A 72,089-nucleotide genomic window follows, 5' to 3' on the forward strand; every position below is an offset into this window, starting at 1 on the left:
TCATGAGGCTATCCACATATACAAACACAGAGACAATTTCAACCGAGAGGAAGGAATTCTGGCTTAGCAATCATTGGAAGGATTTGATAAACCATTTCGGGTCTTAATTGATTGTTCACGCTTACGGTGGCTTTCAGACAGCATAACTTTATTTTTCGTCTCCCCCCCTCCTCTTTTCAGAACATAGATGGACTAGTCCTTCTAAATAAACTGCCAAATCGCTCTCCGTGGTGCTAACGTTTAAAAATAAATAAATACAAACCGCCACTTCTTTCAAATGTTTCTTGCCGTTGGTTTTCACACCTGATGATGACTGCTTGTGTTACAGTCGAAACGTCGTGAGAATTTTATTGTTTTATATATTTTTTTATTGTTTCCCTTCAACGTGACTTTACCGAAATAACCAAGAATATAATTCATTATGTTCGTGTTACATTTTAAACAGAAAATGTTTACGTTTGCGGGACCTCTTTGGCCCAGAATTAAAATGGTGACAGAGAAAGGGATGTGGCGTGAACACCTACACACACTCAGTGTACACACACACAGAGTGTACACACACAGAGAAAGGGACGTGGCGTGAACACCTACACACACTCAGTGTACACACACACACACAGTGTACACACACAGAGAAAGGGACGTGGCGTGAACACCTACACACACTCAGTGTGCACACATACAGAGTGTACACACAGAGAAAGGGACGTGGCGTGAACACCTACACACACTCAGTGTACACACACACAGAGTGTACACACACAGAGAAAGGGACGTGGCGTGAACACCTTCTGCCTATAAACAAACAGCAGCAGCAGCAGTGGCTGTGAAGGTGTTGATCTGACTGGTGTCAGAACATCACAACAACCACCACCACCAGGGTGATGGGGGGTGGTGGAGGGTAATGGGGGGCGTGGTGGGGGGTATAGGGTGATGGGGGGTGGTGAAGGGTGGTGGGGGTGGTGGGGGTAGTGGTGGAGGGTGGTGGGGGGTGGTGGGGGGGGGTGGTGAAGGGTGGTGGGGGGGGTGGAGGACTCCCCGGGACTGCCAAGTGTATACACACACAGTGTACACACACACAGTGTACACACACACTGTACACACAGTGTACACACACAGTGTACACACACACACAGTGTACACACACACACAGCGTGTGTACACACACAGTGTACACACACACAGTGTATACACACAGTGTACACACACACAGTGTAAACACACAGTGTACACACATAAACAGTGTATACACAATAATGTCCACGTTGTTGTTGTAGCTGAGCCCACGCACCCAAAGGAGGGAGCAATGAAAATGAATCTAAATCAACTTAAACTCCAATCCCGCTCTGTGACGCCACCTCTCAGCATTACTTCATCGGCGTGAAACGCCTGGGGGAGGTGTACCTCGCTAGTGACGTCATGTCACCAAGGTATTCACCCCTCGCCCGTCTACCGGGCTCTTGAACATGACGTCACCTCCGCTTGGGTCACTGACGTTTTCATTCCAGTGCCAATCCTTATTTGGGCAAAGCTACGCCCAGTGACTGGCGCCGCCATTAACATAATGTATCCGTTAAAGCCGTCGTGAGTTTATTGCGACGGGTTCAGCACTCACGACGTGACGGACGACGACATTAACATAATTTATTCATTATCTAATTTATTTAGTTACGGAGCCGCTCATTGTGGGAGGAGCGTGTCTCGTACCCCGGAGGTGACGTCACGTCACCTGCTGCCGTGAGACGTCACGAGGTAACAGGAAGCTATCGCTTCCTGCACTGAAATCCGAGGTGAGAAATTCTCATTGCGATTGTGGTTGTTGTGGTGGTTGTTGTGGTGGTGGTTGTTGTTGTTTACCAAGGTAGAGCCTCGCTCTCTCTCGTAGGGATGTCAGTTGAGTAGCAGCGAGCATGGGAATCGATGTCCAGGTTGGAACTTTACAACGCGGGGCCTAGCCACGTGGGGCCTTGCCTCCTGCCCTCGCCTGATTGCATTCACTTTAATTATCTCGCTTAAGTTTAATTTGTCTTCACCCGGCTCGCCACTTTGTAACTTTGTTTTATTGTAAATATTCACGCAGTTTTTATTTTCTTTTGTTACCAGGCCAAGCCCGCTTCAGCTGCTATACCGCTCTTGTTATCAGAAGCGACCTGCCCACAACAACACAAGGTGAGGCTTTGTCAACGTGTGTGAATGTTTTGACTGAAAACTTTGGTGACTGCAGGAATTAATATTCTTGGTGCATTCGGTAAAGTCACGTAGATAGAAAATTAAATAAAAATAACATGATAATTTTTCTTTTTTACAATGAAGCAAAAAACCCCACAACGTTTCTATGGCAACATTAATGTTGAAGATGCGAGGGCTTACAGGAATATGTATGACATTTGCCCTCTCATTGCGTGCCATGACAGTGCTGTTTGCACAGTCACACACAGTCACTGTAAGATGATTTTCTTGGTCGTGTTTTTGTTTTGTTGCTTGTTGTGGTTGCACCCGATTCAAGAGCCGAATGGCTCACGGGACTATAACCAATATAAATATAACTGAAAATAAAAAAACTGAAACCGCGTGATGAATTTGGGAAGGTTTTTCACTGCATCTCCAAATATATATAAAAGGCAAAGTTGTGATTGTGTGTGTTGACTGTTCAAAATGTTTAGCGTACTTCCCGACATGCAACAAACTGGAAATTTGCCATGTGGGTACTTTCCAGACTGTACACCATACAAACATTATACAAATACACTTTTGTGTTTTATTGGGGGGGGGAGGGGAGCTCAATAATGTATAGATTTTTTGCACGGCAAGTGAGCTGTGACGTCAAATCTGTCACGTGACCCTCACATGTGGAAGAGTAACGCATTGTAGTGTAGCGGTTAGCGTTGTCTGTGTGTGTGTGTCTGTGTGTGTGTCTCTGTGTGTGTATCTGTGTGTGTCTGTGTGTGTGTGTTTGTGTGTGTCTGTGTGTGTGTGTCTGTGTGTGTGTCTGTGTATCTGTGTGTGTGTCTGTGTGTGTGTGTGTCTGTGTGTGTGTGTCTGTGTGTGGAAGAGTAACGCATTGTAGTGTAGCGGTTAGCGTTGTCTGTGTGTGTGTCTGTGTGTGTGTGTGTGTGTCTGTGTGTGTGTCCGTGTGTGTCTGTGTGTGTGTGTGGAAGCGTAACGCATTGTAGTGTAGCGGTTAGCATTGTCTGTGTGTGTGTGTGTGTCTGTGTGTGTGTCTGTGTGTGTGTCTGTGTGTGTCTGTATGTGTGTATCTGTGTCTGTGTGTGTCTATGTGTGTATCTGTGTGTGTCTGTGTGCATGTGGAAGTGTAACGCATTGTAGTGTAGCGGTTAGCGCTACGCCGCGCTACGAACCCGGCGACCCGAGTTCGATACCCGCTCACGGCCACCACCGGTGACGATTATTTGAACCGCTTCTGGGCCTTCCCTAGGTCGACTCATCCTCAAACGAGTAACTGTTGCGGTGTGAACATCGCCACTGGGGAGACAAAGGCGGCCGGAAGTGGTGGATCCAAGGCCCGGGCAAAGCCGGGTAGTACAGCTAGTCGTGAATACATGAATGAATATAGACGTGTAAGTCACGTATGACTGTATGCATTCCTCCATGGCTCGATACTGACGTGTAGATGGTGTGGATATTCTTATTTTCTGTCTGCAGCTGACGCTGGTCTGATGGAGCAAATGCACTCAGCACAGCTCGGTACGACAAGTCAACAATGCGACCAGCGTGCATACAGCACGGATCGGACTGGAAATTTGACACAGCACCAGAGAACTCGCACAGGAGAGAAACCCTTCAAGTGCACTGTGTGTGACAAGGCATTTGCATGGCCATCAGTTCTTGAGATGCACCAGAGAACACACACAGGAGAGAAACCCTTCAAGTGCAGTGTGTGTGGGAAGGCATTTTCACGGACATCTGCTCTAAAACACACCAGAGAACACACACGGGAGAGAAACCCTTCAGGTGCAGTGTGTGTGGGAAGACATTTTCAGATTCATCTACTCTTAAAAAACACCGGAGAACACACACGGGAGAGAAACCCTTCAAGTGCACTGTGTGTGTGAAGGCATTTTCACAGTCATCTGCTCTTAAAACACACCAGAGAACACACACGGGAGAGAAACCCTTCAGGTGCAGTGTGTGTGGGAATACATTTTCAGATTCATCTCATCTTCAAAAACACCAGAGAACACACACGGGAGAGAAACCCTTCAAGTGCAGTGTGTGTGGGAAGGCATTTCCAGATTCATTTAATCTTCAAAGACACCAGAGAACACACATGGGAGAGAAACCCTTCAAGTGCAGTGTGTGTGGGAAGACATTTTCAGATTCATTTAATCTTCAAAGACACCAGAGTACACACACGGGAGAGAAACCTTTCAAGTGCACTGTGTGTGGGAAGGCATTTTCACGGTCATCTGCTCTTAAAACACACCAGAGAACACACACGGGAGAGAAACCCTTCAGGTGCAGTGTGTGTGGGAAGACATTTTCAGGTTCATTTGCTCTTAAAACACACCAGAGAACACGGGAGAGAAACCCTTCAAGTGCAGTGTGTGTGGGAAGGCATTTTCACGGTCATCTGCTCTTAAAACACACCAGAGAACACACACGGGAGAGGAAACCCTTCAGGTGCAGTGTGTGTGGGAATACATTTTCAGATTCATCTACTCTTAAAAAACACCAGAGGACACACACGGGAGAGAAACTCTTCAAGTGCACTGTGTGTGGAAAGACATTTTCAGATTCATCTCATCTTCAAAGACACCAGAAAACACACACGGGAGAGAAACCCTTCAAGTGCACTGTGTGTGGGAAGGCATTTTCACCGTCATCAAATCTGCAAAGACACCAGAGAACACACACGGGAGAGAAACCCTTCAGGTGCAGTGTGTGTGGGAAGACATTTTCTGATTCATCCACTCTTAAAAAACACCAGAGAACACACACGGGAGAGAAACCCTTCAAGTGCACTGTGTGTGTGAAGGCATTTTCACAGTCATCTGCTCTTAAACACACCAGAGAACACACACGGGAGAGAAACCCTTCAGGTGCAGTGTGTGTGGGAAGACATTTTCAGATTCATCTCATCTTCAAAGACACCAGAGAACACACACAGGAGAGAAACCTTTCAAGTGCAGTGTGTGTGGGAAGGCGTTTGCACATTCATCAAATCTTCAAGTACACCAGAGAACACAGAAGCATCAGAAGATCCACAAGGAGTGGAGTCTGAAATCAGCTTGTGAAAGTCAAAGTGCCACAATAAGCCCATCCCTCATAAAACAAGAACCGGAAGAAAATCCCAGCTTGGACACTTTTAAAGGTATCGAGGTGAAATGTGAAGAGGTGATGGTGAAGAGGGAAGAAGTTATGGTGAAGAGTGAAGAAGTGAAGGTGAAATGTGAAGAAGTGATGGTGAAGAGCGAAGAAGTGAAGGTGAAATGTGAAGATGAAGATTCAACTCCAAAATGGGACCTTCACATTAATGGAGGCAACGTGAAGCAGGAAGAGAATTCTGACTGTGAGGCAGAGCGAGGAAACTCCCAGCAGTTTGTGGAAGTGGAGGTGTGGGTGGACTTCTTTGAAAATACAAAGTCAAGTGGAGACCCGGTAGATGTGTAAGCCAGAGACGATGTCGGTCCAATAGATGCACCTTTGTCACAGGCCTTTAATGACAAGAATGTGAAGTTGAACACTCAATTCCTAGGTTCAACCTGCAGAGTAAGAGCGGCCAGTCTTTGTGGACCTGTGGGTTGGGTAGATCTCTAACCAGGAGCGAGAGCCAATAAGCTCCCAAGCATTCACTATTTTATCAATTGCATGTATATGGTGCCCGCTTAATTGCCCCTACGTGACTTTACCGAAAGAACCAAGGAGTATGGATCCCTGCAGTCACAAACTTCAAATCTAGATTGTCTCAGCAACTCGGAGTTTTGTATCCCGTTTCAGACACTCGAAGAGCATCCCCAAGTAGCAGCTGCCCCTGTGTGGCACAAGGTGGTGGCCCTGCACCGGCCTGCATGTTAACAAGAGCCTGTCAGTAGGGGGCGATGATTGATGTGGCATCTTAGTTGTGGAGTTTGTAGGTAATTTTTCGATTTAAAGCTTTCGTGACTGCAGGGATTCATCTTCTTGGTTTTTTCGGTAAAGTCACGTAGAAGGGAAATAAGATAATAAAAATTAAACATAATACAATTCTCACGACGTTTCGGCTGCTTGCGAACGTCGTGAGAATTTTATTTGATTATTTTATTATCTTATTATTTCCCTTCTACGTGACTTTGTAGGTAATGTTTAGAATGTTATCAATTTTGACCGAGACGCCAGCGTGCAAATGGCAATAGTACGTTGTACATACACTGTTCAGCAGACGGTGCATATTTTTTTAAAAACAGCTTCTTGTTAATACGATGTAACCTGATGCAGTCTATTTCACTGCAGTAATTCAATTTTGTTCAAATCTGATTGTGCGTGTGCATGTAACATTTTGTCTGAGGGTCAAACATTGAATAAGTGATGTTAGGACAAAGTGTGTGTGTGTTTGGAAGTAACCTGTAAAGAGAACTCAGGTGAGACCCGTTGTTCTTGTGATACAGGTCACAGGGTACTTTTGTGTTTCACGAAGCGTCTGCCTCTGGAGCAACTCATTGTCTTCGTAATAGGGAGCACGCTCGGATCATTCATCAGTTACAAGGCATACCATTTGAAAGTTACACGTATAGGAGGAGGTACATTCTCTACAACACGAATTGTAGTTTTGTCTTACGTGTTGACGTAGATTTTGTCGAACTTGGACTAGAAATGCTCCTTGCTGATTCACGTCTGGATGTTCACAACCATGGCTTGAAGCAAGCCCCACTGCTGTTGAGACATTGTCCACCAAAACCGGTCCACAGTTGGCTTGCACACACAGTGTGCACACACACAGTGTACACACACACAGTGTACACACACAGTGTACACACAGTGTACACACACACAGTGTACACACACAGTGTACACACAGTGTGCACACACACACATAGTGTACACACAGTGTATACACACAGTGTACACACACACATAGTATACACACACACAGTGTACACAAACTGTGTATGTACATACAGTGTATATACGTACACACAGTGTACACACACACAGTGTACACACACAGTGTACACACATAGTGTACACACACAGTGTACACACAGTATACACCCAGTGTACACACACATAGTGTACACACACACACAGTGTACACACACACACAGTGTACACACACAGTATACACACAGTATACACACAGTGTACACACACACATAGTGTACACACACACACAGTGTACACACACACACAGTGTATACACAATAATGTCCACGTTGTTGTAGCTGAGCCCACGCACCCAAGGGAGGGAGCAATGGAAAATGAATAAATCAACTTAAACTCCAACCCCGCTCTGTGACGTCACCACTCAGCATTACTTCATCGGCGTGAAACGCCAGGGGGAGGTGTACCTCGCTAGTGATGTCATGTCACCAAGGTGTTCACCCGTCCACCGCGCTCTTGAACGTGACGTCACCTCCGCTTGTGTCACTGCCGATTTCGTTTCAAGTTTTCATTTCATTTATTAGGTATAGCCCTGTGAGCCATGCGGCTCTTAAGTCGGGTGCAACCGCAACAAACAAAATTTGAACACAGAACATCTTAAAGCGACAACGCGTAACAGAAACATTCTGGAATAAACCAGCAAATATTCCACACACAAAAAACGTATTAAAATGTTGAGTGCAAAAATCAATGTGGTGCAAGCCAACAACAACAACCATAAGACAATTTGGATTAACCATATGTTTTCGAAATCACCAAAATAAAGCTAAGAAAACAATGTAACAACAGTAATCATAAGAACTGTGATTTTAAATTTAACAATAAACGACATATAACACGGACGACAAAACACTGTAGCCATAGCTGGCAGCACGACACTCCCAGTGTATGATGTGTGAGTGAGTCAGCAGCAGCGTTAGTGAGTGTATGATGTGCGAGTCAGTGTATGATGTGCGAGTCGGTGTATGATGTGTGAGCGAGTCAGCGGCAGTGTGAGTGTTTGATGTGTGAGTGAGCCAGCACACGATGAGTGAACCTGTGTATGATGAGTGAATGGGTCAGTGCCAATCCTAATTTGGGCAAAGCTACGCCCAATGACTGGCGGCTCATTAACATAATGTGTTCTTTGAAGCCGTCGCGAGTTTCTTGCGACGGGTTCAGCACCTACGATATATCGGATGGGACATTAACATAATTTATTCATTCTCTAATTTATTTAGTAACGGAGCAGCTCATTGTGGGAGGAGCGTGTCTCGCACCCCGGTGTGACGTCATGTCACCTGCTACTGCGTGACGTCACGAGGTAACAGGAAGATATCGCTTCCTGCACTGAAATCCGAGGTGAGAAATTCTCATTGCGATTGTGGTTGTGGTGGTGGTTATTGTGGTGGTGGTTGTTGTTGTTTACCAGGGTAGAGCCTCTCTCTCGTAGGGATGTCAGTTGAGTAGCAGCGAGCATGGGAATCGATGTCCAGGTTGGAACTTTACAACGCGGGGCCTTGCCTCCTACCCTCGCCTGATTGCATTTACTTTAATGATCTCGCTTACGTTTAATTTGTCTTCACCCGGCTCGCCACTTTGTAACTTTGTTTTATTGTAAATATGCACGCAGTTTTTATTTTCTTTTGTTACCAGGCCAAGCCCGCTTGAGCTGCTATAGCGCTCTTGTTATCAGAAGCGACCTGCCCACAACAACACAAGGTGAGGCTTTGTCAACGTGTGTGACCTGCCCACAACAACACAAGGTGAGGCTTTGTCAACGTGTGTGAATGTTTTGACTTAAAACTTTGGTGACTGCAGGAATTAATAATTTTGGTTCTTTCGGTAAAGTCACGTAGATAGAAAATTTAATAAAAATAACAGATAAAAATAATTTTAAAAATTGTAAATAAAGCAAAAAACTCACGTTTTGATCGCAACACAAGTGGTCTTTATTTAATTTGATTGTATTATTTGTATTATTTCCTATCTACGTAACTTTACCGAAAGAACCAAGAATATGTGTGTCAATAGAAATAGGTTTTACCCTTTTAACTGGCACAAAAACTGACACCTTTATTCAAGGCATCATGTTTGCAATAACCACAACACAAGCAGTCAAAATGCAAACAAAAGAGACAACTCTGATAATAATATTGGCACTGTCCTTGAATTTGATTGGTCCACACCCAAGACGGCTTTTCTTAGAGCCTAGTTTCCACTGGTGTTGGACCAGAAGACGCCAAAAGGCGTACAACTCAAAAACAGCACACTATCAGAGTATTGAGGGCTCGGGGTGAGCATTTACATGATGAGACCTCATTTGCCAGTAACAAGATATAGAAATAGGTTTTACCCTTTTGTTTGCATTTTGACTGCTTGTGTTGTGGTTATTGCAAACATGATGCCTTGAATAAAGGTGTCAGTTTTTGTGCCAGTTAAAAGGGTAAAACCTATTACTATATCTTGTTACTGGCAAAGGAGGTCTCATCAAGTACGTGTATCAATGTCTATCGGTCAAAGACGATAAATGGAGAGGCTCGCAAACTCCAAATATACAGCAGGCGTCTGGGTCGGGATCGAACCCATGACTTCCTGTATACCAGGTGAGGTAGTTAACATCTCACCACGGAGAGAGACACACAAACTCCAGTTAGCCTCGGCTATGTTCGTTGATCCTCAATTAATTACTTGGTGGAGTGAGGAAGCATTAATACTGAGCAGATGAAGGTGGCCAGGCATGATTCTGGACATGCCACCGCCTCTTGACCCGTGCCAGTGTGTGACAGTGTCAAGTTTGTGTTTGCAGTAAAGTCTATGCTAAATTCTCCTGTTTGATATGTAAACCCCTTTGTCAAGGTGCCTCACTTCTCTCAACCAGCTTAAAAGACGCTGCAAATCTTAGCAGCGTTCATTGTAGCTCTGTCGTCCCGACAGGTTTGTTCGTTTCACCTGAAGAAGGCCACTTGTGTTGTGGCCGAAACGTCGTGAGAATGTTATTGTTTATTTTATTATTTTATTCTTATTCTACGTGACTTTACTGAAAGAACCAAAGACGATCTATTAACTCTGTTGAACACGGAAGTTATATCAAAACAATAGTTTATTTTTGTTTTCCTCTGCAACTCTTTGTAAGAATGGAAACAGGAGGTGAACACAGCACACACATGCAGCTGAAGTCGGATCTGTTCATCCCAGCATTCAAGGCCATCTGAGCCTGGATTCGCACCTCTAAGTTGCGATTGAACATTAATTTATGCATTTCTGCATAACACAAATAGTTTTGTTTTCAACACCCTTTGCCGAAATTGTGTACTTAAGAGTTTTTGGTGAACATTCATTTTGAAGATACGAGGACTTTCAGGCATGTTTATAACCATTTGCCCTCTCGTGTGCCATAACAGCCCGTGTGAGGAATTTGGGATACTTTTTCACTGCATCATGAATATATGAATAAGTATAGACGTGTAAGTCACATGTGACTGTATATATGCATTCCTCTGTGCCTTGATACTGACGTGTAGATGGTGTGTATATTCTTATTTTCTGTCTGCAGCTGACGCTGGTCTGATGGAGCAAAGGCAGTCAGCACCGCAGCTCGGTACGACAAGTCAACAATGCGACCAGCGTGCATACAGCACGGATCGGACTGGAAATTTTACACAGCACCAGAGAACTCACACAGGAGAGAAACCCCTCAAGTGCACAGTGTGTGGGAAGGCATTTGCATGGCGATCAGTTCTTGAGACCCACCAGAGAACACACACAGGAGAGAAACCCTTCAAGTGCAGTGTTTGTGGGAAGGCATTTTCACAGTCATCTGCTCTTAAAAGACACCAGCGAACACACACGGGAGAGAAACCCTTCAAGTGCAGTGTGTGTGGGAAGGCATTTCCAGATTCATCTACTCTTAAAAAACACCAGAAAACACACGGGAGAGAAACCCTTCAAGTGCAGTGTGTGTGGGAAGGCATTTCCAGATTCATCTAATCTTCAAAGACACCAGAGAACACACACGGGAGAGAAACCCTTCAAGTGCAGTGTGTGTGGGAAGGCATTTGCACAGTCATCTGTTCTTGTAGAACACCAGAGAACACACACGGGAGAGAAACCCTTCAAGTGCAGTGTGTGTGGGAAGGCATTTGCACAGTCATCTGTTCTTGTAGAACACCAGAGAACACACACGGGAGAGAAACCCTTCAAGTGCAGTGTGTGTGGGAAGGCGTTTGCACAGTCATCTGCTATTACAAAACACCAGAGAACACACACAGGAGAGAAACCCTTCAAGTGCACTCTGTGCGGGAAGCCGTTTGCACTTTCATCACATCTTCAAGTACACCAGGGAACACACACGGGAGAGAAACCCTTCAAGCGCAGTGTGTGTGGGAAGGCGTTTGCACAGTCATCTGCTCTTAAAAAACACCAGAGAACACACACGGGAGAGAAACCCTTCAAGTGCAGTGTGTGTGGGAAGGCGTTTGCACAGTCATCTCCTCTTGTAACACACCAGAGAACACACACGGGAGAGAAACCCTTCAGGTGCACTCCGTGCAGGATAGCATTTGCACAGCAACAACATCTTCAAGTACACCAGAGAACACAAAAGCATCAGAGGATCCACAAGGAGTGGAGTCTGAAATCGGCTTGTGAAAGTCAAAGTGCCACCATGAGCCCATCCCTCATGAAACAAGAACCGGAAGAAAATCCCAGCTTGAACACTTTTAAAGGTATCGGGGTGAAATATGAAGAGGTGATGGTGAAGAGGGAAGAAGCGATGGTGAATAGCGAAGAAGTGAAGGTGAAATGTGAGATGAAGATTCAACTCCAAAATCGGACCTTCACATCGATGGAGGCAACGTGAAGCAGGAGGTGAATTCTGACTATGAGGCAGAGCAAGGCAACTCCCAGCAGTTTGTGGAAGTGGAGGTGTGGGTGGACTTCCTAGAAAATACAAAGTCAAGTGGAGACCCGGTAGATGTGTAAGCCAGAGATGATGTCGCTCCAATAGATGCACCTTTGTCACAATCCTTTAATGACAAGAATGTGAAGTTGAACACTCAGTTCCTAGGTTCAACCTGCAGAGTAAGAGCGGCCAGTCTTTGTGGACCTGTGGGTTGGGACAATCTCTCACCAGGAGCGAGAGCCAATAAGCTCCCAAGCATTCACGATGTTCTCATGATAATTGCTTTTACGCAGTGCTCGCTTAATCGCCTCGGCATCTCCGAGTTTTGTATCGTACCTCGTCTGAGACGCTTGAAGAGCATCCCCAAGTAGCAGCTGCCCCTGTGTGGCACAGGGTGGTGGCCCTGCACCGGCCTGCATGTGGACAAGAGCCTGTCAGTAGGGGGCGATGATTGATGCGTCATCTCGGTTGTGTAGTTTGTAGGCAATCTTGATTCGAAGCTTTCGTGACTGCAGGAATCCATACTCTCTCGTTCTTTCGGTAAAGTCACCACGTGGGTAGAAACATAACAGATCACGGCGTTTAGATCACAACACAAGCAATCGTCATCAGGTGGGACAACCACAGCAAGAGAAACTGCTGAAGTAGTAGGCGCCTACTCCAGCAGTTTCTTATTGCTGCTGTGCTTGTCCCACCTGATGACGATTGCTTGTGTTGCCATCGAAGTGCCGTGATCTATTATTTGTAGCGTAATGTTTAGAATTTGTTACATTTTGACCCAGACGCCAGCATGCAACGGCCTACTCGTTTTGCATGACGAAGCAATAGTTTGTTGTACATACACTGTTAAGCAGACGGTGCGTATTTGTAAAATAGTTTCTTGTTAATACGATGTAACGTGATGCAGTCAATTTCGCTGCAGTAATTCGATGTTAATATGCCCATCAATGATTTAGAATGAATACTTGCATGTATCATTTTGTCTGAGGGTCACACATTGAATAAGTGATGTTAGGACAAAGTGTGTGTGTTTTGGAAGTAACCTGTACAGAGAACTCGGGTGAGACCCATTGTTCTTGTGATACAGGTCAAATGGTACTTTTGTGTTTCACGAAGGGTCTGCCTCTGGAGCAACTCATTGTCTTTGAAATAGAGAGCACGCTCGGATCATTCATCAGTTACAAGGCATACCACTTGAAAGTTACACGTATAGGAGGAGGTACATTCTCTACAACACGAATTGTAGTTTTGTCTTACATGTTGACGTAGATTTTGTATAACTGGGACTAGAAATGCACCTTGCTAATTCACGTCTGGATGTTCGTACCTATCGGTTGAAGCAAACCCCACTGCTGTTGTTGAGACGCTGTGCACCAATAATGGTCCAACACATTGACGGCCTTCAGGCCAGGAAAGTCACAACATTTGCACATGAAGGACGCATTCACGCAAGTACCCCATGCTCCGTTTTGAAGTTTTAAAATGAAACATCTTTGAATTGTGTTGTGTTTTGAATTAGATGATTTTATTTCTTCATTAAAAGCTTGTATCAATTTACATCTGGAAGACTTCATTGCAAAGGACATTTCGTGTGAATTTTCTCTCAACGTTAAGTAGATGGCCTTGCCGGGGGTTCGGTTCAATGTGGAAACAAACAGTGTACACACAAACAGTGTACACACACAGTGTGCACACAGTGTACACACACAGTGTACACACACACAGTGTACACACAGTGTGTGTGTACACACAGTGTACACACACAATGTACACACACAGTGTATACAGTGTACACACACACAGTGTACACACACAGTTTATACACAGTGCACACACAATGTACACACAGTGTACACAGACAGTGTACATACACAGTGTACACACAGAGTGTACACAGTGTGCACACACAGTGTATGCACAGTGTACACACATAGTGTACACACATAGTGTACACAAACACAGTGTACACACACACAGTGTACACACAGTGTACACACACACAGTGTACACACATAGTGTACACACATACAGTGTACATACAGTGCACACACAGTGTACACATAGGGTACACACTGTGTATACACAGTGTACACACACACAGTGTACACACACACACTGTATACACAATAATGTCCACGTTGTTGTAGCTGGGCTCACACACCCAAGGGAGGGAGCAATGGAAAATTAATCTAAATCAACTTAAACTCCAACTCTGTGACGTCACCACTCTGCATTACCTCATCGGTGTGAAACGCGCAGAGTGAAGTGTACCTCGCTGGTGACGTCATGTCACCAAGGTATTCAGCCCTCCCCCGTCTACCGTGCTCTTGAGCATGACATCACCTCCGCTTGGGTCACTGCCGATATCGTTCCAGTGGCAATCCTTATTTGGGCACAGCTACGCCCAGTGTCTGGTTGCTCATTAACATAATGTTTCCGTTAAAGCCGTCGCTAGTTTATTGCGAACAGTTAAGCGCCCACGCCCCCATCCCTCGACGTAGGGTCCAGCCTCATTAACATAATTTATTCAGTTAGAGAGCTGCTCGTGGGGGGGAAGTAACGTCATACTACTTCCTGCTGTCGCGAGGTAACAGGAAGCTGCCGTGTGCGCGCTTGCACTGAAATCCGAGGTGAGAAATTCTCATCGTGGTGGTGGTCGTTGTTGTTGTTGTTGTTTACCAAGGTAGAGCCTCGCTCTCTCGTAGGGATGTCAGTTGAGTAGCAGCGAGCATGGGAATCGATGTCCAGGTTGGAACTTTACAACGCGGGGCCTAGCCACGCGGGGCCTTGCCTCCTGCCCTCGCCTGATGGCATTCACTTTAATTATCTCGCTTAAGTTTAATTTGTCTTCACCCGGCTCGCCACTTTGTAACTTTGTTTTATTGTCAATATTCACGCAGTTTTAATTTTCTTTTGTTAGCAGGCCAAGCCCGCTTGAGCTGCTATACCGCTCTTGTTATCAGAAGCGACATGCCCACAACAACACAAGGTGAGGCTTTGTCAACGTGTGTGAATGTTTTGACTTAAAACTTTGGTGACTGCAGGAATTAATATTCTTGGTTCTTTCGGTAAAGTCACGTAGATAGAAAATTGAATAAAATAACAATGAAATAAATGAATAACTTCAAATAAAGCAAAACAACTCACGTCGTTTTGATCGCAACACAAGTGCTCTTTATTTAATGTAATTATATTATCTGTTATTGTTATTTTCTATCTACGTAACTTTACTGAAAGAAACAAGAATACGTGTGTCAATGTCTATCGGTCAAAGACGCTAAACGGAGTGACGCGCAAACTCCAAATATACAGCAGGCGTCAGGGTCGGGATCGAACCCACGACTTCCTGTACACCAGGTGAGGTAGTTAACATCTCACCACGGAGAGAGACACGCAAACTCCAGTTAGCCTCGGCTATGTTCGTTGATCCTCGATTAATTACTTGGTGGAGTGAGGAAGCATTCATGCCAAGCAGATGAAGGTGGCCAGGCGTGATTCTAGACACACCACCGCCTGTTTACCCAGTGACAGTGTGCAGTTTGTGTTTGCAGTAACGTCTATTAACTCTGTTGAACACGGAGGTTATATCATAACAGTAGTTTACTTTTGTTTTCCTCTGGAACTCTTTATACTGGTAGGAACGAAGTTGTAAACTGAGTGTACCAGCCTGCAATAGATTAATGTGTCCGTCCGTCCCCTTTCAATACTTTAACGAAGTGAAATCTCGTGCTGTTGGGTGTAAAATCAGCAATAGACAGCGCAGAGACTTGTCCTACCAGCCCACCCTGCAGGGATCTGTTAATAATGTAAACAGGAGGTGAACACAGCACACACATGCAGCTGAAGTCGGAACTGTTCATCCCAGCATTTAAGGACATCTGAGCCTGGATTCACACCTCTAAGTTGCGATTGAACATTAATTTATGAATTTCTGCACAACACAAATAGTATTGTTTTCAACACCCTTTGCTATGTCAGCTGAATTTAGCTCTCAGAAATATTCCTTTTGTAGCCAGACAGCTGAAATTGTGTGCTCGGAGTTTTGGGTGAACATTCATTTTGAAGATACGAAGGCTTCCAGGCATGTTTATGACCATTTGCCCTCTCATTGTGTGCCATAACAGCCCTGTGATGAATTTAGGAAACATTTTTACTACATCCTGAATATATGAATAAGTATAGACGTGTAAGTCACATGTGACTATATATGCATTCCTCTGTGCCTCGATACTGTCGTGTAGATGGTGTGGATATTATTTTTTTCTGTCTGCAGCTGACGCTTCCTCTGACGCTTCCTCCGCAGAATTGTTCTGATGGAGCAAAGGCACTCAGCGCAGCTCGGTAGGACAAGGCTCCAATGCGACCGGTGTGCATACAGCACGGATCGTACTGGAGATATGACACGGCACGAGAGAACTCACACAGGAGAGAAACCCTTCAAGTGCAGTGTGTGTTGGAAGGCATTTGCACATTCATCTAATCTTGTAGAACACCAGAGAACACACACGGGAGAGAAACCCTTCAAGTGCAGTGTGTGTGGGAAGGCGTTTGCACATTCATCTACTCTTGTAACACACCAGAGAATACACACAGGAGAGAAACCCTTCAGGTGCACTCCGTGCGGGAGAGCGTTTTCGCAGCAACAACATCTTAAAGTACACCAGAAAACACAAAAGCATCAGAAGATCCACGAGGAGTGGAGTCTGAAATCAGCTTGTGAAAGTAAAAGTGCCACCATGAGCCCATCCCTCATGAAACACGAACCGGAAGAAAATCCCAGCGTGGACACTTTTAAAGTTATCGAGGTGAAATATGAAGAGGTGATGGTGAAGAGGGAAGAAGTGATGGTGAAGAGGGAAGAAGTGATGGTGAAATGTGAAGAGGTGATGGTAAAGAGCGAAGAAGTGAAGGTGAAATGTGAAGATGATTCAACTCCAAAATGGGACCTTCACATCGATGGAGGCAACGTGTAGCAGGAGGTGAATTCTGACTGTGAGGCAGAGCGAGGCAACTCCCAGCAGTTTGTGGAAGTGGAGGTGTGGGTGGACTTCCTCCTAGACAATTCAAAGTCAAGTGGAGACCCGGTAGATGTGTAAACTTTGTGTTTTAATAATTGTGTTATTTTATTTTATTTTGGGCACCTTTATAATATATGCCACAGGACCCGCACGAGCTTAATCCGGCACTGTCCGGGATACCGTTCCAGTGCCCAACCAGGCTGTTGAAACCACTGCGGGTGGAGTTGAGGGTGACGGTGGAGGGCGCGAAGGGGGCGAGTGATGCCGATGGGCGGCGAGGGGGTCACCCGAGAGGATGCCCAGTGGGGAGACGAAGCAATGAAATCGCTCCACTTGTCAGGCGCTGGGTGGATCACCGCACAGCGGCATCGTGGGAGGTGGCGACGGCACGGGGAGGTCTCTACCCGCCAGTGGATTGACCGTGGCTGATGATGATGACGACGATGGATGTTGCTCACTCAACTTTGCGACGTACGAAACGCCGGAGACGCACGGCGGTGTGCGGGGTGTTCAGCGGCACGGTGGAGCCGATGGCCTCCTTGCACCCGCTGTACAGCTGACGCACGACGTTGAGCAGGGCAGGGAGCACGCTGTCCACTATGTCCTGGCAGCTGCCGCTCAGCTGACCCATAGCCTGCACTAGGGCAGGGAGCACGCTGTCCACTATGTCCTGGCAGCTGCTGTACAGCTGACCCATAGCCTGCAGTAGGGCAGGGAGCACGCTGTCCACAATGTCCTCACTGTGGCTACTGCACACCTGACCCATAGCCTGCGGCAGGGCAGGGAGCACGCTGTCCACTATGTCCTCACTGTGGCTACTGCACAGCTGACCCGCAGCGTGCAGGAGAGGAGTCGGCGCGCTGTCCATGAGCCAGGACATCCCGGGGGGCCAGGCTGGGCCGTCCCTCTCCTGTCCGTTTGCGTGGCCGCTGGTGAACATCGGTCCCCCGGTGGCGACCACTGCCGGTGGAGAGACGTCCTTCATGAGTCCCGAGTAGTTGTTTATGGTGGTGGTGGTGGCGTTGGAGCCGTTGATGTTCGAACCCCCACGCCGAGATCCTCCGAGGAGTTCCACCATCGGCTGCATGAGCAGCAGAACCACAGTGAGCACAGCCATGAAGATCGCCACGCTGGTGGTGGTGGTGGCGAAGTTCTCCGCAGACCTCAAAGTGGAGGAGCAGCGTGGGGCGAGGTGGTTGCCTCTCCCGGAGCTGACTCCACTCTGGTCGCTCCAATGGATGCACCTTTGTCACAGGCCTTTAATGACACGAATGTGAAGTTGAACACTCAGTTCCTAGGTTAAATCTGCATGGTGAGAGTGGCCATTCTTTGTGGACCTGTGGGTTGGGTTAATCTCTAACCAGGAGCGAGAGCCAATAAGCTCCCAAGCATTCACTCGGTTTCAATAATTACATTCTAGATTTGAAGCTTTCGTGACTGCAAGGATCCATACTCTTTGGTTCTATTCGGCAAAGTCACGTAGGTAAAACGATAAAATAACAAAAATCACGATGTTTCGGCCACAACACACGTGGCCTTCATCATGACAGCACGGTCCCTTCACCTGATGAAGGCCACTTGTGTTGTGGCCAAAACGTCGTGATTTTTGTTATTTAATAATTCCACTTATATGGGTGCTTGCTTAATCACCTCTGGCAATTCGGAGTTTTGTATCTCGTCTCAGACACTTGAAGAGCATCCCCAAGTAGCAGCTGCCCCTGCGTGGCACAAGGTGGTGGCCCTGCACCGGCCTGCATGTGGACAAGAGCCTGTCAGTAGGGGGCGATGATTGATGTGGCATCTTAGTTGTGGAGTTTGTAGGTAATGTTTAGAATTTGATAAATTTTGACCCAGACGCCAGCATGCAATGGCCTACTCGTTTTGAATGACACTACAATAGTTTGTTGTACATACACTGTTAAGCAGACGGTGCGTATTTTTTTAAATAGCTTCTTGTCAATGCGATGTAACCTGATGCAGTATATTTCAGTGCAGTAATTAAATTTTGTTAATATGCCTGTCAATAATTTAGAATTAATACTTGTCCGATTGTGTGCGTACATGTAACATTTTGTCTATAAGGGTCAAACATTGAATAAGTGATATTTGGACAAAGTGTGTGTTTTGGAAGTAACCTGTACCGATAACTCGGGTGAGACTCATTGTTCTTGTGATACAGGTCAAAGGGTATTTTTGTGTTTTCAGGAAGCATCTCCCTCTGGAGCAACTCATCGTCTTTGAAATAAGGAGCACACTCTGATCATTAATCAGTTACATGGCACACCGCTTAAAAGTTACACGTAGAGGAGGAGGTTCATTCTCTACAACACGAATTGCAGTTTTGTCTTACGTGATGACGTAGATTTTGTCGAACTAGGACATGAAATGCCCCTTGCTGATTCACGTCTGGATGTTCACGACCAAGGGTTGAAGCGAACCTGACCGCCTGCGGTGCCCCTCAACCATTTGCGGCCTTGGGCCAGGAAAGTCACGAAAAAAATTGCACACGAACGACGCCTCCACGCAAGCTCCCGATGCTCCGTCTTGAAGTTTGAAAATGAAACAACTTTTAATTGTATTATGTCTTGAATTGTATAATTGTATTTCTTCATTAAAAGCTTATTCATTGAAAACGACATTTCGTGTGAATTTTCTCTCGTCGTTAAGTAGACAATGGCCTTGCCGGGGGTTCGGTTCGATGCGGACTTTCACTTGGTTGGGATTGCGGGATCGAGATAAGGTGACACGGAGCTGCTGGCCGTCTGCAGATCGATTCCAACGTTATCGAGCGTCTGTCCCTGCGACTCCGTCGTTGGTACAGGGGGTGCGTGTCTCCGTTGTGGAGTTTCTGGATAATGTTTGGAATTAACCCAATTTTGACCGTGACAACAACATGCAATGTGCGTTGTGAATGACACAACGTTATGTTTTACATCTGCCGTTCAGCAGACTGCGCATATTGTGGTGAATGTTACTGGGGTAGCCAGGTGTGCCTGTCGGATTTTAACCCTGAACCTCTGCAATAAATAGAGAATGTGCTACCACATTCTTGGTTCTTTCGGTAAAGTCACGTAAATAGAAAACAAAAAAACAAGAAAATTTGAAAATAATAAATTGATGAAAAGATGCCCATTGGTCGACTGAGATGACTGCCCCCCACAGTGTACACACACACAGTGTACACACACACAGTGTACACACAGTGTACACACACACTGCACACACAGTGTACACACACACAGTGCACACACACACAGTGTACACACACAGTGTACACACACAGTGCACACACACACAGTGCACACACACAGTGTACACACACTGTGTACGTGTACACACACAGTGTACACACACAGTGTACATTCACTGTACACACACACAGTGTACACACACACACAGTGTGTACATGTACACACACACAGTGTACACACACACTGTACACACACAGTGTGTACGTGTACACACACAGTGCACACACACACAGCGTGTACGTACACAGTGTGTACACACACACAGTGTGTACACAATAATTTAAGTTTATATATTTTGGTATACCCCTGTGAGCCATTCGGCTCTTGAATCAAGTGCAACCACCACAAACACGAACAAGAAACACATCTTAAAGTGACTTTGTGTGACTCTGAAAACAGAAAAAGAAACACATCTTAAAGTGAATAAAAAACAGCAAAATATTCCTGAAAAAAGCACCGTACACCAACGCTGTGTGCTAAAAATCCCAGTGGGATGCAATGTCCACGTTGTTGTTGTTGCTGAGTTCAAGGGAGGGAGCAATGGAAAATGAATCTAAATCAACTTAAACTCCAACCCCGCTCTGTGACGTCACTACTCAGCACACCTCATCGGCGTGAAACGCCAGGGGGAGGTGTACCTCGCTAGGGACGTCATGTCACCAAGGTATTCACCCCACCCCGTCTACCGCGCCCTTGAGCGTGACGTCACCTTTGCCTGGGTCAACTTCCGTTATTTGTTCAAGTACAATCCTTATTTGGGAAAAGCTACGCCCGGTGACTTGCGGTTCATTAACATAATGTATTCGTGAAGGCCGTCGCGAGTTTATTGCGACGGGTTTCAGCACCCACGCCCCATCCCTCCACGTATGGGCCGGGCTCATTAACATAATTTATTTAAATTAGGACCCGCTCGCTGCGGGAGGGGTGTGTTCTTGTACCACCCAAGTGACGTCATCTCCTGCTGCCGCGTGACGTCACGAGGTGACAAATCTGCCCCTCCGCGCGTGAACTGAAATCCGAGGTGAGAAATTCTCATCGCGGTTGTGGTGGTGGTGGTCGTTGTGGTGGTGGTGGTTGTTGTTGTTGTTTACCAAGGTAGAGCCTCGCTCTCTCTCGTAGGGATGTCAGTTGAGTAGCAGCGAGCATGGGAATCGATGTCCAGGTTGGAACTTTACAACGCGGGGCCTAGCCACGCGGGGCCTTGCCTCCTGCCCTCGCCTGATCGCGTTTGCTTCAATAATCTCGCTTAGTTGAGCAATCTTTGTAAGAAAGTTATCTACCAGGCTATGCGTTTATTGTGTGTTGACCGACTCTCTGTGTTGCATTGCATTACATTTCCAAGTTTACTCAGTTTGTTTGATTAAGTGTGCTTTTGATTTAAAGCTTTCCTGACTGCAGGGATTCATATTCTTTGTTCTTTCGGTAAAGTCACCACCACGTAGAAGGGAAACAATAAAATAATAAAAATATAAAACAATAAAATTATCACGACGTTGTGACTGCAACACAAGAAGCAATCATCATCAGGTGTGAAAACCATCAGCAAGAAAATTTTCTTGCTGCGGTTCTCACACCTGATGATGATTGCTTCTTGTGTTGCAGTCGAAACGTGAGAATTTTATTGTTTTATATTTTTTATTATTTTATTGTTTGCCTTCTACGTGGTGACTTTACCGAAAGAACCAAGAATATGTGTGCTTTCTCTCTCTCTCTGCGTGTCCTCGTGTTATTATTTCCTGCAGTCACCAAAGTTCGAAATCTCTCATTGACACAAGGCCGTAATTATAATATATTATAATAATAATTATAATATGTTATAATAATTATAATATATATTGGTGGGGGACATATCCCCCCACAATTATCAAATATGCTCAAAATGTACCCCCAATATATTGCTATAAAAATATTTTTTTAAATAATAATTGCTATGCTATGTTAATAAAAACAATTTCGCTTAACCTTGGCCACAAAACCAGGACGTGTCTTCATATAACAATGCGTAGATTTGTGTTTATATGATTGCGTTGTACTTTATGAATCCCTAATCTCTGCCATTACATACTATGAAACAAGAAAAGTTAAAAAAGAAACAACACAGAGCAATGTAATACAATACAATATTATACAATATTGTATCAAATAATACAAATTCCATCCCATGTGTTAGTGAAATTTTTCAATATTTTAGGAAATGTCAGGAAATTAGTTTTAAAATTTAGATTTTTTCTTTCTGGGGGGCGGACCCCAGACCCCCTGATAGGTTTGGTCCCCCCCAATGTTGACTCCATGGCTACGGCCTTGTTATTCTGTCTCTCACTGTTCAAATAAACCTACCGTTAACATTATAGACTGATAATTTCTTTGTCAGTGGGCAAACGTACAAAATCAGCAGGGGATCAAATACTTGTTTCCCTCACTGTATGTTTGTATCTCTCTCTGTGTGTCTCTGTGTTATATCTCTCTCTGTCTGTGTGTCTCCGTGTCTGTGTTTTGTCTCTCTTTCAAATTGAGCAACCTTTGGAAGAACGTGATCAACCAGGTGGGGTGTTGACTGTTATGTTGGCCGACTCTCTGTGTTGTATTGCATTACATTTCTAAGTTCACTAGGTTTGCTTTCTCTTGCATTTGTACCTGATGATGATTGCTTGTGTTGCAATTGAAACGTCGCATGCTATGTGCACACAGCGTTGGTGTACGGTGCTTTTTGTGAAATATTTTGCTGTTTTTCCCTGGATTTTCTGTTTGCACAGTCACTCAAAGTCACTTCAAGATGTTTTCTTGTTCATGTTTTAGTTTTTTGTTTGTTGCGGTTGCACCCAATTCAAGAGCCGAATGGCTCACAGGGCTATACCAAATAACTGAACTATGACCTATCCCCCCCCTCCCCAAGCCTGTTAGCCACGCCCCATCACCCTCCCCCCCACACACGTCACTCCCCCCCCACACCCTCCTCCCCAAGGCTGTTAGCCACGCCCCATCACCCTCCCCCACACACACGTCACCCCCCCCTCCCCTAGCCTTGTTAGCCACGCCCCGTCACCCTCCCCCCCACACACGTCACTCTCCCCCCCACACCCTCCTCCCCAAGCCTTGTTAGCCACGCCCCATCACCCTCCCCCCCACACGTCACTCCCCCACCTCACCCCCCCCCTCCCCGTGTCTGCTAGCGAGCCACGTGACAGGCAACGAGGAGACAGAGCGAGGCCTCGTGGCGAGGCTCACTGAGGAGGAGGATTTGACGAGGACGATGATGGCGGAGCTGCGGGGATCGTCGTCGTTGTTGGTGCCCGTGGGGCTCTGTGTCGCGTGCTGTGTCGGTCTCGTCGCCTGTGCCGGTGTAGAGACCGACGCCACGGGTACAGCAGGAGCAGCAGCAGCAGCAGGAGGAGGAGGAGGTGAGTGATATTGTTGTAATTTATATATTCTCACAATAAGGAAAGGCGGTGTCTATTTGTGTCATCCCTTCACGTGAAGTCCTCGTCACAACAGCAACGTTTTGAGGCATAAAGCAATTATAAAATAACATTTAGACTTAAAGCTTTCGTGACTGCAAGGATTCATCTTCTCGGTTGTTTCGGTAAAGTCACCACGTAGAAGGGAAACAATAAAATAATAAAACAATAAAACAAAATTCTCGCCTATTATGTTTTTATTATTTTATTATTTCCCTTCTACGTGGTGACTTAACCGAAAGAACCAAGTATAATAAAACTCTTACAACATAGGATCACAAAGTGGTGTCACACACAGTTACTCGTTAGCTCATCAAGCTGTGTTATGGGTGGGGGAGGGGCGTCAGTGCGTTGATTGGTAATCGATGTGTGTCAATGCGTTGATTGGTAATCGATGTGTGTCAGTGCGTTGATTGGTAATCGATGTGTGTCAATGCGTTGATTGGTAATCGATGCTTGCCAATGCGTTGATTGGTAATCGATGCTCGTCAATGCGTTGATTGGTAATCGATGTGTGTCAATGTGTTGATTGGTAATCGATGTGTGTCAGTGCGTTGATTGGTAATCGATGTGTGTCAATGCGTTGATTGGTAATCGATGTGTGTCAGTGCGTTGATTGGTAATCGATTTGTGTCAGTGCGTTGATTGGTAATCGATGTGTGTCAGTGCGTTGATTGGTAATCGATGTGTGTCAGTGCGTTGATTGGTAATCGATGTGTGTCAGTGCGTTGATTGGTAATCGATGTGTGTCAGTGCGTTGATTGGTAATCGATGTGTGTCAGTGCGTTGATTGGTAATCGATGTGTGTCAATGCGTTGATTGGTAATCGATGTGTGTCAGTGCGTTGATTGGTAATCGATGTGTGTCAATGCGTTGATTGGTAATCGATGTGTGTCAGTGCGTTGATTGGTAATCGATGTGTGTCAGTGCGTTGATTGGTAATCGATGCTCGTCAATGCGTTGATTGGTAATCGATGTGTGTCAGTGCGTTGATTGGTAATCGATGTGTGTCAGTACGTTGATTGGTAATCGATGTGTGTCAGTGCGTTGATTGGTAATCGATGCTCGTCAATGCGTTGATTGGTAATCGATGTGTGTCAGTGCGTTGATTGGTAATCGATGTGTGTCAGTACGTTGATTGGTAATCGATGTGTGTCAATGCGTTGATTGGTAATCGATGCTTGCCAATGCGTTGATTGGTAATCGATGTGTGTCAGTGCGTTGATTGGTAATCGATGCTTGCCAATGCGTTGATTGGTAATCGATGCTTGTCAATGCGTTGATTGGTAATCGATGCTTGCCAATGCGTTGATTGGTAATCGATGCTTGTCAATGCGTTGATTGGTAATCGATGTGTGTCAGTACGTTGATTGGTAATCGATGCTCGTCAATGCGTTGATTGGTAATCGATGCTCTTCAATGCGTTGATTGGTAATCGATGTTTGTCAGTGTATTGATTGGTAATCGATGCTTGTCAATGCGTGATTGGTAATCGATGCTTGTCAGTGCGTTGATTGGTAATCGATGCTCGTCAATGCGTTGATTGGTAATCGATGTGTGTCAGTGCGTTGATTGGTAATCGATGCTTGTCAATGCGTTGATTGGTAATCGATGTTTGTCAATGCGTTGATTGGTAATCGATGTGTGTCAATGCGTTGATTGGTAATCGATGCTTGTCAATGCGTTGATTGGTAATCGATGCTTGTCAATGCGTTGATCTGCTTGCGTTGTGATCGAAACGTCGTGATTGTGATTTGTTTTAATATAATTTTATTGTACTTCTACACACGTGACTTTACCGACAAAAACACCACAACGAGTAATTTTATCGCGGTCACGATAGCTTTAATACCTCATTAACAGAAAGAGTTTTGTTTACTCATTTTGTTGTGTTCGTCAGCCCCAGTGTTCTGTTTCGATTTAAAGCTTTCGTGACTGCAAGGATTCATCTTCTTTGGTTCTTTCGGTATAGTCACCACCACGTAGAATGAGAATAAAATAATAAATTGATAAAATAAAATAACACAGTAAAATTCTCACGACGTTTCGGCCACAACACAAGCGGCCTTCATCAGGTGAAGGGACGAGACTGTCTGGAGGACAGCGCTGATGAAGGCCACTTGTGTTGTAGCCGAAACGTCGTGAGAATTTTACTGTGTTATTTTATTTGATCAATTTATTATTTTATTCTCATTCTACGTGGTGACTTTACCAAAAGAACCAAAAAAGAGAGTTTTGTTTCTTCATTTTGTTGTGTTCGTCAGCCCCAGTAAGCCACATCGTGACGCTACAGAACTTTAAACGAACACACCGCACTAACACGTACACAACAAGTACCAGCACTGTGTGTGACACTCATTACTCCTATTGATTCGTCTGTGTGGGGGGATGTGTGTGTGTGTGGTGTGTGGGGGAGGGGATGTGTGTGTGTGTGTGGGGGGATGTGTGTGTGTGTGGGGATGTGTGTGTGTATGGGGAGGGGATGTGTGTGTGTGTGTGTGGGGGGGGATGTGTGTGGGGGGGGAGGGGATGTGTGTGTGTGTGGGGAGGGGATGTGTGTGTGTGGGGGGGGATGTGTGTGTGGGGGGGGTGTGTGTGGGGATGTGTGTGTGGGGGGAGGGGATGTGGTGAGTGGGGGGAGGGGATGTGTGTGTGTGGGGGGAGGGGAGAGAGATCCATTGTCATTGTTACAGGATCCAATTATTATTGTGTGGTGACGTGCCCTGTTGATTGTTAATTGTGTCTGTGTAGTTAACTGCAGGGCACGCGGCCTCTGTGGGACTGTTAGAGGGATGTGAATGTCACGGCTACCCTGCCAGCTGAATGTATTTGTGTCATTCACGGTACTTCACAGATAACCGGAAGGTTTTAATGATGATGGCATTTTACTTGGAATTTTCATTGAGCTTTCAAGGAACTTTTTTTCACCACTAATTTATTAACGTCCCTAACGAGAGTTGTTGTTGTCACCACGCCTACGGTGGTGTTAATGTGTTTGTGTTTTCACATCGTTGGAATTGTAAAGCTCCCGCTTTTGCTCTTTTGTTAGGTCGTGGGGAATCCAATGGCGGTGCTAATTGAATGTTCGCAGTCACTAATTCAAGGCGTCTCCTTAACAACAACAACAAAGTTGAGCACCACCCTCCCCCCCAGACCTGCAAGTTAGTCATTGTTAGTCATTGAAGTTAGTCATTGAAGTCATTAAAGTTAGTCATTGACTAGCTTGCAGGTCTGGGGGGGTTCAGCCATTGACTAACTTGAATTTTTCACCCCCTGCGTCATTCTCATCGTTTTCACAAGTTGCGGTGGTTTCTGATGTTTCTCTCAATTACCACGACTCACGGTGACCCCCCCACCCCCCCACTCCGTCACCTCCACTGCAATCCCAACCCGACCCACAGCCCCCTCCGCGCCCCCACAGAACATCACGTGCGTGGCCCTCAACTCCAGCAGCCTGCTGGTCAGCTGGGAGCCGCCACCCGCTCACGGCCAGCAAGACGGCGGCGGCGGCGGCGTCACGGGGTACATGGTGGCCTACAGGGAGCTGCCCAGCCAAGGCGTGGCGCACGCAGCAGACGCAGACGACGGCTCGGGGGATGGGGACGACGACGACGACGACGAGGAAGAAGAAGGGGACGACGAGGAAGAAGGGGACCACCAAGGGGAACACCAAGGGGACCACCACCAAGGGGACGAGGAAGGGGACGGCACGGGAGGGCGGCCGAGCCGGGGGGGCGGCTGGCGCCGGACGCCGCGTCAGCCCGCGTACCGGAGGAGCGTGACGCTGCACGGGCTGACCAGGTGGGCCCCCTACGAGGTGACGGTGCGGGCCTACACGGGGGCCGGCCCGGGGCCCTCGTCGCCGCCCGTCCAGGCTCGCACGCGCGACGATGGTACGTCAGGGGGGGGGGCGCCGTGTTCCCGGCCGGCCGCACCGTAGCCGTGCCGGCCGCGCCGTAGCCGTGCCGGCCGCGCCGATGCTCCGACGTGGCTCCCGAGTGTTTTCCCTCCTGATCTTGGCGTCTTCGCAGCTAACGGTCGCGTCTGGCCCGAGTCCTTCCCTGTCGGCTTGCTGCACCGCTCCTCTCTCTCGTGTCATGCCAAATGATAATTGACGCGGCTCTGGGATGAACACCCACGCCAACTTGGGCCGTGAAATCATTTTCGTCTCCATCTGGTTAATTTTCCCCGTCTGCATTTTTAGCAGTCGCCCTTTGCTTGAGTGCCCCCCCTTCCCCCCCCCCCCCCCCCCGCGTGCCGCCCAAAGTTCCCACCGCGGAGCTCCGCAAGGGGTCGTGGACTGCACGCCCATCAACCATTTTAGTGTCCGTCCCTTGGGGTGCACGGCTGAGACCAGGCCACTTTAGGTTGGAATGGGCTCCTGGGTGTACACCCACCGCCGGAGTGGAAGAATGGCAGGCACATCTTACAGATGACTAGCCGATGGTCATTGTCCAGATCGGCTCCACGGCAGGTTCTGGTCTCAAGGGCACGGGCTCACATCCGCTGTTGCATCCACTACGTAGTCCGGCAGATGGTTCTTGCTTGGACTCGGCATCCATCCGTGATGTTGTGCGGATGCGCCGATGCCGGAACAGCGTGTTGGTAATTACAAGCCCATGGGCTGCACAAAAATCTAGCGGCCTCCTGCCGTTGTTATTGAGCTGATCTGGCCCACGCCTTCCAATTACTCCAGACCAGGTGCCTCGCGCATTGAAGTCGCCCAACGGGATGACTCTATCCCGAGTGGCCACTTTTGCTAGCACCTGTGACAGGAGGTCATAAAAGCCATAGACAGACACAGATACACAAAGACATAGACACAGACAGACACAGAATTGATGAAGACCAAATCCTCCTCCTCACGAACTTCATCCAACAACACCGCTCAGCTATGCAATCTGTCTGTGTTTGTCTGTCTGTGTCTCGCTGTCTGTATCTGTCTCACTTTTTCTCTCTGTTTCCCCGTGTCTCTACGTCTCCCCATTTCTACCCGTGTCTCCCCGTATCTCCCCGTGCCTCCCCAATCTCGTAGCCACCACCACCACTACCACCTCCCGCTCCTCCCCACCCTCGTCCGGGGTGTCTACGGGAGACAAGGCGACGCTCCCCTCCAGCGGCAGTAGCAGCGCCTCCATCAGCTTCCTGTCGGTCATAACGGTGCTGGCGATCCTCCCCTTCCTGATGTGCACCGTGTGGGGCAGAGGGAGCGCCGGCAAGCGTCCCGGTGAGCGGCGGTGGCGTTGCGGTGGCTACGGAGATGTTGACTGCCTCGCTTCGTGCTTGGGAGGTCGTGGGTTGGATCCAGACTCTGACGACGCCTGCTGCTGCCGCTGTTTATTTAAAGTTTGCGGTGTCTCTCATGATCATCATCACAATGGCTGAGATGTTGACGACCTCGCCTGGTACACAGGAGTCCGTGGGTTACATCCCCGCCCCTGACACCTATATATTTGGAGTTTGCGGTGTCTCCCTCATCATCATCATCACGGTGGCTATGAGATGTTAACTACCTCGCCTGGTACGCAGGAGGTCATGGGTTCTATCCCGACCCTGACACTTCCTGCGTTTACGCATTCAGAGCCATTTGGCTGCTGCTCTTTATTTGCCACCCGATGACGACGATGATGACGATGACGATGATGACGACGATGACGATGACGATGACGACGAGGAAAATGACGATGATGACGACGATGATGACGATGATGACGATGATGACGACGGTGATGATGACGACAATGACGACGATGATGACAACGATGACGATGATGATGACGACGACGATGATGATGTCGTCGACGATGATAACGACGACGATGACGACGACGACAATAAGCCACTGAGTTCAGCTGTCACTTGTGATAGCCGGCGTAGCTTCTACTAAACAAGTCACGTAGTAGCACAGTGGGGGGCTTACCCGGTAAGATACACAAACAAGGTATTGGTGTTTGTATCTATATACTTGTTATAGATTTGTTAACCGTTGCTCTACTTTGCACGTGCCAACGGCGGCGCATGTGTTTGTGTTCGTGTTCGCGTGTTCCATTTGTCGCAACGTTCCGCGTAGATTTTTCTCGTTCCCCAGCAGACGAGCGAGGAGGAAACGCCCCGAGCCTGGTCCCCGAGAAGGATACCGTCTCTGATTGCAGGTAGCCACCGCCAACACAGCTGCCGCCACCGTGGTGGAACAGAAACAATCTGAATTTTAAGACCTCGTCCCACCCCCCCCCCCCCCCGGTTGACACCGCCGGATGAAAGCCACTCCCCAAGTGGTCGCCACACCACGCGGGGCGACGCGACACAGCGCTCCGTACGTACACGCTCACGCGCTAGGTACGTACGTATCACTCTCACGCTAGGTTAGTACGTATCATTCTCACGCTAGGTAAGTACGTATCACTCTCACGCTAGGTAAGTACGTATCACTCTCACGCTAGGTTAGTACGTATCACTCTCGCGCTAGGTTAGTACGTATCACTCTCACGCTAGGTTAGTACGTATCACTCTCACGCTAGGTTAGTACGTATCACTCTCACGCTAGGTACGTACGTATCACTCTCACGCTAGGTTAGCACGTATCACTCTCACGCTAGGTTAGCACATATCATTCTCACGCTAGGTTAGTACGTATCACTCTCACGCTAGGTTAGTACGTATCACTCTCACGCTAGGTACGTACGTATCACTCTCACGCTAGGTTAGCACGTATCATTCTCACGCTAGGTAAGTACGTATCACTCTCACGCTAGGTAAGTACGTATCACTCTCACGCTAGGTTAGTACGTATCACTCTCGCGCTAGGTTAGTACGTATCACTCTCACGCTAGGTTAGTACGTATCACTCTCACGCTAGGTTAGTACGTATCACTCTCACGCTAGGTTAGTACGTATCATTCTCACGCTAGGTAAGTACGTATCACTCTCACGCTAGGTAAGTACGTATCACTCTCACGCTAGGTTAGTACGTATCACTCTCGCGCTAGGTTAGTACGTATCACTCTCACGCTAGGTTAGTACGTATCACTCTCACGCTAGGTTAGTACGTATCACTCTCACGCTAGGTACGTACGTATCACTCTCACGCTAGGTTAGCACGTATCACTCTCACGCTAGGTTAGCACATATCATTCTCATGCTAGGTTAGTACGTATCACTCTCACGCTAGGTTAGTACGTATCACTCTCACGCTAGGTACGTACGTATCACTCTCACGCTAGGTTAGCACGTATCATTCTCACGCTAGGTAAGTACGTATCACTCTCACGCTAGGTTAGCATGTATCATTCTCACGCTAGGTTAGTACGTATCACTCTCACGCTAGGTACGTACGTATCACTCTCGCGCTAGGTTAGTACGTATCACCCTCACACTAGGTTAGTGCGTATCACTCTCACGCTAGGTTAGTACGTATCACCCTCACGCTAGGTTAGCACGTATCACTCTTACTCTAGGTTAGCACGTATCACTCTCACGCTAGGTTAGCACGTATCACTCTCACGCTAGGTTAGCACGTATCATTCTCACGCTAGGTGCGTACATATCATTCTCACGCTAGGTTAGTACGTATCACTCTCACGCTAGGTTAGTACGTATCACCCTCACACTAGGTTAGTGCGTATCATTCTCACGCTAGGTTAGTACCTATCACTCTTACGCTAGGTTAGTACGTATCACCCTCACGCTAGGTTAGTGCGTATCATTCTCACGCTAGGTTAGTACGTATCACTCTCACGCTAGGTTAGTGCGTATCATTCTCACGCTAGGTTAGTATGTATCATTCTCACGCTAGGTACGTACGTATCACTCTCACGCTAGGTACGTACGTGTCACTCTCACGCTACGTTACTATGTACACGCTCACGCGCTAGGTACGTACGTATCACTCTCACGCTAGGTTAGCACGTATCATTCTCGCGCTAGGTAAGTACGTATCACTCTCACGCTAGGTTAGTACGTATCACTCTCACGCTAGGTTAGTACGTATCACTCTCACGCGCTAGGTACGTATGTATCACTCTCATGCTAAGTTAGTACGTATCACTCTCACACTAGGATAGTACCTATCACTCTCACACTAGGTTAGTACGTATCACTCTCACGCTAGGTTAGTACCTATCACTCTCACGCTAGGTTAGTACGTATCACTCTCACGCTAGGTACGTACGTATCACTCTCACGCGCTAGGTACGTACGTATCACTCTCACGCTAGGTTAGCACGTATCATTCTCACGCTAGGTAAGTACGTATCACTCTCACGCTAGGTTAAGTACGTATCACTCTCACGCTAGGTTAGTACGTATCACTCTCACGCGCTAGGTACGTACGTATCACTCTCACGCTAGGTTAGTACGTATCACTCTCACGCTAGGTTAGTACGTATCACTCTCACACTAGGTTAGTACGTATCACTCTCACGCTAGGTACGTAAATATCACTCTCACACTAGGTACGTACGTATCACTCTCACGCTAGGTTAGTACGTATCACTCTCACGCTAGGTACGTACGTATCACTCTCACGCTAGGTACGTACGTATCACTCTCACGCTAGGTTTGTACGTATCACCCTCACGCTAGGTGCGTACGTATCATTCTCACGCTAGGTTAGTATGTATCATTCTCACGCGCTAGGTACGTACGTACACACTCACGCGCTAGGTAAGTACGTATCATTCTCACGCTAGGTACGTACGTATCACTCTCACGCTAGGTTAGTACGTATCACTCTCACGCTAGGTTAGTACGTATCACCCTCACCCTAGGTTAGTGCGTATCACCCTCATGCTAAGTTAGTACGTATCATTCTCACGCTAGGTTAGTACGTATCATTCTCACGCTAGGTACGTACGTATCACTCTCACGCTAGGTTAGCATGTATCATTCTCACGCTAGGTTAGTACATATCACTCTCACGCTAGGTACTTACGTATCAGTCTCACGCTAGGTTAGTACGTATCATTCTCACGCTAGGTTAGTACATATCACTCTCACGCTAGGTACGTACGTATCACTCTCACGCTAGGTTAGTACATATCACTCTCACGCTAGGTACGTACGTATCACTCTCACGCTAGGTTAGTACATATCACTCTCACGCTAGGTACGTACGTATCACTCTCACGCTAGGTACATACGTATCACTCTCACGCTAGGTTAGTACTTATCACTCTCACGCTAGGTACGTACGTATCACTCTCACGCTAGGTACATACGTATCACTCTCATGCTAGGTTAGTACTTCTTATCACTCTCACGCTAGGTACGTACGTATCACCCTCGCCTACTTTCTCCGCTCCCTCCAGCGGCTACGGGAGCAACGTGCTGGCCGGTGACGGCGGAGACGGCAGCGACACCGTGGAGATGATGTAGCTGCACGTGGAGGTGGAGGAGGTGGTGGAGGTGGTGGAGGTGGAGGAGGTGGTGGAGGTGGTGGAGGTGTAAGGGGAGGAGGAGGCTGACGGTGACAAGCCCTGCCGATGGTTCTCTCCCGGCCTTCATTGGTGCACTGGCTACTGACACCGAGCCCCCAGCAGCCTAGTGAGGCTGTACGCGGCACGGGGAATCTTTGTGTTTGTGTGTGCAGCGTTTGCAAGTCCGCCACTGGAGTGTGGTATTGTTTTTGTTATTATCCTCACGTTGATTAAAAGTAATTTCCCCCCCCCCCCCCCGACTTGATTTTCAAGCTGTAAATCGTGGGGGGGGTGGCGCTCGCATCGTTCCCGGAACGATGCGAGCGTCGACAGAAAAGCGTCGTCCGTTCGACTCGCCCTTCCCCCCCCCCCGCGTCGCGGTTCTGTTTGACGTCGCTCCCGTGTCCCAGGGTTGGTTGTGGGTCACGTGGTCTGTCGTGGCCTCCTCCTCTCTCCCTGCCTGCCTGCCCTCAGAGTGAGGGCACTTGGCGGCTGTTTTGTTTGCTGGAGACATTGTAGTGGTGGTGGCGATGGTGATGGTGGTGATAATAAAGGTGCCAGGTTCAACACTCACCTGGGCTGGAACTCCTCTTAGCAGGAGGACACGTGATGTTGTTCGCGACGCCGTTTTGCAAGTCGTGCACGAGACTCGAACAAGAAACTAAACCACGTTTTATTTTTACCGGGTAAGGCCCCCCATTGAGATGCTGCGTAGCTCTCTCAGAACGGCCCTGACCTGGCCATTACAAATTAGAGCTCTACCAGTTAGATTTATCATCATCATCACGTGGACATTTACAGCAGTTGCCAAATACTCAAACTCACGTTTCTCAAATGTGGAAGGGGAAATCCGGAAGGACCTGGAAACAAAATCCACACCCTGGCCTGGGTCCTCGTCCGCGTGTTGGTGACTGCTTCTCCCGAACGTAGATCGTCGATCTTCAGATGACGAGAGTCAACGCAGAGCCCCGGTCCCTGGTGGGGAGCCCGGTTTACCGGCTCCTGGCCCGTGGCTAAGGCCCCGCCCTCGGCCACGACCACCGTCGAGAACGCCTCCTGGGCTTTCTCGACCCTTCCCGTGGGATCTCGCCCCCTGGCACGTGACCTACCCCCTAGCCCAATTCAGAGCGAATCCAAAAAGCTACGATCTGTTGTTTGCTGGCTGAATGCCTCCCTTCAATCGTGGCTACGGTGGCAAAAAGCCACCGAGCTTTTTCTGCCCGTGAGCTGTGATCTTACCGCCCCGTCTGCGTTCATCGGTTATCGCCCCCTTATCGCCGTGCCGCCCTGGCCAAACTCAACAGGACACCTCCACGGTAATATATTGTCCTGAGAGGCGTTACGGTCGTCCTGAAGCCAACTCTACCAGAGCGAGAGAGAGAGAGAGGAGGCAGTGTGCGTAGAGTTGTGGTGGGCCCCCGAAAGTTCACCGTGACAAGTCAGGGGCCCCGATGCTGATGGGAAGATCGCCAGTTGGGGTAGACACGTGGCTGCGCCTCACCACGCGATTCCCGCGCACGTGACCTCTTGACCCGCACGACCGAATTCCGCATTCCTAAGGCTACGCGAGCACCCCGCACCCTTCCCGTGCGCTTACAAGAACAGAACCCACACCCCCCAGTAGCCCCCCCCAGCCTTAACAGCGTGTTAGGGCAAATACTAATAGGAGTCCACTGGAGACAGAGCCGGGTTAAGATTGTGTAAGCCCCCTGGGCTACAGGTACTGTGAGGCCCCCTGATAAAAATGTTCAAAAGGAAAACATTTTTATTTAAAGCTTTCGTGACTGCAGTAATTCATATTCTTAGCTCTTTCGGTAAAGTCACGTTGAAGGGAAACAATACATTTTTTTATTGTTTTATATATTTTTTATTATTTTATTGTTTCCCTTCAACGTGACTTTATATATTTATTATTTTATTGTTTCCCTTCAACGTGACTATATATTATTTTATTGTTTCCCTTCAACGTGACTTTATATATATTTTATTATTTTATTGTTTCCCTTCAACGTGACTTTACCGAAAGAGCTAAGAATAAGGAAAACAAAGTTAAAGAAAAATAAAATGTATATTTTTTGTTACAAGGCTAACGACGAATAAAATTCAGCATGCGCAACTGAAATCACTTTTCACTTCGCCTCTGGAGGCGCTTCAGCTGGACGAGGCCCCTGGGCTGCAGCCCCTGAAGCCCCCCGCCCCCACGCCCGAATCCGGCCCCGATGTTGGATGTTGGTGGATGAGTGAGCGAGTGAGGGAGAGTGTGAGAGAGAGAGGGGAGTGTGAGTGAGGACGAGTGAGTGATGTACGCGCATCGGTTCATCCGGCGGTTGTTTATTTTAGCGTTTCGGCGGTAAATGTGCGATCGGGGCGACAAGCTCGTACGCGCGGAACGTTGCAAATCACGCGGCTGTGGAAACTTTAGCTGACGTGGAAATAAGTCGATAATCCTTCGACGCGCCCGCGCGCACAAAACCAGAGCGCCGCGCAAATTCGAGAATGGTGTTGAAACCGCGTCAACGATTGGGGAAAAACAATAAATCTCGAGGCTCACTCAAACAACAAATATTAAGGAACGCGACCCTAAATAACAAACCGCGGGGCGGCGTGGCGCGCTCGCGAGTCCCGACGTACCGCGGCAACGGTGCCGAAGCAGACGAGCAAAAAAATTCTAGATTTGAAGATTTAGTGACCGCGAGGATCCACACACTCTTTGGTTCTATTCGGTAAAGTCACGCAGGTAAAAACAATAAAAAATCACGACGTTTCGGCCACAACACAAGCGGCCTTCATCAGGTGACTTATTGTCCCGTTGTCTGTTAAAAGCTCTAACAGGTGAAAACCCTCCCCGTAGAGGCTATCAATTCTAGATTTGAAGCTTTCGTGACTGCGAGGATCCACGCTCTTTGGTTCTATTCGGTAAAGTCACGCGGGTAAAAAAATAAAACAAAAATCACGACGTTTCGGCCACAGCACAAGCGGGCGTCAAAGGTCTCGCCACGGAGCCCACGCCACTGGGTGACGGGCCAAGTAGCTCGGGGAACGAGCGGCGAGGGTCGTCGAGCGTTCCGGCAAACTCGTAGCCACCTACCCGGCGGGTAACGGGGGCGGTTCCGTGTACACAACGCGTGTGCACATGGCATCGTGACGTGTACACAACGTGTGCACGTGGCATCATGACGTGTACACAACGTGTGCACGTGGCATCATGACGTGTACACGTGGCGTCGTGACGCGTACACGTGGCGTCGTGATGTGTACACGTGGCGTCGTGACGTGTGCACGTGGCGTCGTGACGTGTGCACGTGGCGTCGTGACGCGTACACAACGCTCACCACGGGAGCTGTGCACTTTGAAATGATCGTCTGACGTTGAAAACTAATTCACTTACAACTGATTTAAAGCTTTCGTGACTGCAGTAATTCATATTCTTAGCTCTTTCGGTAAAGTCACGTTGAAAGGAAACAATAAAATATTATTGTTTTATATATTTTATTATTTTATTGTTTTCCTTCAACGTGACTTTACTGAAAGAGCTAAGAATATAATATTACTTAGAACTGTTTTTGTCCTTCCCCCCCCCGCTCCCACATCTCCGACTAGCGCACGGTTGGCATCGTGCTCACGCGCACCTACGTGTACGCACCTGGCCGAGTCGGTGGGACGCCCTTCACCAAACACACACACTGCTGCATTCCGAGGTGGGTTGACCGCCGCTCCCCCCTCCCTCCCCGCGCTGTCACGCGCCACGCGGGGAGGAGCCGCGTGCCGCGGCGGTCTCCGCCAGCATGGCCTGCAGCAGGCCGATGTAGCGAACGGTCGCGCGCAGTGTCGCCGCCCGCGACGGCCGGAGGCGGTCCGGCGGCAGCAGGCGACGCAGGAGCAGGAACGCGCGGTTCAGGTTTCGCACCTGAGGGGACGGACACGCAGACGGACGGACGCGTCCGTGCCCGGGATGGACGCCGCTTGGCCCTTGAGCGACGGTGCTCGAGGGCCAAGCGGCGTCGAAGGCGATTGACGATCCGGTGAATCGCCGATTCGCTTCTGGTCGCTCGCTGGCGGTCAGTCGCCCTCCCTACCGCTCTTCTCTCGCCACCAGCACGGGATTTTTGTTCCCGTGAATTTAACTCGTTCCGCCACCCGTGGGCGAGGACTCGGTTCGACCAGACTTCAACCGTCTCGCGTCACCCCGTGCCGCGTTCCAACAACCGCACGGCAGGCCACGATAACGCGAAGTCATAGGAATAGGTTTTACCCTTTTAACTGGCACAAAAACTGACACCTTTATTCAAGGCATCATGTTTGCAATAACCACAACACAAGGAGTCAAAATGCAAACAAAAGAGACAACTCTGATAATAATATGCACTGTCCTTGAATTTGATTGGTCCACACCCGAGACGGCTTTTCTTAGAGCCTAGTCTCCACTGGTGTTGGACCAGATGACACACAGGACACAGACACAGAGAGACACACGCTGTACACACACAGACACAGCTATTTCAATTAGCCATTTCAATGCTAAATTATATGCGAATTCCTTTGTCAAGGCGCTTTGTGTTTTTCTTCTCACACAGCTTAAAGGTCGTGATCTAAGCGTGGCTTCTCTCACTCCAGCGCTGTCCTCCAGACAGTCTCGTCCCTTCACCTGATGAAGGCCGCTTGTGTTGTGGCCGAAACGTCGTGATTTTTTGTTATTTTATTTTCACCTACGTGATTTTACCCAATAGAACCAAAGAGTATATTTTATACTTTTTGCTTTGTTTACAGTCTGGAAGCTACCCACATGGCAAATTTAAAGTTGTTGCATGTCGGGAAGTATGCTAAACATTTCGAACAGACACACATAATCACAAATTTCCCTTTTATATATACAGACGAAGGGGTGGGTGACAGCACCACGCCCGGCCGCCTTTGTGTCCCCAGTGGCGATGTTCACACACCACAGCAATTACTCGTTTTAGGCTGAGTCGATCTAGGGGAGGCCCAGAAGCGGTTGAAATAATCGTCACCGGTGGTGGCAGTGAGCGGGAATTGAACTCGGGTTGCCGGGTTCGTAGCGCAGTGCGCTAACCACTACACTAATTCGTTACGCTTCCACATGCGTGGATCACGTGACAGCTCACTTGCCGTGCAAAAAAATGCATTATTGAGCTCCCCCCCCCCTCCTCCCCCCAGAAAAAACACAAAAGTGTATTTTAATAATTTTTGCGTGGTGTACAGTCTGGAAAGTACCCACATGGCAAATTTCAAGTTTGTTGCATGTCGGGAAGTACGCTAAACATTTTGAACAGACACACATAATCACAACTTTGCCTTTTACATATGTATGGAGATAATTTCGGCCAGGGCTGCCCTGTGTCAGCGACTCTGAAAAATCTGCTGACACCCGGCACACCACGTCCAGTGTGTACCTTTCGCTATCGCCGTGGCTACCGGGGCTGTGCTGCCCACTCCACTCCGCACCAGCGACCCGGAAAATATTCAGTGACAGATTAAGCCCTGATTATTATTCACACAATTACACATCCAGTGGAATTTGAACACGTGATTTCGTGCTTACGGGACAAGGTGTTTACTCGGTGGGCCATAGCTGCAGCTCCCCAATGCTGCATAAACCCATGGTTCTTGTTATAATTCCAGTTACAGTAATGCTAATTTATCAGGCACTGGCTGTATTTCCACTGAAATACACAAGGAGAATTCTCTGTTATTACGAATCTTATATCTGACATGTTTAAGTGGTGCTTTTCTGTTCGGTGAAATGTGTTGCTATTAAATGTGATGCGAGCAAAGAGACGTGTTTATTGATCGCTGATCGATCGATTGACTTCATGGCCGAGCGGTAGCGCGTTGCAGATGTTTGTGGTACGAGTCCCACGACCGCCCCGGTTAACGCTGTGGGTGTATGAACTGTAAATATTGCGCACTGTCTGCTTCACAGTCGGATGCTAAAGATCTCGGAGATGTAATTTAAATAAGTAGTATGCCACGTGTGTCGGCACAACTCTGTAAATGCGACAACTACTGTGGGCTGTCCGTGAAGCGTAGCGCCTCCAGGGTGTAGCCTCGTGTGTACGCTGAGCTTGTTTCGCACCGTACGTAGCCAACCGTGCTCATCGGAGGCGCCTCGCGCTGCACGAATGGAGCGAACGCCAACGTGCACTTGCAAAACCCAAAAACTTTTCGATTGCCCTCGTTTTGTCCGTTGAAGACGATGCAAGTTGCGCCGCAGGACGATGGCCACGAGCACGAGAAGCCGTGCATCAGCGAGTCCCGCGCGGCGAAGCTGGTGGAGCGCCTCTACGGGGTGAGCGTGGCGGGGGTGAGCCCGCTGGCGAGCTACGTCGACCAGAACTACCACGTGCTGGCGCGCGACGGTCGCCAGTTCGTGCTCAAGGTCACCAACACGCGGGACAGCCAGCGGCCGCAGATGCTCGAGGTGCAGATGGCTATGATGAGGTTCCTGCGGGAGATGGGCTTCCCCATGCAGGAGGTGGTGGACAACGTCAGCGGGAAGATCATGTCGCTCGAGAGCATCGGTGAGCTGCGCCTGTGTGGGTCCCGGGAGCAGAGACATTGGAGAAGAGATGTACATAATACTAAATCTTGTTCTATTTGATGTGCTTGTCCATCTCTCTTTGTCTCCCCCTACATGCTAAGGCCTCGGCACAGAGACCCTATCTCTCTGTGCTCCGTACGTTGTGTCTCTCTTTGTGTCTGTGTGTGAACTCCCTCCACTTAGGTGTCTGTATATATATCTGCGGTTCTGTGTTTCCTCTCTCTCTCTTAAATTTAGCTCTTCTATGCCTGATGATTGCTTGCGTTGCAATCGAAACGTCGTATGCTATTATGTAATTTTATTATTTCTTATTTCTACGTAACTTTACCGAAAAAACCAAAGAGTAATTCCTGCAGTCACGAAAGCGACAAATCAAGTTTAATAGATGTACAGTGCAGTACAATTGATTTTGCTGCAACTGAACTCTGGCCCCCACAACATAGCACCACGCAGCAGCCTGTGATGCCTGTTTAATGCACGATTGTCACCCATAGAAGCCCTAATCCAGGCTCAACCTGCTAAGCTTTCAGATCTTATGATAGGGCACATTCCAGGTGATTTAGTCATAGGCTGATAGTAATCATACGAACACAGCATTGGTTTATACTTGCAAAGACAACGATCAATATCCGAGCATGAGGCGGTGGTATTATACTGGGTCGCACTCCACTGACGATAAGTGATGTAAAAGGATCATACTTTTTAGTTTTTGTGAGGTTGGTGGATGTAACGCACTGCTTGTTGGTACTGGCCCAAGGTCCACATTGTGATATTTTGTAAATTCTTCATGTATATAAAAAAACAATGTTTGGTGCGTGGGATGAAACTGGAATGACTGCTCACAGCAAAGCCACACGGACGAGACGATAACATCTGTGGTGAGAGATCAGAAGCACACTTGCTGTTTTCTCATCTACTGACCTGCAGGTTGGTAGATATAATGTTCGTACAGTTCACCGACGCCGCCATTCGCCAACTGCACAGTGTGTTCTACCTCCCCACACCTCCGATGAGCACGGTTGGCTACGTACGTATGGTGCGAAAGAATTTCAACATACTTACGAAACCTAAATCGTAATTTTGGTTTCTGCTTATCTTCCCACGAGACCCTGAGAAGCAAACGTCAAACTCTTTGCATCGAGTTCCGGATTGGCTGACAAGGGGAACACGTCAAACCAAAACCATGTATTACATGAACAAGCATAGACGGGAAAGATATGTCACAAGCGATATATTGTAGAGATATGAGAGAGATTTATTCATGATAAAGGTTTTTGGGTGAGATCGCGTTATTTATAAATGTGTCATAACCCTCCACCACCCGACACAGCCAAACAGTAAAAAAATGTGTCACATTGACAACAGACAAAATAGTTCACTACTTTAGCCCACCGGTGTGATGAAGAGTGAATCCACAACATTTACAATATTTGAATACGACGTTTCGCTGGTAATTACATCCAGCATCATCGGGCAATTCGCCAGAATGGTGAAGCCCTCACTTGCTCCCGGTCTTAAATAGAGCAGCAGGGTGATGTCATCATTTAACTCATTCAGAGAGAGATTTAATCAGAAATATGATATTTATATGGAAGAGATAGGAGAAAGATCTATCCGCAAGAGGAGAGATTTAGAGAAATGCAAACATGTCGATACAGAGCTTATCTCTCCCCCACACCCACTCCGACCTCCTGCATCGCATCACTTCTATTAATATTATTATTGTAATCATCATCGTTACACTTGTTTTCACAGCAGAGCCTCACTGAGTATCGGGAGGGTCTTGTCAAACTTTTCAGTTGGGGGGCGGGCGTGGGGGCGACGGTTGTCGTGTGTAATTTCAAGTGAGTATTGCTGACTGAGACATGTACTTAATTAGTTCTTGTAAGGCGTGGCGGGATAGTTGTCCTGTAGACCAGAATGAATTAATTTTGGTGGTTCGGGCTTGGCCCACAGGCTGTAGTTGGGACAACACTGGGCTGCTAAACATTTGTAAAGCAAAGTGCTTCATAGCTCATCGGATTCCTCCAGTAAAAGTACATATTCTGATTATAATGCCTGGGCTAGCAGCGCTCCTTTAAACCCAGGCTCGGGGTTCATCGCGTGAGCTGACATCACCGCCCAACGCCGTGTTTGGAATGCGAAGATCACGGAAAGCCGCTGACCCTTATATTTACGTGATGGAACGAGCGATAAAAGTCGCCTCCTGATGCAGATGGGCCCCCATTCACCCTGCTCCTAAGTAATTTGCTCAAGCTGAACCCAGGGAATTCAGCTAGACTCGTGTGCTGACGTATCCATTCTGGCCCGAACCTGGGCGAATTGCCCCCGGTTCCGGTCAGCGTGCGCTAAGGCACGAGGGTTGCGTGCCACGTTGCAACTTTGGCGCCTTACGCATGGGTGTGGCGAGGTATTATTCCTCTCAAATGCTTTATTTAGCTATAGCGGTTTAGACAACAAGGCCATATAGGAATGCGAATTTCGGAATGCGTTCGTGTTATTAATTTCTGCGTTAATAGTACCGTGAAAGAAAGTCATGAGAAAAAAATCACTCCAATTTACTATTTTTGGGGGGGGGGGGGGGAACAGAAATACTCGATTCAAGTTGCTTGAGAGATTGGCGTTTTAAAGACTACACGAATTTTATGTGCGTTATATATCAGACTTGGCACGTTCATTATTGTTATTAACCATTTAATGCTGAGCAGCAAATTGTCACTTAATTTCCTAAAAAAAGAATAGTAGCCTTGGCTATCAGTTGAGCAATTCATAAGAGACCCTGTGTAGTATAGCACGTGGGTAATGAACACAGGGCGCAAAGTGGTGAGTTGACACTTTGGCCAGACCTTGGAGGTTCCGATATCAGTTTCCGAACAGCTTTTTATGTTCCAGCAAAAGGAAGTGACGGTGAGATTTCACTAACCGTGGTGACCTCTTGACCTCGGTGGCGACTCCTGCTGTGAATTCTCAGACTGCGGCGAAGGAGAGAAGGAGTTCAACGTGCGGCTGCTCACGTACCTGCCCGGCGTGCCGCTGTCCAGGGTGCTGGCGGATGGCAGCCTGTACTACCAGGTGGGCAAGCTGGCAGCGAGCATCCACCAAGCCCTGCAGCAGGTACGAGCGCACGAGGGCCTCTTGACAGGTGACGTGAGACTGCAGGGATTCATATTCTTGTTGCTTTCGGTAAAGTCACCACGTAGAAGGGAAACAATAAAATAATAAAAAATATAAAACAATAAAATTCTCACGACGTTTCGACTGCAACACAAGCAATCGTCATCAGGTGTGATAACCACAACAAGGAAATTTGAAAAAAAATATATTGCTGTGGTTTTCACACCTGATGATGATTGCTTGTGTTGCAGTCGAAACGTCGTGAAAATTCTATTGTTTTATATTTTTATTATTTTATTGTTTCCCTTCTACGTGACTTTACCAAAAGAAACAAGAATATGAGAATATTCGCCAAAGTAAAAAGCCAAAAAAGAAATCTCGCAAATTACTTCATTGGGAAATGCGGAGCGATAGTTTCCCCAACTCCTTACTGCGACAATCTTAAAAAAAAAAACTCTTGAGTCTCGGCGAGCCTTTTCTCTCGGTAAGCAAGTGTAATGTGACGTAACGAGCCCACTCGCTCGGAACGTACGCAGCTGTTCATAATTAGCAACGTGAGAGTCCTTCCAAGTGATCGAATGGCTGGTTTTCAAGCGGCGTATTTTTGGTTTAACATGTAGGCTTTCGCGACCAATATTATTCATAATAAAGGTTTTTGGGTTAGATCGCGTTTATTTATAAATGTGTCGTAACCCTCCACCACCCGACACGGCCAATCAGCAAAAAAAGTGTCACGTTGACAAAAAGACAAATAATTCACTACTTTAGCCCACTGGTGTGTTGAAGAGTGAATCCACATTTACAGTTTGAGTACGACGTTTCACTGGTAATTACATCCAGCATCATCGGGCAGTTCGCCAGAATGGTAAAGCCCTCGCTTGCTCCCGGTTTTATATAGAGCAGCAGGGTGACATCATCACTTAACTCATATCAGGTTCAGTGATTAGAGGCGGAGGGGGGGGGTATTGTAATTATATAATCGATTAGTAATCAGTCATTGGTTATGATTAGTAATGAGTTGTAGATTATTAATTCTTTAAATCAAAATGTAATGTGTATTATTTAATAATATGCTTCCAGGCTGCACTAAGCCTGTAGCTGCCAGAGCGATTAAAGTTATTCTTGTTCCTCTCAATTTCAATGGATTCTCTAATTAGTCTTTGCCAGTAATAATTAGTTTTACACACCACTGCAACATTGTCAAAATCAATTGAGTGTCCTTGTTGACAAGCATGTTCTGCCACTGCCGACAGTTGTGTTTGAGATAATTTAATATTTCTCTGATGTTCTTTTAGTCTTACGCTGATGTTACGTCCCGTCTGTCCAATGTAGCAGCTGCCACATAAACAATTAATCCGATATACACCTTCTGTTGATAATTTAGGTAATGCGTCTTTAGTCCCAGATACTAGTTTTTTTATTTTGTGTACTGTACCAAATCTTACTGTAATGTTTTGCTTTTGCAAAACACGGGCTAATTTGTCAGTTACTCCTGAGATATATGGAATTTTTATTGTTTTAACAATCTGGTCGCTTTCAGCAGTATTGCTTTGCGATCGTGATTTGGCATTCAGTGCTCTGTTAATTTGAGCATTATTGTAGCCATTCTGTCGTAGTGCGTCTTTAACATGTTTAATCTCTCTCACTAGACTCTCACCATCTGACACTGTTTTAGCCCGATGTATAAAATAACACAGCGTTTACATAAATCAAATGCACACTGATGCCTATCTGAATGCAGAATCACATCATCATCCAGCTCAGATAAGATGCTTATACATCGGGCTAAAACAGTGTCAGATGGTGAGAGTCTAGTGAGAGAGATTAAACACGTTAAAGACGCACTAAGACAGAATGGCTACAATAATGCTCAAATTAACAGAGCACTAAATGCTAAATCACGATCGCAAAGCAATACTGCTGAAAGCGACCAGATTGTTAAAACAATAAAAATTCCATATATCTCAGGAGTAACTGACAAATTAGCCCGTGTTTTGCAAAAGCAAAACATTACAGTAAGATTTGGTACAGTACACAAAATTCAAAAACTAGTATCTTGCACTAAAGACGCATTACCTAACTATCAACAGAAGGTGTATATCGGATTAATTGTTTATGTGGCAGCTGCTACATTGGGCAGACGGGACGTAACATCAGCGTAAGACTAAAAGAATATCAGAGAAATATTAAATTATCTCAAACAACTGTCGGCAGTGGCAGAACATGCTTGTCAACAAGGACACTCAATTGATTTTGACAATGTTGCAGTGGTGTGTAAAACTAATTATTACTGGCAAAGACTAATTAGAGAATCCATTGAAATTGAGAGGAACAAGAATAACTTTAATCGCTCTGACAGCTACAGGCTTAGTGCGGCCTGGAAGCGTATTATTAAATAATACACATTACATTTTGATTTAAAGAATTACTAATCTACAACTCATTACTAATCATAACCAATGACTGATTACTAATCGATTATATAATTACAATACCCCCTCCCCTCCGCCTCTAATCACTGCACCTGATATGAGTTAAGTTATGACGTCACCCTGCTGCTCTATATAAAACCGGGAGCAAGCGAGGGCTTTACCATTCTGGCGAATTGCCCGATGATGCTGGATGTATTTACCAGCGAAACGTCGTACTCAAACTGTAAATGTGGATTCACTCTTCAACACACCGGTGGGCTAAAGTAGTGAATTATTTGTCTTTTTGTCAACGTGACACTTTTTTTTGCTGATTGGCCGTGTCGGGTGGTGGAGGGTTACGACACATTTATAAATAAACGCGATCTAACCCAAAAACCTTAATTATGAACAACGTATTTTTGTTGTTTCCCCCCCCAAATTTTATTCCAAGCGTCGGGCTGGAGCGGTGGCGCAGTTGTGCGCACACTGCGCTACGAACCCGGCCACCTGAGTTTTATTTCCGGCCACGGCTAACATTCGTGGCAAGTGATATCTGAACCAGTCCTGCCCCCCCCCCCACCCCCCCTTGTCCTCTATCCTTCACCAACCTACACTGACCAGTTTGGCGAAGTATGGTCAAACACCCTACATGACCAACGCTGAATACGGCAGTGCCTTGATAAGGGCTGTATGAGTTGTGCTAATTGGTGCCATGTCATGAGATGGAAAAAAACATCTCATTCTGTGCATCACCTCTGGTTAGAGAATGGCCCACAGAAGGTGATCTCACAAAACTACTTCTCAGATCCATTCAAGTGTCCTGTTATTCACAAATACCAATCAAACATTTGCCAGCCGCACGCAGGACTTGGGCAGCCCCACCCTCAGCTGCATAATAAGTCTATATTTTTAGCTTTCGTGACTGCAAGGATTCATACTCTTTAGTTTTTTCGGTAAAGTCACGTAGGTAAAACTATAAAATGATAGAATGAAAAAAAATGTAGTTGTTTTTTCATTTATTCTTTTATTTTATAGTTTTACCTACGTGACTTTACCGAAAAAAACCGAAGAGAAAATAATAAGTCAAGGAGAACATCTTTTCTGAAACGAAGACTATCCTTTGCTAGCTTGACGTTTTGCTGCCTTTAACTTACATGTGTACTCAACTGGCCAATGCGATGTTAATCTCGTATTGCATTTTTTGTCATCTTACCACCTTCGTTTTTAAACATCTGCATAGTTTGAGCACCCGTTCCTGCACTCCCTGCAACGAGACGATTTCATCTGGAACCTGTCAAACACCCACCTGCTCGAGCCCTACCTCTTCACTCTGGACGGCGACCCCAACCAGGGTCTGGTCAGGGAGGTCATCGCCAAGTTCCGCGAGGAGATCCAACCCAACCTGCACAAGTTTACCAGATGTACGCTCGCCTCGCAGCTTCACCCGGGACGTAGCTCCATGCCTCAGGGGGCGAGGGGCGCTTCAGGCCACCGACGAGGCCTTGAAGCCACGACGGGTGCCGCGTACGTGTGTACGTTGAACTTCTTTTGCACCGTACGTAGCCAACCGTGCTAATCGGAGGTGCGGGGAAAGGACAACAAACTAAACACAAAAAATAAGTTCAAAAATAAATTAGTGTTCAATCTAGGTTTAAAAGTACATAGCTCCAGTGCCTTCCTAATATCGGAAAGAAGAGCTTTTCAGACGGCCGCAGAAGTGCATCTGAAAGCGCGCGATGCGGTGACCGTCTTTGTTTGTTCGATGGTTAGCCAAAAGCCGCTGCGAGGATCACCCGAATTCGCGTGATGGTTTATGCTACTTGACGAGATCAGCAAGGTATTGTGATTCATTTGTGGCAAGCATTTTCTTTGCAATGTGCTTCACGTGATTACTTTTACCCAGCATACACAGATGCATTACAAGGCATGCATGTAATGGGGGACACTCGCACAGACACTGATCACAGGTGAAATCAAATGACAGGGTTATTACATTCAGACGCTACTGTATATAAATCATAATTGTAATTTCTACCAAATCATTTTTCAATGGATGCTAAATTGTGTTCAACAGTTTTTGTTACACATATACTCATAATAATAATGTACAGCCCTTTGTCAATGCACTATCTGGACGAAGGCATTCCCAGGCTGTGTAGGGTCATGGGGGTTGTTTTGCCACCTTCACCATGCTGGTCGGTGAGGAGGTAGGTAGGATCCCAGGACTGGTTCAGATATCAGTGATGTTCTCCATGGCCGGGAATCAAGGGCTCGTGATGTGGTGTGCAAACCACTACACACCGCTCCCTATCTCGCCCCCGTGCAGGGTTGTACGACGCTGGTGGGTTATTGTAATACTGTGCCTTTGAAGGCAGGAGAAGTCGGTGATTCACTGAGACTCTGCGGGGGCCGTTCTTAGACCCGCACACGCGGCATGCGCAACACCAATCGTGCGGCCGGAATAAAAACGGCACGGGCACGAACGATGACGACGGCGACGAGGGGAGGACGGTCAACAATAAAAGACAACGGACGAAATCAAATTCGACGTTTCCCCCTCGCCGCAGGCATAATCCACGGTGACTTCAATGACGACAACATCCTGGTGCAGGAGGTGGCCGCGGGAAGCGAGCAGCAGCAGCAGCAGGGGCCCAAGTCGGCGGAGGGAGCGCCGCGGCACCGCGTCTCCGGCATTGTGGACCTCAACTCGATGATGTTCGGCTACCACGTGTACGACCTGGCCATGGCCATCATGTACATGATGGTGGAGAGCGGAGAGGCGATGGAGGCCGGGGGTCACGTCCTGGCCGGCTACGAGAGCGTGCAGGCCCTCACCGAGGACGAGAGGAGGGCCGTTTACTTCCTGGTGGCGTGCAGGTGAGAGCGGAGGTGGGGAGGGGGGCCGGGGCAGGTCGGGTCGGGTCTGCCCGGATCGCCGTTTGCCGCATCGGGAAACGTTGGCTTCAAAAACCTGTGGCGGTTGCGTAACGAGAATTAATCTAGGTCTGGCGAGAATCCGATAAACTCGATGATTGTGCGGCAAAAAAAGTCCTTTATTATTTATTTAAAGCTCTTCATCAGACCAATGATGAAGGTCTTGCCAATGCCATGTCGATCGTCGCGGTGGTTGACCATACTTCACCATGCTGGTTAATGTGTATTGGTGAACGGGGGGGATCAGTAACAGTTAAGACATAATAATGCTGATTACCATGATGTTGCTAACAGCACTTCTACGGATGCTGCTGATGACGGTGATGATGATTATAGAAAAGACACTCATAGCGATGTTGTTTACGATCATGTTGCTGATCACGCTGCTGCTACTGCTGCTGGAGACGAGGAAGATGAAGACGGCGACTTTCCTTCTGCTGGCACTTCTGCTGCTGACCACGAGACTTGATCCAACTATGGCTGCAATTCCTGAACGCTAAAATCCCAGCCGATCAACAAGTCGGCAGCAAAAACCCTCTTGAATAACAAACGATATTAACCGTCACGACAGCAACGGCGACAACAACAACATGGTCTACTTTTCCCCGCAGGTTCTGCCAGTCGCTGGTCATGGCCCGCTACACGATCCTGCGATACCCGCAGAACGCCGACTACCTGCTGATAACGGCGCGCACCGGCTGGGTGAAGCTACGCGAGCTCTGGACCAGGGGCCTGGAGGACATGCAGAGGCTGTGGTCCGATGTTGCGGCACGGTACAGAAACTAGAACCGCGGTGGAGATCGAGACGGACGGCGAGGAGAGAGAAGGGGGAGTTTGGGGTGGGGGGGGGCCCACCGTGAGACACGTCCTCCCACTCGCCCCACCGGTACCTCCCGAGGCTTCGCAAGGAACCGGTTTCAACTTGAACGTGGCGCTGTTGGTTTTGGACACGTGCGATCTTTGAATACGGAATCTGAAAAATGTGAATTGCTCATGCAGGCACTTAATGCATAGGGGAGGTTTTTCGTGGCTTCAGGTTAGGAACGTATTGTTGCTGCATCCAGCGCTGTTGACAAAACGGCGTTCACATGCGCATCCGTGGGTGATAATAATAATACTGTCAGAATATTTTTTTCCCGTTCATTTACTCAGGAAATCCTGACTGTTTCTGAGATTTTGTATTCATGAAGTTCCAGCGTTCAGATGTTCGACCAATTCCTTTGTAGCTTGTTTGGCTCGTGAGAGGAAACCGGAGTAACTCGGAGATTACCTGTGCATACGAAAGGTGGTGGGGGGGGGGGTAACACTCGACAACTGCATAGATGTTTTATATTTTTATTATTTTATTGTTTCCCTGCTACGTGACTTTACCGAAAGAACCAAGAATATAAAAAGCGTCACCGTACACCGACATCTGTTGGCCAACTTGCAGCGCAAGGCCTAAAACGTCTGCTTTTCCCAGACAGTCTTCAAATTAAGCACTAAACCCAGGCTCTTCCCCGGTTGAGCTTCAAAGATCTGACGAGATTTGGTGCATTCTGGGTTAATTTTGTTATTTTGTGAGTTGCAGTTGCATTCAGATATTTTTTAAATCTAAACTACAGTTGACCTTAGAACCCTCAGACATGGGCGTGGGGAGTCCTGGCCTCGTGAAAGATCAGTCGACTTTCTTCCGTTGCCATGACCTTCCACTCGGCGGACTTTGGGAACGGTAGTGTGGTGGGGGTGGTGGGTGTTTGATGATTTTGCTGTAAAGGTTTCCTCTACAAAAGTGGGACACTCCTGGGTTTTGCCACCAAGTACTAAGTCATGTTTTGCAGAGGGGTCAAATACTTATTTCCCTCATTAAAATGCAAATCAATTTATAACATTTTTGACATGCGTTTTTCTGGATTTTTGTTGTTGTTATTCTGTCTCTCACTGTTCAAATAAACCTACCATGAAAATTATAGACTGATCATTTCTTTGTCAGTGGGCAAACGTACAAAATCAGCAGGGGATCAAATACTTTTTTCCCTCACTGTAAGTCCGATTACAGGGAATGACTATAACATGAATTGGAAGTGATATCTGGACCTTTTCAAACAAACCGCATTGACCAGTGTGGTGCAGTATGGTCAAGCAACCCATATAATATGGGGAAAGGCATCATCCAGCAGTGGATTGATCTGAGGCTGTGAAAATTGGCTAAGCCTCGAACGCAGATGCACCACGTATACACTGCCGCCTCCTGTCTTATGCCATTGCCGACGAGAATGTTGCGTTCTCATACTAAATTAAAACTATTTTTTATTTTACCAGGGCCCACTGAGCTATAAAGCTCTTTTTTTTTCGAAGCGACCTGGCCACAAATGATAGCTCAACGAAGTGGCTTATCGTGTGAAAATTTCTAGCAGCCAAATACTCCAAACGCATGCTTCTGAATTGGGAGGGAAAAACCGGAGGACTCGGAGAAAAAGCCACACGATCAAGGGGAGAACATCCAAATATACAGCAGCAGGCGTCAGTCGAGATCGAACCAACGACCTCCTGTATACCAGGCGAGGTAGTTAACATCTGGCCACTGTGCTTGCAGCCCATCTTACCCGAGTGAATGTGAGCTTGCATTCTGTGCTCTGGAACACCCGAAAGTACACCGCCAGTTTTTCAGGTCGCCCTATCCGATGAGAGCGATCAAACACGAAGTGCGATTCTCAGAGACAGCAATAATATAATCCCATTCCTCTAGAATTACTGTCAGCTGTGCTCCTATGATAGGAAAGGTTATGCCACTCTTCAGAGGTATGGGGTGCTCTCCTTTCCTTCTCACCTCATCTATGCCAACCGTGTCACGATGTATTTATTTCAATTGTGCCTCTCGTTCGCCAGTCTGATTCTTCAGCTTGTGTACGTCTTGTATCGAGTAGGTGGTGTGGCCAACACCACGCCAAAGGGGCCGTCCATAAATGACGTCACGCACCTGGGGGGGGGGTCAGACATTTGTGACGATGCGTGACGAGGGGGGGGGGGTGAGAAATGTGACGTCACATCAAAATGCGCAACTTTAAATGAATATAGACAACACGCTCCACTTAATTAAATAGACTTGTTAATAAATGTTTTCTCCTACAACATCAGAGTGCAGCGGCACAATAAATACGCACTACAATGACAATAGTTTAAAGCGATTTGAAGCATGTTTTATCTTTCGATTTAAAGCTTTCGTGACTGCAATGATTCATCTTCTTTGGTTCTTTCGGTAAAGTCACGTAGAATGAGAATAAAATAATAAATTGATAAAATAAAATAACACAATAATATTCTCACGACGTTTCGGCCACAACACAAGCGGCCTTCATCAGGTGAAGGGACGAGACTGTCTGGTAGGACAGCGCTGGAGTGCTGTCCTACCAGACCAAAGAAGATGTTTTATCTCTTTTTTTTGGGGGGGGGTCAGACATTTGTGACAATGACGAGGGGGGGGGGAGTCAAAAATCGTCCAAAATCGCGTGACGTCATTTATGGACGGCCCCAAAGCCGCTTTTGTCGCCCCAATGCTGACGTTGTATCCACAGCACACCAGGTACTCATTTAAGTCTGAGCCGACATAATTGAGGCCCAGGAAGTCACCGTTGTGACCACATACACACGCACGAACATTCGCCAATGCGTCATCATCGCCACTCCGATCACTTGGCGGCCGACGACAACGACGACGACGATGTCTGGGGCCGCTCTACCCGATGCAAGGATTCTGCCGACGGCTAAAGGCTCCTCCTCCCGTGCGCCTCTGGCGATGCCCCCCGAACAGCGCTGTGCCGAGATGGCTGCGTCAACGGCGGGCGCTGCGCGGCTCCCTGGCGTGTGCACCTGCAGGGACGGCTACTCGGGGCTTCGCTGCCACAAGCGTACGGCCACCATCTGCTGCTGCTGCTGCCGCCTCTCAAATCCCCGCCGTCAACTCTTCGTAGAGACAGATTGGGGGGGGTATCCGATTGGGATTTCCTTGGCATTTTTCCCTCCAGTCCTCTGCATTCTCAAACTGAAATTTGTTGGCCAGTCTTCCACGGTCCATTCGCATCTCCCATTAGTCGCCATTGAAGTGTAAATTGGACCGTATCGCTGCATTGTATTGCAGGCTGATGATTTTGTGGGAAGTGAAAAGTGGGCCACATAAAGGTGTATCTACTGGCTTTACGAAACACCTGTTGTAGCCTATAGTTACCTGTGTACTAGAGGACAGCGAAAGAACGCGTCAACTCCTTGGTAGGTCGGTAAGCTGTACAATGTGGTTATTTATATAAGCATAGTGTCTATCTGTTGATTTGAGAGCTGGAATCGAGACATTCTTCCATATAAGCTGGTATGCTTGATTTGTCACATCGTGTTCCCTGAGATATCACAAATAGTGGCATCAAATGACTGCATCTAACAGAGAAATCCATGTTTAGAAGTCTGTCTCTTTCCTGTTTTATTTCCTCGTAATGATGAATATTTCAAATTTTCAGATTCAGGTTAATGTATCAAGATGCGTTAAAATTGTGGGGAAGATACGTGACCGTTAGTCATTATACCCTGGTCAATGCAGGTTGGTGAGGAAACTCACCCGACGTGGATAACCACACACCACTTGCACTCAGATGACCCCAACCACTCGGGACTCAAGCAGGTACACGGATAGCACCGGGAGGTCTTCATCCAGCTGTGGATTGATCGTGGTCAATGATGACATTCAATGTTTAAGGTGTAGTAGCGGTGCAATTGTTAGCGCAATGCACTATGAACCCAGCAGCGACTCAAGTTTGATTACTGATCACAGATGACATCAGTAGTGAGTGATATCTGAACTAATTCTGGGCACCTACCTGTCCTTCACCAATCCACACTGACCAATGTGGTGAATGATGGTCAAACAACCCCCATGGCAGAAACATCGTGGTGGAGGAATTTATCCAGCAGTGGATCGACAAAGGTCTTCACATTTAAATAAAATGTTTAGTGCCAAGTGATTGGACTACACATTTTAATTCTAGATTTAAAGATTTCGTGACTGCTAGGATCCATACTCTTTGGTTCTATTGGGTAAAGTCAGCGCTGTCCTCTAGACAGTCTCGTCCCTTCACCTGATGAAGGCCGCTTGTGTTGTGGCCGAAACGTCGTGATTTTTTGTTATGTTATTTTCACTTACGTGACTTTACCCAATAGAACCAAAGAGTACTACACATTTTACCCAGCAGAATGGCGGTAATTGTCGCACGCGCAAAACGAAATCGTCTCGCAAGTTCACAGTGTCATATTGTGCGTCTTCATTCTTTGTGCCGTCTGCCTTTTGCTCAGGCCAAGCGCGACATCCCGTGTAGTCACGGTGCTGTCACTGATCACCAATCGATTATATAATTACTGCACCTGAATGAGTTAAATGAAGACGTCACCCTGCTGCTGCTCTATTTAAGACCGGGAGCAAGTGAGGGCTTTACCATTCTGGCGAATTGCCCGATGATGCTGGATGTAATTACCAGCGAAACGTCGTATTCAAACTGTAAATGTTGTGGATTCACTCTTCAACACACCGGTGGGCTGATGTAGTGAAACTCTTTTGTCAACGTGACACTTTTTTTGCTGATTGGCCGTGTCGGGTGGTGGAGGGTTACGACACATTTATAAATAACGCGATCTAACCCAAAAACCTTTATTATGAATAACGACACTAATTACACAATAACTAGCTACGTGACCACCAGGCTAACTACACTAATTACACCGTAACTAGCTACATAACCACCAGGCTAACTACACTAATTAAACCGTAACTAGCTACATAACCACCAGGCTAACTACACTAATTACACTGTAACTAGCTACGTAACCACCAGGCTAACTACACTAATTACACCGTAACTAGCTACGTGACCACCAGGCTAACGACACTAATTACACAGTAACTAGCTACGTAACTACCAGGCTAACTACACTAATTACACCGTAACTAGCTACGTAACCACCAGGCTAACTACACTTATTACACCGTAACTAGCTACGTGACCACCAGGCTAACTACACTAATTACACCGTAACTAGCTACGTGACCACCAGGCTAACTACACTAATTACACCGTAACTAGCTACGTCACCACCAGGCTAACTACACTAATTACACTGTAACTAGCTACGTAACCACCAGGCTAACTACACTAATTACACCGTAACTAGCTACGTAACCACCAGGCTAACTACACTAATTACACCGTAACTAGCTACGTGACCACCAGGCTAACTACACTAATTACACCGTAACTAGCTACGTGACCACCAGGCTAACTACACTAATTACACCGTAACTACACTGGGAGTAGCTACAACGGACAGGACCCCAGCTTGGGTCCAGGTCCACGTGTTGGTGACTCTTCACGGACGTCGAATGTAGATCTTCAGGATGACAACAGCAACTCTGGGGACCCAGCTTATATCCTCCGTGGTCGTGGCTGGCCTCACCCTTGGCCACGACCACCTTCTAGAATCCCCAAGCAGGATCTCGCCCCGAGACGTGACCACCCCTAGCCCCCCACTTGGGGACCCTGTGTAGACTTTACCAGTCACGTGTTCTCCGGGGTCAACCAGAGTGCCATGGCCTATAGTAACCCGATTCCATGGCTGACACTCTCACACCCCATCCTGTAGGAGTCGGCAATGCACACCTGAGCGTGGTGTCACTCAGCGCTATGACTCAGCGCTCACAGAGCCCCTCTAGGGCCAGCACGACACCCGCATACAAGTGGTGTCCGCGATGTGAGCACATCGCACTCCGTGCCTCTCTAGGGCCGGCATTACACAGTGACATCCACGATGTCACTATATACGTGGTGTCCACGATGTGAGTACATCGCACACCATGCACCTCTAGCGCCGGCATTAAACAGCGACGTCTGCGATGTCAGTACATCTGCATTCCTCTTTCCATCCCAGAGTAACTCTCAGCATGCACCGCTCCACGCTTTTTTCCTAAATACTTTTCAGCTTTTGTTCCATGTTCTTGTTTGATAATTCTTATTTATCACCGGTGCTATGGTATAAGCCATTGTCCTTGTGTATTCTGTGCAACGGCATGGACCATAAATAGCTCGGCACACACCCGGCTTGTTGATGTCCAATTGAACAATGCAATGCGGTGGCACTTGAACCTTAAAGCAGGATCCAAAATCCTGGCTTCTCGAGTTGCCACGCATCACTTCCCCATCCATTTGCCTCAATACTGCAACTGTCCAGGAAGCACAGCAAATCGTGGAAAAACGAACGTCTCCCCATCCATTCGGATCTCAATACAGTCCCTCGCCAGCACTCGAGTCGCGCAAGCCTTTTTGGACCCACGCGCTTAAACTTCAACAATGTAACTTCAAACGTGATATTCTTGGGTCTTTCGGTAAAGTCACGTAGATAGGTTCAAAGAAAATAACAAAAAATAACAAAAAAAACTGCAACGTTTCGATCACAACACAAGCAATCGTCATCAGGAGAGCAATCTTATTATCTCTGAGATCAGGGCTAGGCCAGCCCTGAACAAGATCCGTCGACTCGATCAAGTCGCTCACATTTCTGAAGAGATGCCGCGACACTAAGGTAATACCGATCGCCTTCACACTGACATCTGCTGTTGTCACTTCTCCCAATGGTAAACGGATCTTGTTCAGGGCTGGCCTAGCCCTGATCTCAGGGATAATAAGATTGCTCTCCTGATGACGATTGCTTGTGCTGTGATCGAAACGTCGTAGGTTTTTTTGTTATTTTATTTAAACCTATCTACGTGACTTTACCGAAAGACCCAATAATGTGAATTCCTGCAGTCACGAAAGCTTTAAGGCAACATTCAAACGTGATTCTTGGAAATCCGAATGAAGTCCACAAGACACAAACACCTCATGAAAGACCCGATGTAAAAGGTACCTGGCTTCAATCTTCCGTAAAGCTTACGGGCTACCCTAAACAACATCCGGTCGATGCACAAAAAAGGAAAATAGAAAAAACTCTCCAGTGTGCGACTGGGCTCACCCAGAACCATGGAACATATAACAATTCAATGCCCGATTCACAAACATAATGGAGGCATTACAGTGATACAATCTGCTACAGCTGACGCAGTCATCCGGCTCTACCACCTCAAAGAAACATTATTGTAGTTGCTACACGTCTGCACATACGAATAAGATGTTTGTGAAACTTGAATCGATGTGGTCATGCTATATAAAGCTGCTGCACTGGCTGAAATTGTCAGTTTGTATTTATGCATGTTGTTGTTGCAACGCGTTTTCTCAGTGGTCCGTGAACAGTACACGTCGTGTTGAGTGACCAGAACGACACGTACTGCCCCTTCGAGCTTAGTTGTTCCCCTAACTGATAAATGGAGGCTAATGAAAACACTGTTCGTACAGACGTGTCTAATGCCATACAAGACATTGATGTATGGCACCAGTTACCGCAAATGCGAGCTGTTACCTGAGCAAAATGTAACCAAGCAAAAAGTACATTTAAAATGAATAAATCCAACACTCAGTTCAGCAGAAAATACTGAACGTATGATCACCAAAAATAGAATGCGACTTCTAGATTTGAAGCTTTCGTGACTGCAAGGATGAAATTGTCAGTTTGTATTTATGAATGTTGTTGTTGCAACGCAACAACAACATGCATAGTGGTATTCCAAACTCCCAGGGTGGTGTATTATCATCTTGTGCTAATTCCAAACTTTGTCAGTGGTGCGTTTCATGCTAATTTCCTTTGTCAGAGCGTTTGCTGTTTGCCCCCTCACAGCTTAAAGGGAGGCGACCAGCGCTTGGCTTTCTTCACTCCAACGCTGCCCGCTGGACAGGTTGGTCCCTTCACCTGATGAAGGCCGCTTGTGTTGTGGCCGAAACGTCGTGATTTTTGTTGTTTTAATTTTTTTACCTACGTGACTTTACCGAATAGAACCAAAGAGTAAGAATGCCACTTATAATTATACACATTAAACAGGATGTAATTGAATGGAGTGATGGCACTAGGAAACTGACGAAACAACCAGTTCAATTCCCAGCCACAGTTAACATCAGTGGGTGAAGAATGACCGACATGGTGTGGTGAGGCCTTCGTTTAAGCAGTGGGTTGACAAAACGCTGTAAATGATGAACAGTGAACACATTACAATTCTCCAGTGAACTGTTTATCAACACATGGTAAACATGCCTATAAAAGTGGCAAGGCTCCAAAATACAACTTGTTAAAATGTTGTTGTTGGGTGTCAATTGAAATTTGACATATCCACATATCTGTAACATTCCCAGAGTAAAGAACATGACAACTTAAACTGGACATATTTCCAGGTACATTCATGTTTTTTCAACTTTTAAATACACAGCAAAATAGATTCAAAGCTTTCGTGACTGCAGGAATGACTCTTTGGTTCTTTCGGGTAAAGTGTAGTAATTTCTTTCGACGAGACTTTACCGAAAATAAAAAGTGTAACACTGCAAAATGTCATGAATGAAAATATTAACATCAAAAACAATTTTAATGAAAAAAATGTGGAATAAGTGGTGCAGAGCTAAAAGCAGCTTTTTTTCTTATATCCAAATACTGATTTCTAGAAGAGATCAGATAACGGTAATATATTTACCACATGAAAAGGGTTTATATTGCCATTTATAATGCAAATCAATTTAGAAAACACGTAATATACAAGAATGGTTCAGTTTGCAATTCCAATCATCTGCTGACAATTCATTGTAAAAGGGCCTTACAAAACATTTATATTACATCCAAAACAGTATTATCTGTAATGGAAAAAGATAAAAAGGTCAAACATTGGGGCACTATAAAGCATTTCTAGCTTCAAGTTTATATTTTTGTATTACAATTGTAGCAAAAAATTTTAATTTAACCAATTAACATTTTTCATCTCTGAATATGCAAAAAAACTCGTGGGAAGAACCCAAAACTGTCTTGCATGCAATCACACTTTTTCAAAACACACACTTTTTACAAAGACCATATTATTATTTCTGCAATTATATATATTTTTTGGCAGTTACAGTATATCCATTTTCCAATAAACATTTACATTTGGCGCAAAGTATTTTCAATTTCGGAAGTCATACAAGGCAACAATTTGAAGAGTACATTATCGGTAACTGCCTGATACATTTCAGAGGTCAATTAGTCCACCGCACTGCACTGGCTGCACTCTGCTAAGCTTTTTTGTCACACTCACTTATGACAGCATAGACTTGCTGCAGATTAGAACCCCAATCAGATTTCAATGCTTTAACTCTCACCATGACAACAAATAACTTCCCCGAATCACCTAATCAGGGCAATGTACCATATACATCTTTAGCATCAAATATATATAAGGACGAAACTAAAATATTAAACAAATAACAAAATAAATAGACTGCTTACAACACTGGCTATCCTTAATTTTGCATGTATTATCCAACTTGTTTTGTACGTTTAACACGTAAAAAAACCTCCAACATTCTCGTCGTTTGCATTTGTTCATATCCCAACACATTGCATTAGATTGTAATATTCTTCAAATCGACTCAAATCCATGACACTGCTCATTTGTTGTACTTTCATATTATATCCTGCAGCTTTGAATATTATTTAAATCTGTGCTTCCAAATCTATGTGTGTAATCCTTCAAAGCTTATGCAATTTTATGTACAATTTAATTTTAAGTGAGAGGTTACGTAAAACAGCGCTGATGCAAAAATTATGGTCCTTCCAATCACGTAAAACTCTGGGTTGACATGATGCTACGAGTTGGTAATAGATGAAATTCATAATAAAAACAAATCATTACAATATAATACGAAACAAAACTTAGAAAACAGCACATCTTGTTTCCGTGAAAACAAACTACTAAATTGATGGAAGTAAGATTTACTTTTGTTGTAAGTCAAAAATCTTTGGGTCATACATGAAAGCCCATACAAGCAAAAAAGTGAAATGTTATCAACTGCGTAACATGGCCAAATTGATGCTGTGCCTTGCCTTTTCTTACACCGAGCACTCCATCCATGCTTTGTTATACGCAGGATACACGACTGCAATATTATCTTTGTCAGTCTTCAAACTCGGCAATCATAGTACTCCTGTTCTAGTCAATGCATAAGCTGTCTGTGCAATGAAAAATCAATCTGAAAAGTTTACCTCTTGAATTAAGGCCTTATATGGCTTGGCACATTCTTATCTTTCAGAACTGGTTGTTCCCTATACCACTATCTGTAACCTTGAGTACACAGACACTGGACGAATACTCATCCTTCATGTTAAGGTAGACATTGCAGGGTTTTAGACCATTCTGTTTTTGCTTAACTAAACAATTGAACCAAATTGTCCTACCACCTAGGGACAATCACATCGAACGTTTTATTTTACACTCTCTCAATTGGGATATGTCGTGGTGTTTATTAGGTTGTAGTTTTCCATTTTTTCTACATATGTACTTGTTTATAGAGTTGTAGATGTATAGATGTAGCACTATATTACATGGTAAAGTTAATTTGGCCACCTTTTTGTGAAAGTAAACATATTTGCTTAAATTAACATTATTTTCAAAGCAGAGGAAAGTTGGTAGTCTGATGCAAAGTCTTCACGGTTGTTTGCATGGAGGCCACAGGTAAATAACCGCACCGTGCAGCCCAAGTTTTCCTGGTCATAGATGTTCTTTGCCTGCCACCATTAAGTCTGTTTGAGACGCTTGCATGGAGGTCCCAGCTGTGGAGACTGGGCCGTGGCCAAGGCACGGAAAGCATCCGCAACCAGGTGAGGGCGAGACAGAACCATGGACTTTCAGCCCGCCGTCTCCATTACATCCATCGCATGACTGAAGTACAAGTCAGGGTTAAGCGAGCTCCTAATAAGCAGTGTCTGTAAGGATTGGGGCAAACGGTTAGTCTCCATTAAAAGGGACTGTAATGCAAATTGCCATGTAAGCATCATCAATGTTACGCAGCTCAGTGACAGTCACACTCTCACTAGACTTGCCTGTTTATTATGAAGTCAATGGCCCGGGCCTTCAACTGCTCTGCACTGTGCAAATCGGCCAAGATCAAAGTCTCTGCAACATTTTCCACCGACAAGTTTGTGCATAGTGCCTCCTCGCACATCACCTTCAACCTCTCTAATGCATACTTGAGAAAAGTAAAAACAAAGTGCAATTTCAGTATTAAGAACACTATTTTCTCTACCTATTTCGCTTGTATAACATTCCCTCACACCATGAACTACTTTATAAACGCAGTATACAGCAGTCAAATGTTTGAGAATTTTCTTAAAACATGGCATCAACCTTTCAGCATATTTATGTTTTAAGTCATGTATTTATTGATCTCTACTATAATTAGGGGTCCTTGTCCTAAACTTTATTATATTGGTTACAAAGTCATGCAAATTACAAAGGAGGTGAGATGTTGTTTTCCAAGAGCTTAAAGAGTTTGGTTGTTAAGCTGATAAACAATGCAACTGCAAGCCACCATATTTCAACTCTAGCAGAATATTAAACTTTAATGAACAAAGCTTGAACATGCGACTTTATACGATTTGTATTCTTATTTCATTACAATCGCTTTAGGAACTATTGAATATGATGTTCCAGAAGGGAGAGTAATGACTCTTAACTGATTATCTGGCAGATCTTCAGGAACAGCAGGATATCCGTTTCCTTAATAAAAGTATATTTGTTCCAATTTATTTCTATACAGCCATGCCACATCAAACAATCTTTTAAACCACTTCCCTTTATTTTATTACTAATTGTATCAATTGTTAATGTGATTAACAAAAAACCCTCAAAACAAGAACACACAGCCAAATGGTTGCACTTAGGATAAAAATGCTGCATGTGAATGCACTTCAATGCACACGTACTAGCCTCTAGCATGGACTAATACCAGTTTGACATTCAATTCAATTGTGAAATTGCATGACAATTTATATTTTTTGTTGAAAATTCAATCATCTCCCAGGACATCAATTCCAAAACCTGAAAGCACGAATGTGAACGTCTACATCATATACATTTGCTATTCATATTATTTGTGACACGGGCTTTAGAAAATACCTAAATGCTGTTTTAATTTCACTTGCGACCTACAACTGCATACCGATACATCACAAGGTGGTGCGATCTCATGTTAATATTTTAAGCGTGTAACCTTGTCAGCAGCGGCCAGCAGCTCATCAGCCATCTTCTCCAGGTTTGGAGCCCTTCCCGTATAGACAAAACTCATCATTTCCTTGAACACGTCAGGCTCCACATAATTAATCTCCACTCGATTCTGCAAGGTAGCAACACAATATATTCAAATTAACTTCGGCATATATTGAGAGACGAAAATATAGCATTAAATTAAATAAAATAAACATCCTTTATATCTACACAACACATGTAAAGTGGCTCCATTCAAGTTGTATTCAACTTGCCGATGACTATTTATTGCGCGTAATAAATCCATTCTTGACACACATGCAATGGCCTTCTGTGAAATGTTGAATAAAAAATAGCTATAAAATACAATCTAACATTCCCTCGTAATGAATACTTTTTGATAATAAATGTGCAATGCGCCAAAAGAGTTACTAGGGTAATAGTTCAACATTTGACAGCACTCTCAAGAGATACTTATCAACCGATCCATTGTGACAAATGCACCTTGGAAATGTATGATCACAGTATTAATGTGCTGTATTAAGATTGCATTTAAAGATACCTTTTTGCTCTCTTCCATTTCATGTTCAAACATAGCCTTAAAAACAAGTGACCGACCTGAAAAAGGTAAAGCAACTGTTAACAAATACAGTAAAACCTTGGATTGCGAGAATAATTTGTTCCGGAAACGTGTTTGTAATCCAAAGCACTCGTATATCAAAGTTGTATATCAGTTGTGATCACGTGACGCTCGGCAGACAAAGCGTATACGTACTACTCGTATTGCAAAACCTCACTCGTTTATCAAATTAATATTTATTTAAAAAATTTGCTCGTCTTGCAAAACACTTGCAGACCAAGTTACTCGCAATTCAAGGTTTTACTGTACAGTGAATTGGAAAAACACCGGAATGTGGTACAGACACATTTAGATGTCATATCTAGAGATCAAATAATCTAGATACAAAAGAGGTAAAATCCAGATCCATATTTTATTTCATATGGCATATCCATTACAGATTTGTCAAACATGGACGCAAATAAATGTCCAAATTAGAGGCTCAAAACCTACACCATAACTGCATTGTGAAAAATGAATTCCTGCACAACAACGATATAGTGAAGTAAATAAAAACGGAATAAAAACTTTAGCAACAGCCTAATTAAATATGTTTATCTCTCACACAATACAATATTACATTTATATATGTAGTGACATCGCGAATGTCACTGTGTAATGCCGGCTATAGAGAGGCACGGCGTGCGATGTATTAACATCGCGGGCACCACGTGGATGTGGGTGCAGTACCGGCCCGAGAGGGGCATGGTGAGCGCTGTCTGACAGTGCTGAGTGGCACCACGCTCTGCATGGGGTGCCGACCCCTACAGGATAGGGTGTGAGAGTGCTGGCCATGGGAATGGGGTTACCAAGGGCCATGGCACTTGACCACGAAGGACACGTGACCGGTAAAGTGTACACAGGGCCCCCAGGTGGGGGCTAGGGGTGGTCACGTGTCAGGGCCGGGAACCCGCTAGAGGATTCCAGAAGGTGGTCGTGGCCAAGGGCGGAGCCACCCCCGCCACAGAGGATAAAAGCCGGGTCCCTGAGAGGGACCGGCTGCTGTTGTTCATCCTGAAGAATCTACGTCCTACAAGAGTCACCAACACGTGGACCCGGACCCCGGCCAGGGTCCGGTCCGTCGTAGCTAATTCCTGTGTAATTAATGTAGATAGCCTGGTGGTCCACCAACATAGGTTGTTCATGTGTTACGGGGTAGTACCCCGTGTGTCGGTTGAAGAAGTGCGTCTGTGACTCAGTTGAATTCATTATACATATTTACTGATGTATCCTTTAACAAAAAGCATTACAAATTGACGTAAGCATTTGCCAGTGTTAGTTAATAAAATTCAGTGTAAAACAGGAAATGGCTGTAGTTGATTACCCCAAACTAATTACAGTATCATTAATTATATGGTTCTATTGTACACTAAACGACGCATGTGTTGCTTGTTGTGGCACAGACCTGCCAATACGGCCTTGTGTGCTTTAAACTCCTGGCCACCAACACGAAGCAGGCAGTCAGTGAAGCGGGAATTGTCCCAGATCTCCCCGAAGTCAACTGCCAGCCGGCAATCTGGCACTTTCAATGTACTCATGCTGGATTGACCAGAAATGTTCACGGAATCCTGCACCACACTAACCTGCATAGACATCAACCAGCTTTGAGAAGGCATTTGATGATTTTTTTTTACAAATCCTCACTTAACTACACATTTTGCATGAAGATGTAGGCTTTGGTTCAATCAAGCAAGCAAATCTGCACAGACATCCTATATCAGAACAAGTGTTGTGAATAATGCCAAAATAGAGGTCCGTGAAATGTTTTTCATATTAATCAATTTTCATTCTATATTTTTGTCAAGTTATTTTACACTGTATAAACAGTTAAAACAGGTAGTGAGGCCCTTAATTATGGGTTCTGCACAACAACAGAGGAAGTGAACAGCCCTTCTTGATGTGCTTCCTTTCATTATCAAAATGCTTGTATTTTGTAAAGTATTTTAAAGGTAAAAAATATAAATCTGGCTGATTAAAAGGACCCCCCTAAGGACAAGAAACATTTACATCAAACTGGCTGATGTCCGAGAATAGGAAAAGGAATTCATGTGGCGACATTTAAACAAAACACTTTATGTAATACCTGACATTCTAGTTTATAAAAACGTCAAGGTTTAAATATAAACACTATCCAGAGGGAGAAAACCTAAAAAAAATTACGCTTGATTATTTAATTGTTGTGCTATGTTAACTCTAGCACCAGTGGAGGAAAAACGTGCTTGTAAAACTCATGTTAACAATTTCCTTGTATGGAACAGGGAAAGTAATTATTACAATCTTCAATTAAGTAGAATATTGACTCCAACTGTGCAATTGTAATGACTAAAATAGAAAATTACACATTAGCTGCAGCATGTCATACTTACTTCACCAAAGAGTGTCAGTTTGTTATCTGGAAGCAAGCTATTAGATTCATCAAGCAAAAAATATCTTCGAATGAATTTTTTAAATCCCCAGTCTTTTCCTTGGAAAAAGCGGTATGCTCGCGGGCTCTCTGTAAAAAAATAGATTTCAAACAATACTCACCAGTTCTTACAATAAACGGTGGTAATTTCATGTAATGGGAAAAAAAAACCTTAATTCTATTTTCAAAGTGTAAAGACAGCAATGTATTCTAAAGCCCTGCGCCACGGTGGCAGTCAACTACCTCGCCTGGTATATAGGTCATGGGTTCGATCTCAACCCTGATGCCTGTATATTTGGAATCTGCATGTTCTCCTTGTGGTTGCATGTATTTTTATCCAGATCTTCCGGTTTTTCCCTCCATATTTATAAAAATCCAGAGTATTTGGCTGCTATACATTTCCACACAATAAGCCATCTCGTTAAGCTATCGTTTGTGGCCGGGGCACTTCTGAAAAAGAGCTATGTACAGTGAGGGAAAAAAGTATTTGATTCCCTGCTGATTTTGTACGTTTGCCCACTGACAAAGAAATGATCAGTCTATCATTTTAATGGTAGGTTTATTTGAACAGTGAGAGACAGAAAAACAACCAAATTCAGAAAAACGCATGTCAAAAATGTTATAAATTGATTTGCATTTTAATGAGGGAAATAAGTATTTGACCCCTCTGCAAAACATGACCTAGTACTTGGTGGCAAAACCCTTGTTGGCAATCACAGAGGTCAGACGTTTCTTGTAGTTGGCCACCTGGTTTGCACACATCTCAGGAGGGATTTTGTCCCACTCCTCTTTGCAAATCTTCTCCAACTCATTAAGGTTTCGAGGCTGATGTTTGGCAACTCGAACCTTCAGCTCCCTCCACATATTTTCTATGGGATTAAGGTCTGGAGACTGGCTAGGCCACTCCAGGACCTTAATGTGCTTTTTCTTGAGCCACTCCTTTGTTGCCTTGGCCGTGTGTTTTGGGTTATTGTCATGCTGGGATACCCATACAGGACCCATTTTCAATGCCCTGGCTGAGGGAAGGAGGTTCTCACCCAAGATTTGACGGTACATGGCCCCGTCCATTTTCCCTTTGATGCGGTGAAGTTGTCCCGTCCCCTTAGCAGAAAAACACCCCCAAAGCATAATGTTTACACCTCCATGTTTGACAGTGGGGATGGTGTTCTTGGGGTCATAGGCAGCATTCCTCCTCCTCCAAACACGGCGAGTTGAGTTGATGCTAAAGAGGTCAATTTTGGTCTCATCTGACCACAACACTTTCACCCAGTTGTCCTCTGCATCACTCAGATGTTCATTGGCAAGCTTCAGACAAGCATTTATATGTACTTTGTTTTGCAGGGGGACCTTGCGGGTGCTGCAGGATTTCAGTCCTTCACAGCGTAGTGTGTTACCAATTGTTTTCTTGGTGACTATGGTCCCAGCTGCCTTGAGATCATTGACAAGATCCTCCCGTGTAGTTCTGGGCTGATTCCTCACCGTTCTCATGATCATTGCAACCCCACGAGGTGAGATCTTGCATGGGGCCCAAGACCGAGGGAGATTGACAGTTCTTTTGTGTTTCTTCCATTTGCGAATAATCGCACCAACTGTTGTCACCTTCTCACCAAGCTGCTTGGCAATGGTCTTGTAGCCCATTCCAGCCTTGTGTAGGTCTACAATCTTGTCCCTGACATCCTTGGAGAGCTCTTTGGTCTTGGCCATGGTGGAGAGTTTGGAATCTGATTGATTGCTTCTGTGGAAAGGTGTCTGTTATACAGGTAAGCTGAGATTAGGAGCACTCCCTTTAAGAGTGTGCTCCTAATCTCAGCTCGTTACCTGTATAAACGACACCTGGGAGCCAGAAATCTTTCTGATTGAGAGGGAGTCAAATACTTATTTCCCTCATTAAAATGCCAACCAATTTATACAATTTTTGACATGCGTTTTTCTGGATTTTGTTGTTGTTATTCTGTCTCTCACTGTTGAAATAAACCTACCATTAAAATTATAGACTGATCATTTCTTTGTTAGTGGGCAAACGTACAAAATCAGCAGGGCATCCAATACTTTTTTCCCACACTGTAGCTCAGTGGGCCTTGCCTGGTAAAATAAAAATAGTTCAGTTTAGCTTTTAACTTCAAGGTAGATGAAAATCAGACCTGGATTTAAGTGTATGAAGATATAGTTCATATGGATTAGTTGAATGTGTTTGTGTATTAATAATGCTTGTCTTTGTAAACATGGTTGTGTGACGTGAGTTACATGTTAACATTACCATAGCAAATATGAATTAGTGCAGTCACGAAAGCTTTAAATCAAGAGTCCATCTATGTTCTGAAAAGAGGAGGGGGGAGACGAAAAATTAATTTATGCTGTCTGAAAGCCACCGTAAGTGTGAACAATCAATTAAGACCTGAAATGGTGTATCAAATCCTTCCAATGATTGCTAAGCCAGAGTCCATCTTCTCGGTTGAAATTGTCTCTGTGTTTGTATATGTGGATAGCCTCATGAACAAATATCTCATGGTAGCCAGATGGATTGCAAAGAACCTCTGTCTTGGAGAAGTCAATGTCATGTGAGCCTACTGAATTATAACAGTGATCTGCCATGGCCGAGGTGTTGGTCCTACCGTGTTTAAGGTCTGCTTTGTGTTCACGAATGCGGTCCGAGACATGGCGTTTGGTTTCTCCAATGTAACTACTACCACAGAGGCAACTTAGTTTGTAGACACCAGGGTACTGTATGTCGTGATAGCGAACTAATGCGTATAATGCTCCCACGTTTATAATGAACTTAGGTGGGTGACCACTATTGATTCCCATGTCACAGGGCTATACCTAATACATGAAAACTTGAAATGAAACTTGAAATAACAGACTGTTGAGGCAATTGCTGTTGGCGAGTAGCAGCGTCTATGAAGGCTGGCACAGCACACGAGCAGTGGGTGGCCAACAGCAGGCTCGGCCACCAGAGACCCACAGAGACCCACAGGGACACACAGAGACCGACAGAGACACACAGAGACCCACAGAGACTCACAGAGACCGACAGAGACACACAGAGACCCACAGAGACACCCACAGAGACACACAGAGACATACAGAGACCAACAGACACACAGAGACTCACAGAGACCCACAGGGACACACAGAGACCCGTAGAGACCCGTAGAGACTCATAGAGACCCATATAGACCCAGAGTGACTGAGACTCGTAGACACCCATAGAGGCTCAGGGACTCACAGAGACCCATAGAGACACCATCACCACCACCATCATCACAACCATGATCATCACCACCATCACAACCACCACCACGATCACACTGCACCAGGTACTCATTTAAAGCCATGCCGACCCATGGAAAGCGGTTTAAATATTCGGCACCGTTATTGGTCGTGAGTGGGGAGGAATCGAACTCTGTTCACTGGGTTCGCAACACAGCGTTGCAAGCCACCACACTGCCGCTCCCCATTAGGACGACGCGCACGGCATTGACAACCTTGATGCTTCCGGTTGCTTGCGATGAAGTGACCGGTTGGCTCAGCCTGCCAAGAGCACCGAGCTGTACCGCTGAGACCATGGGTTTGAAATTCAGGCAACTTGCTTGTGATTTTAAACCAGGTTTCTCAAGCATATTGCATTTGGCTAAATTCCAGCTGAGAATGAAAATATCAGTTTCACTCTCGTACGTGAAACATTTTTCTCGGTGGCAGGGCGTGTGGGGAGGTGCTGCTCATGACTGTTTGGGGGGGGGGGGGGGTGGTGGCACGTGGCCCCCCAATGATCCGATCAAAATCCCTCATTTCGATCGGATCATTGGGGTTTACAGTGAGGGAAAAAAAGTATTTGATCCCCTGCTGATTTTGTACGTTTGCCCACTGACAAAGAAATATAATTTTAAGAAATATAATTTTAATGGTAGGTTTATTTGAACAGTGAGAGATAGAATAACAACAACAAAATCCAGAAAAATGCATGTCAAAAATGCTATAAATTGATTTGCATTTTAATGAGGGAAATAAGTATTTGACCCCCTCTCAATGAGAAAGATTTCTGGCTCCCAGGTGTCTTTTATACAGGTAACGAGCTGAGATTAGGAGCACACTCTTAGAGGGAGTGCTCCTAATCTCAGCTCGTTACCTGTATAAAAGACACTTGTCCACAGAAGCAATCAATCAATCAGATCCCAAACTCTCCACCAGTCAACGCCCTACATGGTTGATTGACGTTGAGAGACCACGCCCACACACGTGATCGTCTAACGTGGTCGATTCCCACGTCTACACAGTAGGAATCGATTAATGAAGGTTCATTTTAGACCACTGTTGATTCCCATGTTATCCCAATGCAAATCGATTTTATTAGCCTAAGCCACAAATAAATCGGTTCCCATGTTATCCCAATAGAAATCGACTCATACATCCGTAACTCTATTATAATCGATTCCTAATGTTATCCCATTAGGAATCGGCGCGAGTATAGGTAATCGAAATTTAAATCGATTTTCCCTGCAGGTGACTTGACGCAGCAGCCACGGAAAGCCGAGCCGATCGATACATCATCGGGTGCCAGGTTGTGGTGGACGTGGGGAGCGGTGGTGCAGTGGTTAGCGCACTGTGTGTGTGTGGGGAGCGGTGGTGCAGTGGTTAGCGCACTGTGTGTGTGGGGAGCGGTGGTGCAGTGGTTAGCGCACTGTGTGTGTGTGGGGAGCGGTGGTGCAGTGGTTAGCACACTGTGTGTAGTGGGGAGCGGTGGTGCAGTGGTTAGCGCACTGTGTGAGTGTGTGTGCGTTGGGGTGGTAGCTGTGAACACAGTGGGTACTGTGGTTAGTAGTGACAAGTACATTATTATACAGCAGTGCCTTAAACTTGTTATTAGATTCAAGTATAACGTTGCAATGACTATTGTTTGCTAAACATAACTTAACATTTTTAATGACTGAGTTGAGTTTATGCTTGCGTTGGGGTGGTAGCTGTGAACACAGTGGGGACTGTCTGTGTACTCAGTAGTGAGTAGTACATTATTATACAGCAGTGCATCTCATGCACACACACACACGCATCTCATACACACACACAAAGACAAAGATCCCCCATATAGCCTGTAACAGACTGTAGGGGCAAGTGCTGTTAGCGAGCACCTATGAAGGCCAGAACGGTACACGAGGGGGTGGGTGGCCAGCACCACGCCCGACCGCCTTTGTCTCCCTAGTGGCGATGTTTACACACCGCACCAGGTACTCATTTGAGGCTGAGTCGACCTAGGGGAGGCCCGGGACCGGTTCACATAATCGTCACTGGTGTTGGCCGTGAGCGGGAATCGAACCCGGGTCGCCAGGTTCATAGCGCAGCGCGCTAACCGCTACACTATCTCATACACACACACACATCTCATACACACACACACATCTCATACACACACACATCTCATACACACACACATCTCATACACACACACACATCTCATACACACACACACATCTCATACACACACACATCTCATACATGCACATCTCATACACACACATCTCATACACACACACATCTCATACACACACATCTCATACACACCCATCTCATACACACACACACACGCATCTCATACACACACACATCTCATACACACACACACATCTCATACACACACACATCTCATACACACACACTCACATGCATCTCATACACACACATCTCATACACACATGCATCTCATACACACACACATCTCATACACACACACATCTCATACACACACACACATCTCATACACACACACACATCTCATACACACACACACATCTCATACACACACACATCTCATACACACACACATCTCATACACATACACACATCACATACACACATGCATCTCATACACACACACACACTCGCATGCATCTCATACACACAAAGACAAAGACCCCCGTATAGCCTTAACAGACTCGGGGCAATCGCTGGGAGCCAACACCTATGAAGGCCGGCCCAGCACACGATGGGGTGGGTGGCCAAACACCACGCCCGGCCGCATTTGTCTCCCAAGTGGCGATGTTCACACCCTGCACCAAGTACTCATTTAAGGCTGAGTTGACTTCAAAGACGGAAACAGGAATACTTCTTCACAGTTATGGCAAATCGCCTGATGAAGCTGGTTGTAATAATCAGTGAAACGTCATTCTCTAATGGTAAATGTTCTGGGTTTACTATCCAATACACCAGTGTGCTGAACCAGTAACTAATTGGCACGTTTTGTTTACGTGAAATATGCTCTGACTTTAACATAGCTATTTCTGTGACGAGTTACAAGCTAACCACTCAGCTATTTCAATGCTAAATTCTATGCTAATTCCTTTGTCAAGGGGTACCTCTGCGGATGTGTATACTTTAACTTAGCTATTTCAATGAGCCATTTCAATGCTAAATTCTATGCTAATTCCTTTGTCAAGGGGTGCCTCTGCGGATGTGTACACTTTAACTTAGCTATTTCAATGAGCCATTTCAATGCTAAATTCTATGCTAATTCCTTTGTCAAGGGGTACCTCTGCGGATGTGTATGCTTTAACTTAGCTATTTAAATGAGCCATTTCAATGCTAAATTATATGATAATTCCTTTGTCAAGGCGCTTTGTGTTTTTCTTCTCACACAGCTTAAAGGTCGTGATCTAAGCGTGGCTTCTCTCACTCCAGCGCTGTCCTCCAGACAGTCTCGTCCCTTCACCTGATGAAGGCCGCTTGTGTTGTGGCCGAAACGTCGTGATTTTTTGTTATTTTATTTTCACCTACGTGACTTTACCCAATAGAACCAAAGAGTATATTTTATACTTTTTGCATTGTTTACACTCTGGAAGCTACCCACATGGCAAATTTCAAGTTTGTTGCATGTCGGGAAGTATGCTAAACATTTCGAACAGACACACATATTCACAAATTTCCCTTTTATCTATACAGACGAAGGGGTGGGTGACAGCACCACGCCCGGCCGCCTTTGTGTCCCCAGTGGCGATGTTCACACCACACCAGTTACTCGTTTGAGGCTGAGTCGATCTAGGGGAGGCCCAGGAGCGGTTGAAATAATCGTCACCGGTGGTGGCCGTGAGCGGGAATTGAACTCGGGTTGCCGGGTTCGTAGCGCAGTGCGCTAACCACTACACTACAATGCGTTACGCTTCCACATGCGTGGGTCACGTGACAGATTTGACGTCACAGCTCACTTGCCGTGCAAAAAAATAATGCATTATTGAGCTCCTCCCCCCTCCTCCCCCCCGAAAAAACACAAAAGTGTATTTTAATAATTTTTGTGTGGTGTACAGTCTGGAAAGTACCCACATGGCAAATTTCAAGCTTGTTGCATGTCGGGAAGTACGCTAAACATTTTGAACAGACACACATAATCACAACTTTGCCTTTTACATATATATGGAGATAATTTCGGCCAGGGCTGCCCTGTGTCAGCGACTCTGAAAAATATGCTGACACCCGGCACACCACGTCCCGTGTGTACCTTTCGCTATCGCCGTGGCTACCGGGGCTGTGCTGCCCACTCCACTCCGCACCAGCGACCCGGAAAATATTCAGTGACAGATTAAGCCCTGATTATTATTCACACAATTACACATCCAGTGGAATTTGAACACGTGATTTCGTGCTTACGGGACAAGGTGTTTACTCGGTGGGCCATAGCTGCAGCTCCCCAATGCTGCATAAACCCACGGTTCTTGTTATAATTCCAGTTACAGTAATGCTACTTTATCAGGCACTGGCTGTATTTCCACTGAAATACACAAGGA

General features: G+C 46.0%; 3 protein-coding genes across 9 annotated transcripts in view; all 3 read left to right on the top strand.

The window, feature by feature from the left end:
• The first annotated feature begins 21,196 nt into the window (after positions 1–21,196).
• Positions 21,197–33,115, top strand: LOC142919875 (uncharacterized). Of its 7 annotated transcripts, none has more exons than XM_076062546.1 (7): positions 21,197–21,270; positions 23,420–23,647; positions 27,106–27,597; positions 28,740–28,931; positions 29,775–29,856; positions 29,966–30,040; positions 33,010–33,112. In XM_076062546.1, exons 2-7 carry the CDS (start codon positions 23,500–23,502, stop codon positions 33,074–33,076), a joined length of 1,056 nt encoding a protein of 351 aa, XP_075918661.1. In that variant the 5' UTR covers positions 21,197–21,270; positions 23,420–23,499; the 3' UTR covers positions 33,077–33,112. The 7 variants fall into 7 exon arrangements, with proteins under 7 accessions (XP_075918661.1, XP_075918664.1, XP_075918662.1 ...); XM_076062549.1 differs by having other exon boundaries at positions 29,966–30,017; XM_076062547.1 differs by having other exon boundaries at positions 29,793–29,856.
• LOC142919874 (hydroxylysine kinase-like) lies at positions 33,102–50,432 on the top strand. Its single transcript, XM_076062545.1, has 7 exons — positions 33,102–33,244; positions 36,718–36,815; positions 39,329–39,656; positions 42,648–42,790; positions 46,442–46,622; positions 47,769–48,078; positions 48,747–50,432. The coding sequence occupies exons 1-7, from the start codon at positions 33,184–33,186 to the stop codon at positions 48,919–48,921; spliced, it is 1,296 nt and encodes a 431-aa protein (XP_075918660.1). The 5' UTR covers positions 33,102–33,183; the 3' UTR covers positions 48,922–50,432.
• Positions 50,433–70,828: 20,396 nt separating this feature from the next.
• The window catches only part of LOC142919884 (hydroxylysine kinase-like), a gene marked incomplete at its 3' end in the record, with an annotated part of 12,779 nt that continues 11,518 nt past the window's right edge, over positions 70,829–72,089 (top strand). Inside the window, exon 1 of the mRNA XM_076062562.1 lies at positions 70,829–72,089. This exon is cut by the window's right edge and continues 824 nt beyond it.

Source organism: Petromyzon marinus, unplaced genomic scaffold (assembly GCF_048934315.1).
Source record: "Petromyzon marinus isolate PM22_M1 ecotype Great Lakes invasive population unplaced genomic scaffold, UKy_Petmar_22M1.pri1.0 PM_G_Scaffold_65, whole genome shotgun sequence".
In the NCBI taxonomy this organism is placed as follows: Eukaryota; Metazoa; Chordata; class Hyperoartia; order Petromyzontiformes; family Petromyzontidae; genus Petromyzon; species Petromyzon marinus.

Bases quoted from the DNA above. Each gene is read 5' to 3' on its own strand.
- LOC142919875 (XM_076062546.1), top strand. From the start codon at position 23,500: ATGATGGCGGAGCTGCGGGGATCGTCGTCGTTGTTGGTGCCCGTGGGG. The intron at 27,598-28,739 runs GTACGTCAGGGG...CCAATCTCGTAG, and splicing joins GGCTCGCACGCGCGACGATG to CCACCACCACCACTACCACC. The intron at 30,041-33,009 runs GTACGTACGTAT...CGCTCCCTCCAG, and splicing joins CGTACACGCTCACGCGCTAG to CGGCTACGGGAGCAACGTGC.
- LOC142919874 (XM_076062545.1), top strand. From the start codon at position 33,184: ATGGTTCTCTCCCGGCCTTCATTGGTGCACTGGCTACTGACACCGAGC. The intron at 39,657-42,647 runs GTGAGCTGCGCC...GTGAATTCTCAG, and splicing joins CATGTCGCTCGAGAGCATCG to ACTGCGGCGAAGGAGAGAAG. The intron at 48,079-48,746 runs GTGAGAGCGGAG...TTTTCCCCGCAG, and splicing joins TACTTCCTGGTGGCGTGCAG to GTTCTGCCAGTCGCTGGTCA.